The following is a 51,109-nucleotide window of genomic DNA, read 5'->3' as shown; positions in this document are numbered from 1 at the left end:
AGGTTAACTTTTCAATTTGGGACAAAAATTTTCCAATTAGGTTGCGCTGCAATTAGGGATTGATGAGTACATGTGATTTCTTCATCTCCGATTTGTAGAGGAATCAACAATTGGACGTGGCGATTTGTTCGTTTGATTTCAATTTTCAGTTAATCACCATCGACGAGGTAAGTGTTTTGCTCGTGGGTTTAGGGTTTTCGGACTTAACATCACAACATTCCAACCACAAACAAACCCCAAAACATAATTACGAAAACCCTAACCCAACTGATTCAAATGTGCAAAATTTATCACAACCCCGAAAACCCTAAACCCACGAGCAAAGCACTTACCTCGTCAATGATGATTAACTAAAAAATTGAAATCAAAAGAACAAATCGCCACGTTCAATGGCTGTTTCCTCTGCAAATCGGAGATGAAGAGACTCAGAGATGAAGAAACTCGGAGATGAAGAAATTGCATGTACTCGTCAATCCCTAATTGCAGCGCGACCTAATTGGAAAATTTTCGCCCCAAATTGGAAAGTTAATGTTAATAATCCACCTGTACAGTACATGTAATACATCCCTGTACAATGTAATACAAAACAAACAGTGTCAGTGCTCCGTTACCGATTTAAACGACGTCATAAAAAAGGACTAAAACACAATTTTTTTGAAAATGATGACCATTTTAAACATTTGGTAAAAATGAGGACCATCCCCAACAAACACTACGAAAATAAGGACAAAAAAGTATTTAAGCCAAAAATTTATTATAACCATCTTTCAAATTTCTTGTTCTCTAAAAATGAATTAATAACAAAATCACAACAAAAAAGAAGTGACATTTCATTTCATTACACAATAGAAAGATCATGACTATGCAAAAAAGAATTTGCAACTATATATTGAGTTGCCAATGTACAAAATTGAATATTGTGGAGAGAAAGAATTATGGAATATAAAAGCATTATTCACTTCATATCAGAAAATGGCCAGCCATTGGAAGCTTAGTTTAGATAGGAGGCACAGGGATTCATGTCATTCCATGACAGCAAGCTCTTGATCTTCTTAGGTTGATGTTGTTGGGGTATGTGAATCTTGGGTTCTCTAGGTATTGTTGGATGCTTCACTGACCTTTCATTATAAAGAATCATCATCATAATGAGAAAAAAAAAAATGAAGTGACACAATTTGCAGAAAACATGTTCTAACTGTCAATGTCATACCTCCTTGGAACAAAGGGCCTATCAAAATAAGGCATTGGTTGAGCCTTTGGAACGAGTTCCTTCCTCAACCTCTTTACTTCTTCTTCTTCTGCCATCTATACAAGGGAGTGAGTGAAGTACAGAGATATTAGTATTTTAGATAATGGTAGAAAACATGGTAACTTGCTGCATGTCTTTTGTCATGAAAACATGTTTTAGAAACTATGTTTACCTTCTGTTGTCTTTCCCTTTCCAACTTCAGTTGTTCTATGAAGTTCAATTTTTCTGCCACCTACGCAATTAAACAAATGATTCACATTTGGTTGTGTCAATTTTTCCTCAAATGAAACATATGAGTGGCTCAAACTGAACTTGACAGTTAAATCATGCATGCACCAAGTAGTGGCATGTACACCCAGAGAAAAATTACACACAAACCTAAAAAAACTACTTGGTAATAACAAAAACTAAAAGAAAAAAATGGATGAAAGAGGCACCTGTTGGTCAAATTCAGCACGATCAATTGCCCGAATATCACTATGGAGCTTTAAGTCAATAGGTCTTGTTCTCTCTTTGACTATAGGTTTTAACAAGCACTGCGAAAAAGTGACACCAACAGAGTGACATTAAGCTAAGAAATCCATTAATATGACAAGCACTGTAATAAGAGACATCGAAAGTATGATATTAAAGCTAAGTAATTCATTACAACTAGCAAGTAAATATTACTTGTACTGTAACAAGTGACACCAAAATAGTGACACGTTAAGCCAATTAATTCATTACAACTACCAAGAAGACATGACTATCACGGTGACACTGGAACAATGACATTAAGCTATATAATCCACTACCAATTAACAGGTAAACATGACAAGCTCTGTACACAAGTGAGCATGATAAGAGTGATACTAAGCTCATTGATTCATTACAATTAGCAAGTACACATGAATAACATCAAAATAAGAATCACTCACACCCCAAACAAGGGACTTGAATGAAAAGATGACTTCACCTCAGGTTCATCTGTTGTCCATGGAAGACCTTGTGCAATTGGTATCCTCATCTTTTCTTCTTCAGCCATCATCTCTTGTTCTTTCTTCATCAATTCTTCCTCTTTCACCTTTCCCCTTTGCTACAGTATCATTGCATCACAAATGTTACTCTCCAAACTCCAGAGTTATTGAAAAGTTAAAAAAAAACAAACATTATAATAAACCAATCAACACAAAAATGTTACCTCTGTTCTTAGCTTAAATGGTTTTTGCCTAGTGACTTTTTGCTTTTCCTTCCTCTTCCACTTACTCCCTCCAAATGTGCCAGATGACTCCAAACTCTAAAGAAACCCAATCATTAAAATTCAAAATTGAATTAGTGAGCCACTAAAAACATTCTATTACTTGATCACATGATAAAAACAGCATCTGAAGTCTTACATTTCTCCGGCTCCTTCTACCCCCAGAAGTCCTAGTAGACACACTGCAACACCACCAAAGACACAATACACAAATCAACAAAAAACAACACTAGCAAATGACACACAAATGAAGAAAAGTTAGTTGAGATCTAATCTAAGGACAAAACTAAGGTATAGCTCCTAATGTGTGTTTATGGCATTTCTACAATCAGAATTGATGTTTTACTAAAAAATCTATGTTGACCATTAAAGCAAACTTTTATAATGATGATTACCAAAGTGAAACTCTAATGTTGAAAGGAGAACTTTTGTCCCTAAGCTAACCACAACACTGTGCACCAGAAGCACCTCAGAAACTACATCTAATTTTTACCCTTAATCTAATCAAGTGGAGCCAAAAGTCAAACCTTACACCGCTACTATCCCAAGAGGAAGAAACTGAAATCCCTTGATCCAAGCCAAGGTTCTCGGGCGTCAAAACCAAATCAGAAGTACAATGAAACGAAGAAGAATCAGAAACAGAAGCATCAGCAGCTGCAACTTCCTTATGATGTTCTTCAAATTGCAACCGAGGCAAAGCACAATTCATCATTTTGCCCTTATAATCTTTCTCTCCATGATGATCATCCTCCTTGTGATTTTTTTCCTCCGAACTTTTGGGTTCAGTGAGAAGCTTCTCAAAGGCCTTAACCAAATGCATAACCTTCCCAAACCCATCCTTAGCAACACTTTTCCCCGTTTCTTCCAATAACCGACCCCTCTCCCTCCTTCGTTTCATATTGAAACCCTCATCTTCTTTTTCTTCATCTTCCACTGCTTCACGTTTCGTTCCCTCAATTTCAATAACACTCACACTCTCACACTCAGCTTTTGCTTCTTCTTCAACATCTTCACCATTATCATCACAACCCTTATTCTCTTTGAGGAAAAACTCTTCTTGAGAAGCCCTAAGGGTCTGATACGCCACGCAAACGCACTTGGAGCCACCGTTGTGTTTGCACTTGCACGACACGTTGTCGTTTCGAAGACCCTTTTGATTCTTCTTCTTGGCCACCACGAACTTCCTCTGCCGGATCCTGTTCTGCGGCGATTGCACAACTGGGTTGATGGCGTTTGACTTGGAGGATCTCAAAGCAGGGGACTTTGAAGAAGGGCTTCGAAGGTGAGAAACATTAGGGTTCGCATTCTCTGCGTTTCTTGAGGGTTTCTTTGAAGGTGTGGTGGCGGTTTTTGATTGGTGGGTGGTGTTGGTGATTGGTGGCTCCATTTGGAATCAGAATTGGGTGTGAGAATCAGAGAGTGATGAAGAGGAAAAATGGTGAAAAAAACGAAGTTAAAACTATGAGTGCAGAGACGAATAGAGAAAGAGAGAGTTTCATGGTAACGGCTAGTTTTAGTGTATGATTTGACCTGTTTCCGTTAAGGGTTCTGACCGTTTTATTTGTCATCACTCTACTCTCAGTTCATTGTTATGTCTTCATTTTTTTATTTTTTTCTTCTTTTCGAGATAAATTGAAGATTATTAATATATTTTTCTTTAATTTAAGATTTTATATTATAAAAAATCCACAATTGTAGCATATTTTTATTTTTTTAATTTCCAAATGTTAGACCTAGAGGTTAATTGGATCAAAATAAAATATAATAAATTAAATATAAGTATAATCGAAGATCCATCTGAAAATTAATTAAAAATGAGGATTAAATCGAAAAATAAAATCTGATCAAAATCACATATAAAAAAGAAAAAACGAGCTATTACTATTGTAAGTTTTTTGTTGAAGGATGTTTTCTTTATGCGAGAATGTTCTTTCTATGTTATGTTTTTTTCTTTCAAAGAAAAGATATATTCTTTAAAGTATTTTTTTTTTATTTGATTCACGCTTAAATATAATTTATTTTGTGAGATATTCTTTATTTTGTTATGTTTGATTCTAAGAAAGAGAGATTGAAAAGGAATGAAAGAAGAGAAATAAGGAATATAATTAATATTGGCTTAAATGAATTTACACCGACTTTGAAAAAGATAATTAATTTTATTCCAATTTAATAAAAAACTCCCATTTTTTAAGAGTATAAAAATTGAATAAATGTAAAATAATTTATAAACCTTATATAGTAAAAAAAATGTTAAGTAATGTGATATAAATTGAGTCTAATATAATATAGGCTTGAATACATTTACCAGTTTTTTTTAGAAACATAATTAACGTTATCAACATTTTAATTAAATACGACCAGGTATATTAATTTGATTATGTAGATTAGAAATTTTGAAGAAATTAAAACTAATTTTAAATTTCCAGGTAAAAAGATAAAAAGGAATGCTATATGAATTGAGTAAGTACAAATTTTAAAAAAATTACCTGGACTTTCAGAAAATTAATTAACATTTTAACAAAATATATACATATATTTGTTTGCTACGATTTCGAAGAGTTGAAATTCTGAATTAGTTAAAATTAATTTTAAAATTTCCAGGGTGAGATTATGAGCTAACAAACTTGATAGAAAAAGAAAGTTTATTTAATCGATTCATCCGCATCCCTAATTTCCTGAGTAAAAGTTAAAATTTATTAAATTGTTTTCACTTCAAAATTAATTCCTTCCGAATCAAACATTTGAAAGTTTGCTTAAAATTACTTTTACTAACAACTTATTAAAACATTCGAAACTTAAAGTGAGCTTTGAGAGGAAAAGAATCGGGAATGACAATTATATTTGAAACCGAAAGATTACAGAACTATTCAAATTGAGTGATAATTTAGAGGCTTTTTTTATTTTGGACATATTGGAAGTCAAATTTGTATAAATGATTTTTTTTTTTTTTTGCAAAAATGGGTCAAGTCATGAAAGTGGAGGACGATATTAGAGATGAAGTCGTCATCCTTTAACAAGTTTCTTTTTTTTTTTAAAAAAAAAAGATAATAAGATGATATGATTTTTACTTGAAAAAAGCGAAGTCGTCGTCATCTTTATTTTTTCAATATTTCTTTTGTTTATTTTTGTTTTTTTTTTTAAATTGATAAACGAAAAGTTTCAAAAGAATAAGAAAAAATAATGAAACTAAAAAATTAAAAAAAATTAAAAACTGAAAAAAAAGAAAAATAATAAAAATTGGAAAATTTGAAAAAAAAAATAATGAAAAAATCGTTAAATCTGATAAAAAAGAAAAAAATTGAGATATTTAAAAAACATAATGAAAAGTGAAATTTCTTTAAAAAAAATTAAAAATAAGAAAAACTGGAAAGTTTGGAAAAAAGAGTGAAGAGTGAAGTCGTCGTCTTAGAGGACGACTTCACTTTTCAATTTAAACAAAGTCGTTCTCTCCAACGACAACATCATTTTAAAAAAAAAAAGATTAAAATATTCTGTTGGTCCTCGTTTTTGTTGCAAAATCTCAATTTGGTCCTTATTTCTATTAGTCTCAATTAGGTCCTCATTTTTGTAAATTAGTACCAATTAGGTCCTTTCCGTTAGTAGAGAACTGACACCGTTAAGTAGGTGTCACGTGTCAGCTCCTCATTTTTTTGAATTTTTTGAATTTGTTTTAAAAAATTTTAATTTTTTGTTTAAATTTTTTAATTTTTTTTAAATATTTATGCCACGTGTCATGTTTGTAGTGTGCCATGTGTCAATCTAATATGCTGATACGTGTCAAATTATTGTATGAATCTCAATTTGATCCTCATATTTGTTAATTTGATTTGATTTGAGTCCCAAATTTTTTTAATAATTTTCAATTTCAGGCACTCCATATTTAGACCAAATTTTACTTTTATATAATGTTATGATTATTTTTATTAAAATTGATATTTTTATTAAATATTTAAATAATATTAATTGTATTTAATATCAAAATTTTAAATATATTTATTTTAATTTGTTATAAAGTTATTTTAAAATTTTACATTTGAATTTATAAAATTGTTATTTTTAAGCCAACTCTAAAATATTGTTGATATTGAATATTATACAAATATTTCGAATATAAATTTATTAATCTATATATTTATAATTTTAAAATAAAATTTAAATAAAGTTTAATGTAAAATATAAATTTAAATAAATTAAATATTGTTAAAAATATGTAATAGAAATATCACTTGTAATAAAAGTATCATCATTACATTTATAAAAAAACTAGCGAAAACACAGGCATTGCCACGCCTGTGTGTTCGCTTTTTTATGTATCTATACGTATAATATTAAGAATAATCGATGACAATTTATGATAGGTATATATAGATTGGTTGAAAAAGAAAACAGTAAATTACTAATTCGTAAAATTAGATATCAACTAATATTTAATACATTTGATCAAGATTTGAAGTTAATGAGCTATATGTGATGGAGTCAATGGTAGTTGTTTATAAATATACAAACTATTTTAGTAGGTGTCTATAAATATACATTCATTAAAAAAATGAAATATATATTTCATACATACATGATGCAGAAAAAATTAGTAAATGAAAGTATCATAGATTTACATCCTTAAACATTTCTTTAATTGCGAGGCCAAATAAAGATTGATGTCTGGGATGTGTTTCAGCTTCCCTGCATTATAAGAAAAAAGTAAATATTATTGCTAATATATATATATATATATATATATATATATGCAAATAACAGAAATATTATGTAGCAATTGAATTATGTATAGATAATAAAAAAAACTTTATTTACCTTTGAAGCAGTCTTCTTAATTCTTTGTAGAAGACATGATCCATAAGTTGTTGAGTTTTAAAGAACTAAAAAATATCATTGAATAATGTTATTTACTTATGAGTCATTAAATGTATATGTAATGGTATACAAATATTGAAGAAATAGTAATAACCTCATTGATGCATATATTTTGATAAACACAAAGATTGTTGTTGTAGTGAGTATGGATTGGTAATGATTTTTGTTGTTTCCTGTAATGGAAAGAAGTTAAATAAAAAAGAATAAGGATTTTACGTGGTATGATAGAAGAATAATGGAAGAAAGTAAATAATTTTAAATGTGCATAATACCTGCATGTCTTTTGAGAAAGTAATTCTCGTTTGATTAGATTTGAAAGTTGTGTTTTATCAGTTATCACAGTGGATCCCCAACCAATAGAATAAATTTCCAAATGATGAATCTACAATTGAAGAACAATATATGTAAACATGATGCACAATATAGTTGTACTGATATATGTAAACATGACATATTATGGTTGAAATGAATTAATTTGATTACCTTGTTGTCTATTGGCCTAACCAATGAGAGTGAATAATCATCCTTTCAAGTGTTCCACAGGTTTAAAAATTTTGCATTCTATGAAGAAAATGTCAACTATTGCAAGATTAGGAACTAAACTTTTAAAACTACACTTATTGCATATCACTTCTTGTGGTATAAAATTGTGGAAATGACTTACATGTATTTCTTCATTGAGGTGTATGTTGTCCTTAGTTATTATTGTACCTGCAAAGTATAAAATAAATATGATGAATTGTATTATCGTAGTTGTAAATATAAGTATAATTAGGTAGAATATGAAAATATAGTCATTTTAATGACACAAATGAAGTAAAAAACGAACAATACCTAGTTTTGAGATAACAAAATTTCCTTATAAACAACATTCTTGGTAAAAATGTCTTCTTGTCCTTCAAGGTGTCCTTCTTTAATAAGGATTTTTGTAGAAGTTTGAGAAACACCTCTTGATAAAGCAACATATAGCTGACCATGGCTAAAAACATGTCGTGGAAGGTAAATTCCAATGGTAGGTATAGTTTGTCCTTGTGATTTATTTATAGTAATTGCAAAACTCAATCTCATAGGGAATTGTTTCCTAATAAGCACAAAAGGAAGACCTGCACTCTCTGTTGTTTTATGTTTAATTCTTGGTAAGAAAGCTTTATTCCTGCATGGTGACCTGTCAGTATTTCAACATCCAGCATGTTCATGTAGAACCCACGACATAATAATCTTGTCCCATTACATAACCCAGATTTAGGGTCTATGTTTCGCAACAACATTAACGGTGATCCTTTTTTAACCTTTAAGTTTTGTGGTGGCAAACCTCCTGGAGAAATAGTGTGCAAGTACTCATGTTGGTATAAATGATATGTGTCTTCTTCAACCTCATCAAATGACAACAAATTACGTTCTTCTCCTGGAAATAGATCGATAATTATGTCATTAAGTTTTTCTACATCTTCATTTTTTGGAGTTAGTATGGCTCGTTCAGCCATATAAGATGCATCCCATGTACGAAATTGTAATTGAGGAAAAGTTTGGTGTATGAGGTGTTGTATTGAGGTTTCTCCTTCCCATGATATTGCTAGTTGTTGGGGTATTTTTACCATGTCATCAACTTGTGTTGGTTCAATACCATTTCCAATGCGCATGAGATATTTAGCAAAATTGTGATCTTGTAATGATCTCATGTTTTGTTGTAAATGTAATATCTTTGTGTTACTCCATAAATGAGAGTTAATAATACAGGCAAAAATCATTTGTGCTTTTGTACCTTTTTGAACAACTGGTAGTACCTGACGAAAATCACCTCCTAATATGACCACTTTCCCCCCAAATGGAGCAACAGAATCTAGAATGTCCTTTAATGTCCGATCTAGTGCCTCCAAAACATATCTATTAATCATGGGTGCTTCATCCCAAATAATTGCCTTTGCTGTTTTTATTAGTTTTGCAAGATCTGATTGTTTACTTATAGAACAAAACGAACCGGCCTTGACATTGATAGGTATTTTAAATCGAGAATGTGCAGTTCTACCACCCGGTAATAATGTTGCTGCTATACCAGAGGAGGCTGTAGCTAAAATAATTTGACCGTTGCTCCTACAATGTGCAATTAAAGTACGATAAAGAAATGTTTTACCGATTTCGCCTGGTCCATCCACAAAAAAGACTTGACTTTGATTATGGTTGATTACATCTAAAATGGTATTGAAGGCAATGAGTTGGTCATGATTCAATCTGTGTACATTGTCAACATCTTCATTAGGTATCTATATTGATAATTCTTCTTGTATAATTCTTGGTATTGAAGTAGTTGCCAATGCATCATAAGATAAAGGTGGCAAATCAAAATCCTTGATTGTTTTACCATGCTGAATTAAAAGGTCATTTAAATCCCTCAATACCATAGGAATCAAGTTCTCATTGATAGAAGTGTTGGTTGAAGTATAATCTTCTAGCATATAGGTGTGAAACTGATTCCAAAGGCTTCTAACATCAGTTGGTTCACAAAAAAAAGTAATATGGTCACAAATAGTCTTCGTAAAGCAAATGGCATTTGTAAAGTTGATGCTTCAACTAAGCATTCATGAATACTATTGTCACTTTCTAAAAATCTCCATTTCTCAGCCGCCTTTTTGAATGTGTGACAATATGTTTCCTTTGGTGATAATAGATGTTCCCAACTGGTTGGTCCTTTTATGTGAGAAAGCAAAACCCGTAAGAAGAACTTATCTCCTTCAGAAGGAGATACAGTATAAATTCGGCCGATAACTTTCTTGTTTGACCTTCTTGGATACTATTCCTTATGTCTATTATTCCAACAATAATGCTTTGGAATTTCCCGATACAAAAATGTTCTAGATTGGGGATCTCTTTGATTGAGGGCAAAAAATTGTGTGAGCATGGTTTTGGAGTTGTTATCATCATTCAACACGTCATTGATTTTTTGGTGCTTATAAAATCGCACTTGTTGTCGATTTGGTAAATGAATTTGCAATCTTTCAACAGCTGGATTCATTCGATAGATTGTAAATCTGAAGATTTTCCATAAAGCCTCGGGAGCACAAATCCATCTAGCATCGAGATATTGCTGGACTTCATCTATAATTGGTCCTCTATGAATCTCCATTGCTACTCGATCTGGTCCTTTGTAAACATACTTATACAAATATTTAATACTTTTGATGCTGCTGCAGACCTCAACATTTATATGACAGTCGTATTTTAAGAGTAACCAAAGATTATAAGGAACCACCCATCTATTGTCAACAGTCACATTTCTATTTATGGAAATTGGTTCATCAAAACGTCTTCTATATTGTGGATATGAATCATTACCTTGTCGTGTTTCTTCCAAGAAATCCTTGGGAAGTCTCTTTTGTCATTGATTGCGCTTCATACATGGTTCTTCTGCCTTATTTGGTATTTCTGCCCTCACAATGCTATCATAATTTTGTGGATCACGTAACTTATCATTATTATCGAAGATCAATGGCATATGTACATGCGGCAACCCACGTTTTTGAAATTCGGTAACATACATATAACTAATAAATTTTCCGAGGACTCCTTTATTAACAACATCTTCCTTCAATTACTGAAATTTTGCTCGAAAGATTCTTGTGAGCAAGTCAGGGCGATCTTTTGGAGTTTGTTGATTTTGTAGTTCAGAAGAAATTTCACTCCAAGATGGATTGCATGTCATTGTAAGGAAAATATCAGGTTTTCCATTGTGAGCAACAATTGCCATACCATCTTGATATCGTTGTGTCAAGTCTCGACGAATACCAATAAATGACAATGGTAATATTGTCCTCTTTCCAACAGTATCTTCAAAGAAATGAAAAGAGTGAATGATAAGATATTTAGATGTAATAAATGTTGTTTTAAATATATTTACCTGCGTGAGTTTGTCCTTCATGCAAAGCATCCTGCAAACCTTGGTACACTTCAGCACAAATGTTGTTTTGATGATTACGAATCCATCGTAACCTTCCAGTCTAAATCTTAACGTAGTTATCTACAACATGTTGTTGTAAAAGTCGTCCCGCTTGTAATATTACAAACTGATCATTTGGACGAATCTACATTAAATAATCACGTGTTTCTAAAATATGTTAGCCTTCTTAATATTACATAATTTAATGAAACTGAGATAATTATGATAGAAGTTACCTGAAGCATGAAACTATAATATTCTCGGCAAGAGATACTTTGGCCATTATGATTTTTTGTGTTGGTGTCCCAGCCATATGTTCCAAATGGAAATAATAAAGGATATTGTAAAGGGTCATAATATCCTACGGTCTCTTGTATGTTTATTAAATTTCCATCATGACCTACAACTTTAATATCTCGGCCACGTGCCATTGATTCTGCGTCTGCAGCAACAATAATAGCTGCTACTTGAGATGCAGTTGGAAGATTATACTGTGGTTGATTCGCAGGACGCTCTTTAATGAGTAAAGAACATATATGAATATTTGGTTCTTGAGCAAGTTGTCGAAATACATGCACAAAAGGATTGCACCGGTGTAATATTTGTTGCAATTTATGAACAATAGTTTGATGAAGTTGAGGGTTTTCCAACATCCTATTTTGTAATTCATGTCCAGTGTCATAAATATACAACTGCAAAAACCGGGGTCTGGACCCATCATTTGGATAAAATCCTCCTATCCTATGATAGATTGCACCTTGAGCACGAAAACTATATATACCACGACCATTTGCTACTATAGTTTCATCCATATGAACACCAAGAGAAGTGAATGAGAAGACATGATTGTAACTTCTTATATGTTGTCTAAGATGTCTACTTTCAGATGTTTGATCTGAAAATATTTGAAGAAGCTCATGTGGAGGAGGAACACATGGAAGTAAGACTTTCCCACCATAGCAACACATATCGCGTGATTCATGATAAAATAATCGTGCATGTATTAATTATGGTAGGAAAAAGATACAAATAAGGTTCAATGGTACCAAAATGAGTATTAACTATTGATGGAAATAATTTACTAACCATGTTGAATGGCACTGACGTGTGTATTACTTTGTCATGCTTCATTATGAATACATCCTTCCAATCTTTGTGTAGGAAAACCATAACCTGTGTGGTATTAAATCAATGAAAAAAAAGTGCAGAATAAAAATCCAATATCACTGTAATAAATAAAGAGAAAATTAAAAACCATGATAGATGGTAATAAAGTATAATCATATCTTGATAAACAGAGAAAAAAAAAGGAAGTAATTGCGAAAATTAACGATACTTAAAGGTGTTTATTATTCATCATCGTAATAAATTATATCAAAATCATAATTACAAATCCTATTATAGTAAATAAATAGAATGAAAATATTTTTTGAAATGGAATGTAAACAACATAAATTAACTATTGATGAATAAAGTTGACTAACCATGTTCAGTGCCAGTAATGTGCGTATTACTTGGTCCTGCTTCATTATCATTACGACCTGGAAACCTGTCAGTAATGTGCGTATTACTTGGTCCTGCTTCATTATCATTACGTCCTGGAAACTTATCTGTAATATGCGTATTACTTGGTCCTGCTTCACTATCATTACGTCCTGGAAACCTTTGTGGGGCAAAACCATAACCTAATATTTAAAAAATAAGATAAATTGTATTTGAATCAAATATATACTTTACAGGAAAGAACTAAAAAGAATGTAAGCATACTCGAAAGGATTTTCTCGGCTAATGACATACAGTAGTGATGAGGTAGGTCTAAACCTAAACAAAGAAGTTGTATTATACTTTTTTGTATAGAGTTAGATATAATTTTTCATTTAAGCGTAATTAAATGTAATTAATTATGAAGTATTTTTAAGATTGTTAGAATACATTATTGTTTATATATGTTCTTTACTGTTGTACATAATACAAATATAGTGTATTGACCATAATCTATGTTACTGGCAGGTGAAGTACTTGACAATGCTTCATATACATTATATTCTTCAAACCTTTGCGGTGCATGAGAAGAACCTGTTATGTGAAAGCATGAAGTATAATAAATATAAATATGTAAATATTTCATAAAATGGTGAGTAACTAACATGGATTAAATATTGATGAATAAAATTGACTGACCATGTAGAGTGTCAGTAAGGTGTGTATTACTTGGTTCTGCTTCATTATCATTACGTCCTGCAAACCTTTGTGGGACCAAACCATAACCTAATATTTAAAAGATAAGTTAAATTTTATTTAAATCGAATATATAATTTACATACAGCAGTGATGAGGAAAAATGTGATGTTACCTACATTAGTTACTGACCGAGCCATTTGTCGAATAGATGTCATTCTCAATCGGGGAGCTCTGTTTGGCATTTGGACAATGTTGGTTGTGTTTTCAGGATTATTTTTCTTTCTTTTAGATTGTTCAATAAGTCTTTGTTGGGGGGTCATTTTACGTCTTCTATTTGCAACATTTATTCTCCATCTTTGTCTTTGTTGTTCTGATGTTGATTTGTTAGAAGGAATATCTTCCATTTAGGTATGTTGTCTAGTTAAACAAAAAACAATAAATAATAAATCCAAAATTAATATAAATTTAAAAATGTATTACTTGGAAGAAAGTAATGAATGAAAAGAAGGACAATGAAAGTAGTGCATAATATGTACAACAAATAAAACTAAAAGAAGATAATGATATAGGAAGAAATACCTAAATGTGTGAGTAGAAATACTACAAAATTTGATTTGATGTAACAATGAAGAGCAGTAATGCAGATGATGATAGGCTAGTTAGCAAGTTACTAAAGAAAAAAAAGATTTGTAATTAAAAATAGTAATTTGTCAGTTTTAAAATAATACAGGATGTAAAAAAGTTGCTAATTTCTAAAAAAAATTGCTTAATATTAGTATATTCTATGTTTTGTTTGGACATAAGGCTAGGGACATAGAGATTTGCACAATAATAAGAAGTAAATTACATTTTAAATTTCATATTAATACATGATTATACTGTTACAATTTATTACTTTAACACTAATCTTATTATCAAATGACCATTTACATTTTTTATTTGGTAAAATGATAAAATAAATAATACATGAAGGGGTAGTGTAGTGTAAATGTAACTATTCTATCACAAAAAGATACATTTATTAATTTTTATTATTATAATTTTAAAAACCAATATCAAGTGTCATAAATGTTTATCTCTGATAAATAACGAAATAAATTGATAACCATATTACAGAGAGACTAATGGGTATAAAATCTAGGATGAATTCAAAAGTTTATAAAATATATTTTAATTAGAACGTTAAGATGTATACTGGCTAAACATAAATAAATCTGACATTAATTCCTTTAAGTTTTTTTTCCAACCGTATTAAAATTGTGCAAGCATCTATTTTTAAAAATATTAAGTTTTATTGATTTCTATAAAAAGTCAAACCTAAAAACTGATGAAAACTATATTCTTCAGTATTCTCTGTCACAACAAAATGAATTTTAAAACATATTGTGATAAATATGGTAGCTTTTTATGTCAAGTTTATATATGATATAAACAAACACACCCCTCTTATGTATAAGAATATTTTATGTGAAAAGTCAGGGTTCATATTTTATGCTAATTTCAATATTTTGTTTGTTAGTGTTGGTCAATTGTGGCCTAGAATCATTACCTTTTAGAAAAAATAAACGCGGCTTGTAACCATGTTTCCACAACACACCAACGTTTCATCATTCAAATATCACAAATAATATATGAGAAATTTGAGTGTGTGTATCTACAAACAGATTAAATTTTATATTTACCTTTCTACATCTATCATATCAAAAATCTTAAAGAGAAAACTCATAATAAATTTTAAGATAATAAGCAAATTTTAATCATTTTTATTTTATTCAGTGATGTTTTTAATAATATTTTAATTTTAATTAATATTTATTATTTACTTATATCATTCTATTTTAATAAAACTATTTGCTTATTAGTTTTCTCTTTTCACTTATTAGGTAGTGTAGTAGTAAGGATGAATCGATGATGGCATGAACCTAGAGTGACGTGGGACTGACGTGGAGGGCTGATCCAATATGAACCCTGACTTTTCGCATTATTCATTAATTTAACTTTTGTAGACCTGTAGTAAATAAAGTTTGATATGTAGTTATTTCATAAATTAAAAAATAATGCATACCAATGACTTTATGCAGACATTTATGCAGACCTTGTACAAAAATTTTACTTGGGTATCAACTATCAAGTAGATAAATGTATTTGTGAAAGACAAATAAGAGTAACAACATGAAGACGCTTCTTGTACAATGAATATATGCAACTATTCATTACTATTAATACCAGACTATGCTAAACTTTCACACTTATATGATAGGCAAGGAAATATATCTCGTTTAGCAGATTCACAATTAAATTTCAAGTTTAGGAATGACAAATAAATATGTTCTTTGATCTAAAGCAAACAGCTGAAAAGCCAAGAAGCAGTTATGTCCCTTGTGCATAACATTAAAAACAACTTGTAACATGTGAGTGACATTCTAGTACTGTACAAATGTCCATCGGTGACTATGAAGAGAAAAGGAAAGAAGAGTGCCTTATAGTTCGCTCTATTAATGAAAAGTGTCCAACTAGAACGCCAACCAAGCAAAATGGCTACCCCTGCCAAGAAAAATATCTGATTCCACAAAAATAGATTCCAAAACAAAAATTAGGGAAATACGAACTTCTATTTGAAAGGAAATTTAGATTGTAAAAGTAAGCCTCAGATTTCCCAGAGCAAGCAAACCACGGTCAAAGAAGAGAACTACGCCAAGAAATGTGAAGAAATTATAGTTGATACCAATGCAAAAAGGAAATTGGACAATTGGACAATTACCCAAAGCGAATAATCATAAATTAATAGGAACAATGAAAAATACCGTTAATGAAGTCCAATGAAGATAAATAACAGCGACAAAGTAAGTGTGAAAACAAAGACAATAAGTAAGGCAAAATAACTTCACGAAAAGAACAGTGATGAAATGATGTGGTTGCAGAAAAAAACAAACTGTAAAATAACGGTTACTTGTGAAATAATTTTAAAAATAATAAATAACTTTTTATATTAAAAAGGGTAAAATAGGAATTAAAGAAAGTGGACACAAAAAGGGGAATCCCCTTTATTATTGTTATAGATTAAATTTGTTCTAAATTTGGAGCACATGAAATTAAATTTTTTTAAAAAAATTTGGGACTAAAATCAAATCAAATTAACAAAAATGAGGACCAAATTGAGATTCATACAATAATTTGACATGTGTCATCATATTAGATTGACACGTGGCATACTACAAACCTGACACGTGGCATAAATATTTTTAAAAAATTAAAAAAATTAAAAAAATTCAAAAAAACGAGAAGCTGACACGTGGCACCTACTTAACGGTGTTAGTTTTCTACTAACGAAAATGACCTAATTGATACTAATTTACAAAAATGAGGACCTAATTGAGACTACTAAAAATACGAGGACCAAATTGAGATTTTGCGACAAAAATGAGGACCAACGGAGTATTTGAACCAAAAAAATAACAAAACTGGCAGGGGAGAGGACGAGCCCCATAACGACTTGACCCACTTTTATAGAAAAAAATTTTAACAAACCGTATTTTACAATTTTTTGGTCAAAGAGACCCTGAAATACAAAAAAAAAAAAAACTAATTTAGATTTTTTAATCATCTAATAAAAATTATTATTATATTATTTTTTTATTGATTTGATTTAATTTAAACTTAGTGAATAATAGGAAGTAGTTTAGTGGTTTAAAATTGATTTTATGAGATTACTTTGTTTATTATTGTTCATGTGAAATATACTCATGGATTAATTTAGAAATCCTAGTTCTTCCTCTTATTGAAACATGTCATAACTAAAAAAAGTCACTCATTTATTGCGATTGGATCCAAAGTTAAAAAAGGTTCAATTATATGAGTAACTATCCTTTCATATGATTGATTTTTAAATGGAATTCACAATCCTACATCCTTAAAATTCAAAAGGTATAACCCTTTTAATTATTAAGCTATGTTTAGATTTTAATTAGAAGCAAGCTTCAAATTCCATTAAGCATTATAATAATAAATTTGACACTTTTTTTTAAAATCCACTTAGAAAAAAAAATCACTCATACATTAGTTCACTTCAAAGTTACAATAAATTATTATTTTTTAACTTTAATTAAGTTGAAGACAAGTTAATTTCTAACCGCACTTATTCAAAGCATGGGTGCTTTTAACATCACCTAAACCAAGTTAAGTTTGTGTTGAACATACAAAAGAGTGTTTGTAAAAAAAAAAAACAATAAATAAAAATGATAATAGATGTTATAATAATAACAACTACAAAAGATTACGTGCCACATTCTTTAATTGATTAGAATGAATATTGTTTAAAAAAATGTGAATATTTGTCATATGACAAAATAAGAAAAAATTGAATAAAAAAATGCATAAACAAATGTTATGGTAGGAGCAGTATACTTAAGGGAATATCAACAATATAAGTCAATTCTAACTTTAATATCAGAAGTGCATCATGTTTGTAACGTCCCATTTAATTTATAAATGCTATTAAAGAAAACACCACACATAAGATAGCATAACAACGCAGTCCTGGGGTTCTCAACATCACCCCTACAACACTAGGCACACCACGATGCCAACAAAAGTAGGATAGCTGTTTAATTAAAAGTTTACAATCTAATAACCACGAATACAGGGGCCATAGCCCTAAAGAAAACACGAAAGAAAGAAGTGTGAGATCCAGCTCAGATGGCTAAGTAGCGGAGTCGCCATTCCCTTGTTGACCACGAGAACCTCGCCCATCTGCTCACATCAACCAAGTTGATGATCATCGCAAGAAAGAATAGCCACATACATCACAACCATGCAACAAAACGGGTAAGCTAGAGCCAACAACATATTCATCATGCAGTCAAATATATTTTCATCATCTCATATTTACATAGCAACCCAACATATTATGACTCTTCATTCAATACATTACGACTCGACTCGACTCATCCGGATACGTATAACTTGGTCGGATTCAGCGGATGCTTGCACTTGTGGTGGATACCTCTGCTCGACCCTGAGCTGCTCGATCCCTGAGCTATGTAATACAAGTGTTACGATGAATCAAAATCTCTCCCACCACAAGGTTAGCCCTTAATGAATTTCAGGCCTCTTGCTACTCTCACCACAGGAGTCAGTCTGCTCTAAGTGAGACTAACTGGCCCCTCAGAGTGTCAGGATGCAACCTTACCTTGAATCCTTACCTAGTTATACAGATGGGGCACCACCATGGACACCCACTAGCAGGGGCCATGGAATTACATCCCGACCACTGAAGCGCAGCCCTGGGAATCTCACCTAGAGATCCCCATGGACTTACGCACTGACACAGACCCAACAAGCATAAAATCCACAATAAGAGAATAGCAATCATGCTCACAATCCCACGTCAATCTCAACAAAATAACACCTCTTCCGTATCGCATGTTGAATCTATACCATTTATCACCACTTCCCCATGAGTATAGGGCCTCACCTCATATCGATAACGTGCCCCATAAGTTCCAACTCACTCATAAATTTCACATGCTGAACTTCCACAATACCCATCATTCCTTCAAGAATCATGTCACACACACATGGCGGTCCCTCATATATACATATACCTACATCTCAACGTACAAGCAAACCCAAGTAATTACCACTCAATCCAAGGTAACATAACAAGCGAACCACACTCTGTCTCGCCCAGCTCCTCGCTCAGGCTGAGGGGTCTCGCTCAGGCGAGACGTGCTCGCTCAGGCGAGCCTCCCCCTCGCCTAGGCGAGGGCTCAAAAGGGGAGCAGGAGCACATGCGGGATCTCGCTTAGGCGAGACCCCTCTTGCCTGGGCGAGATGCTCGCTCGCTCAAATGTCGAGCTGGTCGCCTGGGTGACCTTTCGCGCAGAAGCCCTAGGCGAGCTCCCTGTTTCATCTTTGCTTAGGCGAGACTGACTCGCTTGGGCGAGATTAACAGGTCTCGCCACTGTTCTTCACTACAACAGCCATGTTTTCCGACCAAACAACACATGCAAAGTACTTTCACACATCAAAACGACAGATCCAACCATGCAATCAACAATCAACACATAAATAGTTCCAAAAAGACTCGAAACTAGAACCCTAACTTCCCGTACCTGGAAATGGGTTCGTACAGACCTCGGCACTGGACTCCGGAGCACAGCAGTTCGGCAGACGGGTCAGGAACTGGTGGAACAGCGGCACAAAAGGAAGAACAGAGTCATCAACCAACATTAAATGGTGGAATACGAAGAAGGAAAGTGAAGACGATAGGTTTTAGGGTCACTTACGTCGTGCAGGAAGTAGGACTGAGTTTGAGCTTGAAGGAGGGGGGACCTTAGGGTAACCCTAACAGAGCTTTTCGTGAGAGGTAGTAAGGGATGGCGGCTGGTTTCTGAAAGAGTGAGTGTGAGATGGGATTAGGGCAACATAGCAGGGTTTATATACATTGGGTCAACCCTTAGGCCCACTTACAAGGGCAGCCCACCAACTCTAGGGCAGAAAAGAAATGGGGCCTTACAATGCTGGGTTATATATATTTTTCATATTGGTTATAAGGTTATTGTTATTGAGAGATTGTAATTTCATATGATTATATGATAACAGTCTTACATATATAAGGTATTTCACATCACTTTTAACCCCATATGACTTATGGTTGTAGACATTATAGTCTTACACATATAAGGCATTTCACATCACTTTTAACCCCAAAATCTTAAGACAATGGTGTTATGGGTCTTTGTTTTTATATAGTGTTTAACTTTGTCTATTATATCTAGGGGACTTCTCCTTGCACCCCCAAACCTTCTCCTGTACCCCCAATTTCTTGACCCCTAAACTAACTCCACCGCCTCCTTCTCCTCCCGCTTCTCCTCCTCCACCCACTTCCCAGCCCTCTCCATGGGCCTCCCCCAACCCTCCCCCAACTCAACCTCCTTCGCCGTCGAGTTCGACACTACCTTCGACCCCTCCCTCAGCGACATCAACGACAACCACGCTTTTAATTTTAATTTTTTTAGAAACGGATTTCGGAATCCGTTTCAGAAAAGTATGAAACGGATTTCGAAATCCGTTTCACAAATTTTATTTTTTTTCTAGAAAAGGATTTCGGAATCCGTTTCATACTTTTTTGAAATGGAATTTGAAATCCGTTTCATACTTTTCTGAAACGGATTCCGAAATCCGTTTCACAAATTTCAATTTTTTTGTGAAACGGATTTCAGAATCCGTTTCATACATTTCTGAAACGGATTCCGAAATCCGTTTCACAAATTTTAAATTTTTTTGTGAAATAGATTTCGAAATTCGTTTCATACATTTCTGAAACGGATTCCGAAATCCGTTTCACAAATTTTAATTTTTTTTTCTAGAAACGAATTTCATCCGTTTCATACTTTTCTGAAACGGATTCCAAAATCTGTTTCATAAAAAAACATGAAAATTTATGAAACGGATTTCAGAATCCGTTTCATACTTTTGATTAGGGTCAAAAAGGTAATTATTAGGGGTACAAGGTTTGGGGGTGCAGAGAGAAATTCCCTTATATCTAATGTGAGACTTTGACTCACACATGGACTATTCTCAACACTTCACTGTTAACTGAGGTAAAAGATATATATCAATATTATTGAATGTATTATGTCTAAAGCTCAATATTCTATTTTAGTATCTCCATATAGTCAACAATTATCAAACTGGATAACTATAATCTTTTGTAATAGATATATATTGTAATATATTCACAGTAAGAAATATGTAGTTTATGCTATTATAATACGTATATATATATATATATATATATATATATATATATATATATATATATATATATATATATATATTATGTAAAAGGTTGAAGTGCTTTAAGTATACCTATTTGTTTATTTATTTAATTTTATTTTTGATAAAAAATATATAATTTTCTTTGTCCCAAAATAAAAAAAAAACATTAAAATCAAACATTAGTGGATAAACTATGAATAATGTTTATTAATTATTATTGTAATTATAGTAATAATCGATATTTTAGAATTCATCTTTCAAGTTTTTTTCACAAGGTAAAATCTATCTTATATATAACATTTTAAAAATTAATTTTGCAAAAGAAAGTAAAATTTGAATAGTTAAATAAAAAAAATATTAAAGTAGGAAATTTTATGATGAAAACTTATCCTTTGTTAGGATTATTATTGATATAGAGTGAAGCTAATAAAATGTAATAGAAAAGGGAACAAAATTGAGAACAGAAGAATGAGAATAAAGAGATGAAAAAAAGTGGAAGAATAGTAACAATATGAGAAAGACAAAGAAAATAAAATTTAAGCTTATCATAAATGAAATATGTAAAACGAAGAAATCAGTGCCTATTATTAATAGTTAACAATTCATAATGTCTTTTTTAAAATTGTAACCATTATGCAGTTAGATTTAAATTTAACAAATAAAGTGTGAAAAAAAAAACTAAAAGGTAGAAAAGTTATTTTTATTACTTCTTATAAATATATTAAAAATAAGATTATCTTAAAAATCGTAGACAAAAAGTTATATGAAACTTTTCTTATACATTGTTATGTTATAGATTTTAATACATATAGTAAAAAAAGTTAAATTTAAATGTATCCCCATGATTTTCTTTAGTAATATAAAAGAAGTATTAACAACACATTCTTTTGATCATACTTTTAATCCCATCATTTATTAATATTGATTATATTTATAGAAATAATGTGATTATTTATATAATTTGGTATACTAGATACATTTCTAGTTTTTTTTTTTTTTATAATTTAGTATTGATACCAATCTACACATTTGATAAGTTAAACTTATTTCTATAGTAATATAAATCATACGATTTTAAACTTTTTGTCTATTTATAATACTCAATTAGATTTTAGGTGAAAACATATTTAAATATGTGTTAATTATATCTCTATCTTATCCTTACATTAAGTAAGTAATCTATATATTATAATGAAATGATAGTATATATTAATAAAATGGTTAAATTTGGTTTTGTCCTGCAACTTGTAGTAAAAAATTGGAATTGGTCCATCTTGGAAACCTTGAACCAATTTAGTCTTTTATATTGAACCAAATCTTTCTAAGTTTATTTGACGTTTCAAACGCATTTCTCAACTGGCATTGAAAGAAAATGTGTCAAATTTTCAGAATTAAAGAACTAAATTAGTTCAAAATTTTTAAGAGGGACTGATCACAATTTTTACTAAAAATTAAAAGATAAAAAATATATTTAACCCTTAACAAAATATTCTTACTAAAACGTAGTTAGTATATAACTGATGTTATATTTTGCTGAGTGAGAAAACTCTTAATAAGCTAATACTTCGTGATAATAGCTTTTGTTTTCGTACCTTACATAGTTCCTTAAGACATCACCCAAATCATATATATCATAATTAATTGTGTTTTTTTCATCAATTTTATATATATATTTTGAGTTGTTGTTGGTTGTTTCCTCTGTCTAACTTCAAATGCACTTCACATTTTATAACTTTTGAAGCAAAGTGCATCCTTGATTTTGAAGTTTGCATAGTGTGAAAAATTACACTATATTTTAACCTAGATCTAGCTAAGTGCACATGATAGTTCTGCTCTTATAATCCTTACCAATAATGATTATATTTTGAATTTGACCTTAGAGAAAGTGATTTTCTTTTTAAAGAAAGCGATGATTATTGGAGTAAATCACTTTTGGAATGGAGTAACTAGAGTTCATTCAAGATACACCTTTAAATTTTCAAATTAAAAGCATGAAAACAAAATTCAACTACATGTTGAAAAAAAAATATGGAGAAAAAAAGCACTTTTAAATTAAGTAAACAATATTGATTCTTAGATTGTAATATCTACAAATCTTTAAATCTTTATTTTGCTTTATTGTGATTATTGTGCTTTTGATACACACCAGTCAAATCGTAGCTGCAAATTTGAAAAATAATATGATAGCTATTAAAACTTGGAATTAGGCGAGGTGATATAAAAAGGAATTGAAAGAGAAATTTGATTATTTATTTATTTATTTATATATATATATATATATATATATATATATATATATATATATATATATATATATATATATATATATATATATATTAACTTTAATGAGTTAACAATTCTACTGCATCCAGTAGAATGTGGTCAAGGTTTGTATTTTTCAATTCCTGTATTCTTTGAGTTTAAATATTCTTGTTAAAATCGTGGTTAAAAGATGCTTCATTAAATATGACAATAACTTGACAGATTTTCTAGATTAGTGATAATAGTTTGCACTAATAACATACTTAAAAAAACTCGGCTAAATACTAAGTTCTGAAAGACACAAACATTTTATATTGTTAGCCAATGTCTTAGGAAGAAGAAGGTGATGGTGACACATGGCAAAGGTTGTCGAAGTTGACGCAGAAACTGAGACACACGAAAAAGGTTGAAACGTGCGAAGATGTTCATTGGCACTTCTGTGAATTCATTCATATTCCCAACATTGCCCTTGCTTTTACTCTAGAAGAATACCCCACCAGAATACCATAGAAAGCTTCTCTGCACCAAACACGTCACTCTCACAGAGAAAGCTCGTCCCTTTTGGTAATAACAGCTACCCAACCAAGATTTGTTTACAGTATATATAATCTCTGTAGCCACTTCTTCCACATAAGCTTCTCTGGAGGTTCATTCATCTCTGCAGGTGAAGTTTACTCGACACCCCATTTCCTGATTTATGTTCAGGGTTTTGTCAAAGTCTAGATCTTTTTCTGCTCATGCATCTTGTTTGAGCTGAATCATTGTGGGTGTAAATTTGGTTTGAACAGTTGTGATGGGGTGTAGGTAGTTCTTGCTGATTGGTGAGTTTGATTCTGGTTTGTGAGTGTGTAGATCTTTTTCTTGTATGGTAAGTTGTTCAATTTTATGCTTGATTCAATGCTGTCATGGATTTTTTCTTGAACCTCTCTGGCCTTGGATTGGATCTACTGTAATTAGTGGTTGAGGTATTAATAGAAATATCAAGCATTTTTTTTTTCTCTACCAAGTGCAAGATCTGCTGATAACACTTTCTTAAGATTGGTCTCTGAGTGGTCAACCCATAGTCGTGTGGAAGTTTATCATCAAATCATCATCCCCTGGATGAATCTGTTAGATCCGAATATTTTTAGTGTATTTTCTGAGTTTTTGCTGTATGATTAGAAGAAAATGAGTTGATTCCTATTTCCTCAATGCCATTGTTGGCCCATTGATTCTTCACATAAATTTGATGTATCCTGTTATGTTTTTGGCACCATCAGGCAAATGATTGGTCTATAGTGATGTCAAATTCATCAACAAAAATTTGATGCAGTTCTTTCTATACTTATTTTTTCAGTGGGTGTTTTCTAATCAGTATTGGAGTTTCACTTGGGTAATCTATGTTGACCTTTAAATAGAAAGCTTTATTAAGTAAATCACTGAGACAAAACTTTAATCCTAATCGAAAAACAACATTAAAAAAAAACATCTATGTTTTGTCCATAGGTTTGTATATACTGATCCACTTGAACCTCTGGTTGGTTAGGTGGCTTAGAGAAGAAAAATGGTGAAGATTTGCTGCATTGGTGCTGGATATGTGGGGGGTCCTACAATGGCAGTCATTGCACTGAAGTGCCCCTCCATTGAAGTTGCTGTTGTCGATATCTCAAAATCCCGCATTGCAGCATGGAACAGTGACCAGCTTCCAATCTACGAGCCAGGCCTCGACGGAGTGGTGCAGCAATGTCGCGGCAAGAACCTTTTCTTCAGCACCGATGTCGAGAAACATGTCTACGAGGCTGACATAGTTTTTGTCTCTGTCAACACGCCGACAAAAACCCGCGGTCTCGGAGCCGGCAAGGCTGCAGATTTGACATACTGGGAGAGTGCAGCACGCATGATCGCTGATGTCTCAAAGAGTGACAAAATCGTGGTAGAAAAATCCACTGTCCCTGTGAAAACAGCAGAGGCGATAGAGAAAATTTTGACTCACAATGGGAAGGGAATCAAGTTCCAAATCCTATCAAACCCAGAATTTCTCGCCGAGGGAACTGCAATCAAGGATCTTTTCAACCCGGACAGGGTTCTGATTGGAGGAAGGGAGACCCCAGAAGGAGAAAAGGCCATTCAAACATTGAAAAGTGTTTATGCTCATTGGGTTCCCGAGGAGAGAATCCTCACCACAAACCTGTGGTCTGCTGAACTGTCCAAGCTTGCTGCTAATGCGTTCTTGGCGCAGAGAATTTCATCTGTGAATGCAATGTCAGCACTTTGTGAGGCCACTGGGGCAAACGTGACACAAGTGTCCTATGCTGTTGGAACCGACACAAGGATTGGACCGAAGTTTTTGAATGCTAGTGTCGGTTTTGGAGGGTCATGCTTCCAGAAAGATATCCTGAACCTTGTGTATATCTGCGAGTGCAATGGCCTGCCAGAGGTGGCCGAGTACTGGAAGCAAGTGATAAAGATCAACGACTATCAGAAGAGCCGGTTCGTGAACCGGGTGGTTTCGTCGATGTTCAACACGGTGGCAACGAAGAAGATTGCGATTCTGGGGTTTGCATTCAAGAAGGACACTGGGGACACGAGGGAGACACCAGCAATTGATGTGTGCAAAGGGCTACTTGGAGACAAGGCACGCTTGAGCATCTATGATCCGCAGGTGACTGAGGAGCAGATTCAGAGGGATTTGTGGATGAACAAGTTTGATTGGGATCACCCCATTCACCTGCAGCCAACTAGTCCTACAACCGAGAAGAAAGTGAGTGTGGTTTGGGATGCATACGAGGCAACAAAAGATGCAGATGGTGTGTGCATTATGACCGAGTGGGATGAGTTCAAGAGTCTTGATTACCAGAAGGTGTATGACAACATGAGAAAACCAGCGTTTGTTTTCGATGGAAGGAACGTTGTGGATGTGGAGAAGCTTCGTGAGATTGGTTTCATTGTGTACTCGATTGGGAAGCCACTGGATCCATGGCTCAAGGACATGCCTGCTGTGGCATAGAACACAGTGAAACCAGTCTCAAGGGTTGTTCATTATTCAGAGATTCAGTTTGGTTCAATTTGTTGTTGAGATACCTTTTCGGGAACAATTTTTCTTTGCCATTTTTCACTTTCCCATATGTTAGTTTCCATAAATGAGTATAAGTTATGGGAAAGTAGGAGGCCATATGTTCTGTGTTTCTCTCTTCTGCAATTCATTACTGTTTGGCTGTTATGAATTTTTACAAGCATTTTTCTTTTATTGGATTAGTATGGTGTTACTATCAGTTTGGTGAATTTTTGGTCACTTTTCTATGTCAGAAATTTTGGACCTACAGAAAGTTGCTTTCAGAGGCTGTATTTTCACACAGCTGCAAAAACTTTTACTATTTCAATAATTTATTATATATATATATATATATATATATATTTAGGATACTTAATTTGTTTAATGAAAAATAAGTTTTTATATAAGAAAAGTGAGTACTTATATATGAAGGTGAAAAATTGAAAAATAATCATAAATTAAAAATTTAAGTTGGATTTTCTTTTTGAAATAGATTGGAAATATTTATCACTTTTATGTATGAATTATTTATATGAAATATAACGACACTACTCAATCTTAAAATTTAATGTTTATGCATTGTTTTCTTGTATGTTATAAACTTTTTCATTTTCAATATATACCAAACTTTCAAATATTGAATTTCTAACCATTTTTAAATAAATATATTTAAAAATAATTATGTTGTCTAACAAGAGATGTAATCAGAGTTTCTGACAAATATTTGATGTTACAAAAATTTACAAACGGATGTTACTATAATAGTAGGTTTTCATCCAAAAGACATATGAAAGAAAAAAAAATAGTTAAAAATGTTAGTAGTTTCTAAATTTGAACAAAAATTGGAATTCTTCTTTATTTCATATTTTGATACAACCTACCTTTATTAATGAATATATGTATTTCTTCCAATCCTACAACGTTAAGTCTCTTTAGGTGTTAAATGACATTGAAGCATGAACATCTCATATAAATGAACATCTCATATAAGCATCTTAAATATCAATCTAAAATATCATTTCATACCCAAAAATAATTTAATGTAATTGAATTAGAATAATCATATCTATTTACTTTTAAAATTTGAAGACTAAACTATATCAAATTTTGAAACAAAAACAAATTTTAATTTCACATTAAAATTTAGTAACTAAATACATATTTAACTAAAATAAAACCTAGCAATTATGATGAGTCTCACTTGTATCATTTTTTTTTAATCTTGTAAACCCAAAAAAACACATATGTGTGATGAAGGAAATTTAGTAACTAAATACATATTTAACTAAAATAAAACCTAGCAATTATCATGAGTCTCACTTGTATCATTTTTTTTTTAATCTTGTAAACCCAAAAAAACACATATGTGTGATGAAGGAGATAACTTATAAATGTATAGACTTAAAAACTTTTATAGATAAGAGATGAAAAGGTTCATATTATCCCAAAAATATCGAGGAACCTCATCATGAATTACATGAATTAAAAGAGTGTGAACTATTTCAATAAGATTTTATTATTGCACTCAATTATTCCATTATTCCATTTTATTGAGGTATATAAAAGAAAAAAATTATACTCGAAAAAAAAATTATAAAATATTTACTAGAGTAGAAAAGCTTTTTATATTGTTAATCAATTATAAATCCTAATAAAATTTTGATCTTTTATATTCTTGTCGATTTCTTCAATCGGACCCAATTAACTAATTCACAAAGTTAAAAATTATGGTTAGTTTACTTTACAATATTAATGGTATATATCCGTTTTTTTTTTCATAATAATAAAAAATGATAAAATTATTATTATTATTGTTATTATAATAATTATAAAATTAAAATAATTTTTGTAATTTTGTTGTAAAAAAATTATTTGTTTTGTAGGTAGTTCTATAATTAAAAAAATGGTTAAATTTTAAAAAACGATCAAATAAAAAAAACAGTTAAATCTAAAGGATCAATCACTTAAAAAGTAAAATTAATAAAATAATCATTGTAATTTTAAAACAAGATACCTAGTGAAATCGAAAAACAAATGTAGACAAAAAAAATCCCTTTAGGTGTAGATATATGTTTTAAATTATTTTTCCAAAACTACTCCAAACATTAATAAAATACTTGAAACAATTAAATTAGTATTTTTCAGCAACTACTAATCAAAGTAAGAGAGATTATTCTAATAAAAGCTAATTTAACAAATATTTTATATTCATTTATTTTGAAAAAGACTAGTAATTAGTAATTTGAGTTGTATACAAATTAAAGAAGAATTATAATTATTTTAAAAAATATATTAAAAATTAACTTTATTAATTAACTACATACAAGAATTACATTTACATTACATGACGCTTAAACTCATTCATTAAATCATATAAAAATTATTGATATATTGAAGACATACAAGTTTGATGACTCTAATATTTGTACCATAAAGTTAAATTTATAGTATATCTTAGAGTCAATGTTTGATATGTCCTTCACACATATCAAAACATAATAAATACAAAATACTTGATAAACTTATATTCTTCGTATATTCGAGTATGATTAAATAGTACTCTCAAGAATATTTTGGGTTGCAGTGTTAGTACAATATTCTTGAATGAAAATGACAATACGGTGCTCGAAAGTTTTTGCTTTTAATTGTCTCCGAAAGCACATTATAAAGTTTGCAAAAATTAGAATATAAATTTTCCCTCTTTTTCAATCCTGGGTTCCTATCATAGTGTTAAACTAAATTCCCTCATCATTATTCATCACATTTTTCTACTGTTACTTCATAAAAATTCCAAATAAAATCATCACAAAAATGTTGAAAGTCATATCATATCTAAGGTCATTTTTAAGTATTTTTAATAGTATAATATTTAGACAAAAATTAAGCTCAAACAATCATAGATAAGGGAGAGAATTTGAAGATAAAGTAAATAGAGATTTATTATAAGACAAAGGTATTGTAAAGCTTTACAACGACTAGTAGTATCCATAACAGATATATATAAAAGAACTGCAAGCTTATTTTGATCAAGAGCGCACCTCAAATGCCTCTGTTTGCAAAATTATATTTCTTTATTTATTCTCTGGTACGAGGAACTAAGCTGATCAGGGATCATCATAACTACGTGGCACCAACTGCGTCTGCACCTTTCTACGGTAATTGGGCTGGTTCAATGTTCCATATCTCTCGAGCATATTCATGAATCGTACGGTCACTGCTAAACTTGTATGACCCTGCTGTGTTCAATATTGACATTCTTGTCCATTTCTGCAACAACATCATTTACAAAAGTTAATATTAAAAATAACATGAGAGCAACAATGGACGACAGAGTCATACAATTGATAAATACATGCATGACTTTATAGAACATGTAAATAAATGAAAATACCAACACCTTCTAACAAACTGTGCTAGTGGTTAAAATTTGTCTGAACTACATATTCCCGAGTAAACTCATTAAATATGAAGTTGAACACAAAAAAAATCGGTTGATTCAAAACAATGTGCTGTGCTAGCACTCTCGTCAAACATGCCCTAGTAATGAACAAGGAATTGGTGCATGCATCCAATAGGCTGGCAGGTGAAACGTTATGGGTTATATATTTTTCATATATGACATTGGTCTTTTATATATATATATATATATATATATATATATATGACAACAAAACGAACATTTAATAGCAAATATGAAGAAAGTCTACAAACTCACGTTTTGGTCTCTGTATGCTTCATCAACCTTCTCTTGGCATTCTATGTAGCTGGGGAAGTCCTTGCCCACAAGGAAATAATCTGCTCGACCAAAACCTTCATTTCCCTCTAAGGACCCAATCAATTCGTCATAGTTGTAAGATCCAAAAACACCACTTCTCACAAATTCTTTGACCTCTTCAAATCGTGGATCAGGAACGAACTGAATTAAGTAAAACATAACGGATTAACATATAATCATCTAAGTTTTTAAGAAACCCAAGACCGACACTTACAACGATCTTGGTTCAAAATGCCTTAACCTTATTATGAATTTCTTTAAACAAATTATTAGCATCTGAGACTAACATACAGTGAAGTACTTGTTCTACGTGGGTATGCTCCAAACAGCATGGTATTTATTAATTATGTTACATAGTAATTAAAATGCACAACAAGGGTTTTAAGACAGACCTTTCCCTCTGCTCTTTCTTTCCTGAGCCCACCAATTTCATGAGCCTCGGCACCAAACAGGAAGAAGTTATCTGCACCAACCTCTTCCCTAATTTCAACATTGGCCCCATCTAAAGTTCCAATCAATATGCAGCCATTCATTGCAAATTTCATGTTGCTGGTTCCACTTGCTTCCATTCCAGCAGTACTACAAGAGAGAAACAGGGAACACAGATTAGTGTATGATTGTTTGACCTGTATCCTATGTCATTGATGCTCATTATGACTGAAAGGATTTCCAAACACAGTATTAATTTGCAAAGTTGCATTGCAAGCAACAACGCATAGATCAATGACACCTTGGTTATGAAGAGGAGTTGAAGAGGTGAGAATCTTTCACATTGTGAGGATGCCATATATGTCAAGATAGACATTATTGATAGAATCAACTGGCAATTGGGAAAAGATTTAGGGATTCCAAAAAAGATTGCAGAAAAGATACAAAATTTTATTATGAGATCATTTCTCCATATCAGCATGACCCTGGAGAAAATGATGTACATCCTAGTTAGGTAGTGAAAACTGTATTTGTATCGCATCCTTATTTCTATTCTTCTGTCTTCTCACTTACACTTTCCAAATTATGGATCTTGCATCAACTAACGATAACAGAGTTTTCTTGATATTTCCTACAAATCTAGATTGCATATGTAATATGCCAGGACTTAACAGAAACATCTTTCACAAATTTTCGAGTACTTTCTTCCAAACATGCTAAATTTTACATGCACAAAATAAGTAGCAGAAGTATTTGAATGAGAAATATGTTGATTTACATACGAATATTAGACAATCTGATGTAATTGACTCAATTTTCCATTCAAGGCTATTCAGGTCAAAATTTGAATTGTTGATATTAGTACAGTTGCAACTACCTGTAGTACATGCAGATCACCATTTATGTGAAATATAACTACCTGATGTGTTGTGACAATTCACTTGCCGGAATAAGCATCTCAGCAACACTGACATTGTAGTCAGGGACAAAAATAACCTGATTGAAAAAATAGAAACACACAAATTAACGATATCTTTAACCATTTTGCAAAAATATGATACTAAAAACACGTAGGAAGTTAACAAAGTATCCTTGAATTCTAGAAGTTTTGTCTAGTAAGAAAGGATATAAACTGACATTGTAACCAGGGACAAATAACCTGATTCAAAAGCCTGATACTGAAAACATGTAGGAAGTTAACAAAGTATCCTAGAATTCTAGAAGTTTTGTCCAGTAAGAAAGGAAATAATAACTAACTAACAAAGTATGAGGCTTTAAAGAAATTTAGTAAATTATTTTCGGATAGCCTAAAATTCAAGACTAGTAAATGTAATATAGATATCTGTACACAGCAGCAGCGGGATGACCATGGACCCTATCCCATTAATAGTCAAGAAAAGTACTTACATGTGCGTGTACTTTGGAAAATCCCAAGAGTATACAGAGTTTGATGATATATTATGTTATCATGTAGTTGTTTTTTCCGTTTTTCTTTGAGGTTAGGCTGGTTTTTTCTTTTATATTTTCACAATAGAATGTTTTACTGTGAGTAATTGCATAATTACATTTCTAATGGGATGTTCATGTCAAATTATACTATTAAATCTTTATATACAAAACGCAGGCTGATTTCAAATTATAAACTTGCTTATTGCTTATAAAAGTTAAATATAGAACCTAAAAAAGATCCTGAGGCCCAAGTACTGTAGGACAAAACATAAAACAAGTGAAAAAGAAATAGTTGTGCTCATGGTACCTTGAGTAGATCTCCTATTTCAGGATCATGATTAACGGTTTGCCCAACATCTGTAATAAACTTCACAATTCTCTTGGCTTGCACATACGTAGCAAATGCTTTCCCCCCAAATATACAAACTCTAGGAACAAAATTTGCTTTCCTTTCAACAGGACTCATTTCTTTCATCTTCTTGTATCGGTAAACAATTCCTAGTATGTTCAGTAGTTGTCGCTTATATTCATGGATTCTCTTAACCTAAACGCAAAGTAATAAGCCAGCATTGAACAGTTTAGCAAAACTATATAGGGAAAAAACTGATGCAATGGGTAGAAATTGAATTCACAAGCAACAAAATTGTCAGCAGAACAAAAATTGATGTTTAAAAGTAACATTATCAGTACTAAATAACCAATTTAAAGGCATCATCTTACCTGGATGTCAAACATTGCATCAGGACTGACAAAATACCCTGTTTTTTCTCTGATAAATTCCGCAACTTTAACTTTGTTACTCCTCTTTGCGTCCCTCCACTGCAGTTGTAGATCCTCATTCTCTACAAACTAGAAATAAATGATACCAGTATGATCAGGTTTGATGATAGGAACTTCGAAACTAGGTTGAGACTAATATGATCAAGTGATGCTTTTGACATACAATGGAAACACAACTTAGTCTACAGCATGCTTAATGCTAATTAACCAATTTCCAAAAATATCCATAAAATTGCAATCAAAATACCATATTGATTCCTTTAAAATCAAGAACCAGAAGCATACCAAACTTACAATTTAGTCTGAATTAAGTTAATCCTGTAATACATAGGAATTCAGATTTAAAAACTCAACAAACTAGATATTCCATCCTGAATCGTGCATTACAAGACATAGTTTATTCCATTGAAAAAAGAAATTGAAGACCAGCAAATGCAAGAAAGTTACATTTTATAGCTTAGAAGCAATCAATCCTTATTTATAGCTGGTTCTTTGGGGATAACTTGTATAACTAATTATAAAAGTTCAAAAATGAAGACCATTTGTTTCCAAGAAGCATTAAGCTGTGTGGTAGTATAACAGGTGCTGCCAAAACTTGAAGTTTCATAAAAAGGAAATGAACATAAAAAAAAAGGAAAATGCAAAGGCATGAAGGAAAAATTCAAGACTAGGATATGATTAATAAAGCAAATAATGGTAACAACCTTGCGTAGGTCGGCCAATTTCTCTGTATTTAGGACCCAATCCTCTGTGCCTATCCACTCGGTTATTATTTTACTCAGAAGCGGATTACAAAACTTGATCCATCTCCTTGGTGTCACACCATTTGTTTTGTTTTGGAATTTGTCAGGCCACAACTACAAAGAATATGGTAGAGGTCAATTATATACACAATTTTTCTAGATCTTGTCATAATCTAAGAAAACAGAAAACAGAAAACAGAAAACGATGAAGTGCTACTAAGGGTCCAATTATTAAATACATATCATTAGAAGTCTGAGAAGTTTATTTCAGCTTTTAATAGCAGTATGCATGGAGCAATCAATTTGAAACAGAACAAATGTGGAAATATCCATAACTTTATATAGTACTATTTTGCCCATTGGACAAGACTAAGTTGTTTCCTCCCATTGGTCATAGATAATAAGAGTTGACTGTTAAGAGCAATTTGGTGATTTCAAATAGGAAAAAGCTAACAATTGCAGATTCGGATTTAGAAGCATAACTCAGCTATGCACTACGTCATACTGACAGACCAAGGAAAACTGTACCTTATAAAACGCATTGAAAACGTCATCTTTTACAATTTCACTATGTATCTCTGCAACCCCATTCACTGCATGACCACCCACAACACACAGATTTGCCATACGAACTTTTGGTGGTTCTGGTATCGGCACAGGCAACTCTTCTTTCTCATCCTCAATGGAACTTTCATCTGTTCCCTTCTTTTTAGCAATGGCTCCTTCCACTTCATCATTATCATCTTTATTTTCTTCATCATCTTTCTTTTCTTCTTCTTCTACTTGTTCAGAACTTTGCAGCTCCTCACTAGGAATATCAGTGGTCTCTTTCGACTTAACCAGTACATCTGCAAATTCTTCAGGCAATTCAACATTTTCTAGTATTCTCATTTCCTTCAATTTATTCTCCAGCAAGTCTGAATCTGCAGTGCCATATTCTGCAATTATGGTCCGAATCAGCTGCAAAGCAGGAACGTCATCAACAACTGATGCTTGTACCCTGAAAAAAAGACGTTTATGCATGTATTTAAGTATTACCTCCTCATCAATCATCTCTATTATCTCAACATGGCGTGGAAGAAGTTTCTGCATAAGATCCAAGCTCCACTTCTCTAATGCCTCAGGAAGAACAGTATGGTTTGTATATGCTACAGTCCTGGATCACAGTGGCAGATAGTAGACATTCAGTCAACCAACTCAGATCATGCATTAACGGATGATAAAAGATCACCAGACATCTCTCTATCCCACAAAAACTTAAAAAAAAAAAGGTCAAATACCTTTGTGTAATATTCCAAGCATCTTTCCAACTCAAACCCTTTACATCTATTAAGATTCTCATCAGCTCTGGGATGCACAAGGTTGGGTGCGTATCATTCATCTGCACTGCAACTTTTTCAGGAAACTCTTCCCAATTCACATTTGCTCCTGATCTTCTCTCAAAACAAGCAATTATGTCTTGAAGAGAAGCAGAACACAATGTATATTGTTGCTTGAGACGAAGGGTCTTGCCCTCTATTGATTCATCCCCAGGGTAGAGTATATAGCATATCTACATTTGAAAACAAAAAAGAAAAAAAAAACATATATAATGTCCTTTTATTAACTTGCATTCAGACTGTAACACAATTGAAATTAACTGGAAAGCCTAAATATTATAAAAAAGTAACTCGTATTTTCAACATTTACACAGGACTTAAAGTCCAAACTCATATAGGTTAATAAAATACAGAAAAAGAGAGAAACTATAACATTGTACTACTGAATATTAGAATGGTCACAAAAAAGGATTCTAAGCTTCTGCAAAAGTAGTACAAATAGAGCAGAAAGTATAGCTACATGAGGTGACATCTGTGACACTTAGGACAACTGTTAGATAACAGAATAAATCTAAACAAAATAATTGATATTCACTTATATTCTCCCATATCGGTCACTATAAAAGACACTCCAAAGAAAAAATATGAAAAACACGCATTACACTCAAATGGATGGAGAGGAGAGGAATGATTTTTATAGTACTTATTCTCTGCAATACTGATTCTAACACCGCTATTTAATTTGTCCCTCTTTTAGAATGTGAATTAAAACTCAACTTCACAAATCTGAGTTATGAGGTGAGAACTGTTCCTTTAGTCTCCAGCCAATGTGAGACTTAAGTTTTAACTGGATCGTGAGGTGAGGGTTGTCCCTCTCTTAAATACTTTTAGCAAACTCTATCTCTAGTCAATAAAGACCTTGGGTTTTTCCAATTATATTTAAATAGATTCATATATCTCTTGCTGCTTATAAAGGGACTTTAAATCTAAACCTTTTCAGCATTTGCTAGAGCCTCAGATGCTTCGGTGTGTCTTCCAGCATTAAAAGCATATAAATCAAATTCTTCTGATGCAGCTTTTGTAGACCAAAGTCTCAAGTTGATTGTAGTCTTAGTTTTATATCCTGGTATGGGAACATCATGTGCAACAGCTTTTATATCTTCTCCTCCAATCCAATGTTTTTTACCATCTGACCCAGATACAACCTTGCCATAGAACTTTACAGGGTATGAAACATCATTTCTAACAATCTCCCAGGGACTGCCCATCTGTCAAACGATGTCACAAACAAAGAAAGAAACATTAACAGAACTGAAAAACATAGTGCAAACATTAATACTTTTAAATTTTATGTACATGGCATTTATCACTAGTCAACAAAAAATAAAACATACCTCAAGCCAATCTTCGGCAACTTCCTCCTGCCCCTCTTTGGTAATTCGTTGTTTAAATAAACCATACTTATATCTCAATCCATAACCCCAAGCTGGATAGTTCAAGGTTGCCAAAGAGTCCAAGAAACATGAAGCAAGTCGCCCCAGACCACCATTTCCAAGTGCAGCATCTGGCTCCTATCAATAGCCAACAAAATGAATTACTCATCTGTAGTAAGTTGCAACCAAATATTAATTTTGATTAAATTACTCCTGTTGCTGTAGCTGGTCAGTAAAATAAAAAGGCTTGTCAGTTTACAATGTCTCGGGGGGAAATGTAGATAAAGGAACTTAATAAGAGTATGACACATATCAATCGACTTTCTCCATTGCATGTTATTGGAACAACATGTGTTTTGGAAAGTGCATCAGTTTCTTTATCTAAAGAGGTTCATATTGACTTAAAGAGGTTTTGGTTAATAAATGAGTAACTTTAAGAGAGCACTAAAACACTAGACTCGAAATTAAGAAAGAAGAGGTACAGTAGGGAATGTCACACCTGGTATGCCACATTTTCTAATTGATACCCAAGCTTGCTCAAAGCCTCAGCATAAGCACCAGTTAACTCTAGATTGCCTATTGCATTTAGTAGTGCTCTACCCTGCAAGATAGAATAACAAATGGAAACAAACATTAGACGCCAGAAATGTTCTAACTTATTCAAATAATTATGGTAGCACCAACCTGCAAAAATTCCATCGAAAGGTAATATGCCTGCTTAACATTCAGCTTCTCGTAGTAATCATAGGTGGCATTCCAGTTTATGATGAGAGCATCGCGAACACTTTGTGCAGTTGCAAAAAAAGCCTGTGGTAGATCAAAATTATGTGGAGAAAACAATGGAGTGAACTCTGCATGGTATTTAATACTCGAGGCAATAGATGAAGCATCTGGCGTCAAGGAGCTGAGAGATGTAGTGGCTTCTAAAAGAAACAATAAATAAACAAACACATAAGACTCTAATCAGGTCATAATGAAGTTGTTGGACAAAAGATAACTACTGGTAACTTATCAAAAAGTCAAGACCAGAGAATAACTTGTCAAGGAGTCCATTCTTATCCTACCCCAAAAGAGAATATAACAAAATATTAATGAGCTTTGGATACAGTTTAGTAACTACGTGTTTGGATGGACAGAAATAAAATAATTAGTTTTTTTCAATTGAAATTTTCTACATTTGGGTTAAAAGAAAATTCTAGAACAGAATTAGCTTTGCCTTGATTTCAAGTTTGAAAATTTTCTTTACTCTTTTGTTTTCTTCCATTATCAAAACAATAGGATAGTGAGGGAACCCTGGTATAAACTCCTGAATAACAACTGAAAGAAGTGATGATAGCCAGCTTAATAAGATTATTCTCAACCAATATTCCTACAAGGAAGTGTGTGTAAAGTGTGAGAACTGTATTGATTTTTTAAGAGTGAGAAGAGTAAATTGTGACCATACAATCAGGACTAAAAGCTACTAAAAGTTCACATGATCACTTTAAAAAGTTTCTTCACTTTTACAATTTTGATCATTTATGTAATATCTAAAATGGTCAAGACTGTTCTTTTTATCCTCAAATAGAAACTTCCCTATTTGATGTGTATTTTAACAACCTATAATTTTTTGAATATTTTAAGATATTCAAATTGTAAATATTTTAACACTTCACCTTTATTTTAAAAAATAAGTAGCACTATCTTAGCACTCGCATTACTATTTTCTTTCACTTTTTTCACAGCATTTTCACAAGGGCTATATTTTTCCAACATATATAGATGAATTTAATTATTAATCATATATGTTAAGATTAAGACTTTCTTAATTCTCTCTCTCTCTCTCTCTCTCTCTCTATATATATATATATATATATATATATATATATGTATATATATATATATATGTATGTATATATATATATATGTATATATATGTATGTATATATATACATATATATATACATACATATATATATATATATACATATATATATATATATATATATACACTAACCTAAATGGATGATTAAGACAATTATTTTAATCAATTTTAATCTTAACTATCCGCTTGAATAAGAAGATTCAAGTTTATAATAATTATTTCTCACCGTAATATTTATATATATATATATATATATATATATATATATATATATATATATATATATATTACTAGAAAAAAATATTAGAAAAAAAAGAAGTGAAAACATGAAAAGCGAGAAAACTTAACTTTATACCTTATACATGAATAGTCATGATTATTTTAATTAATTTCAATCTTAACTATATATTCGAAGTATACTATTTAGATTCCTTCCGTAACATCTATATAATAATTCAGATTCATAATTCTCATTGCAATAACAAACGATATATAGTGAGAGATAGGACATGCTGCACAAAAGGCCTTTCGTTCTGGAGGTTACTTCTTCTATCATCAGTTAACACACCAATTTAATACTAAACTCCAATTACCGCAACCAAATCCACACGCTCATTTAACCTTTCAAGAAGTTTAACAGAGCTAAAATTAGCCTCAAACGGTTTAAATTTTCAAGAAGTTCACATAACTAAAATTAGTCTCAAACTTTGCTAATTTTCAACTCGATTCTAAAACAAAGCAAAGAGAGCTGAAACCAAACCAAAAAATCAGCAGACAAGCAGAGGGGAGTAAAAAACTTCAGACCTTGCTGCTGAGACACGGGATCGTGTATTGTCTGCCTGGCCTCGCTTCCGGATACGCACCTCACAGTGAAAGTGCTCCGCCTCCTCAGGAAGCTGCTCAAGTTGGCGCTCCTTCCGATACACCTGAGCCTCGATTTGGCGGAGGATTTTGCAGAGACAGTTAAGAATCCAGTCAGAGAGTTACGACGGGGAAGCGCCTCGGCACCGGTGGAAGTAGCGGAGAACCGCATTGTGGTGGAAGCCATTGCGAATCGTAAATCGCAGTCTCTCTTCTCCGGAGATCAATAATCGCAGAGAGAGAGAGAGAGAGAGAGAGAGAGAGGTGTTTGTTTCTTTCTTTTCTTGGTCACGAGCTTGGTAGAGTGAGTTTGTGAGTGAGGGTGTTGTGTGACTATAATGGAGATGGAGGTGTTCCTGTATGTACGGCGTGTCCAGATACGATATGACCGATTAGTAATCGAATCACGAGCTTCTCACTCCTTCACACTCTTTCATTCTCTGTCGTTAACCTCACCGAATATCCTCTGCAACTGCTCTGTTGGCGCTCTATCGGATTGCCACGTACTTACTTTCGTTTCCACCGTAACCCTCCCTTCTTTGTCGTCACCCAAATTTCATATTCCAGATTTATTATTATCAAATATTAAATAATCAACCTTAACAAATATTTTATGTATAAAATAAGGGTAAAAAAAGGTTAATTACTCTCAATGGTAATTATGTGATGTTAATTTTAGTTTTAAAATAATTTTACTCTAAATCAGCCACAATTTATTATTATTATTAATTTTATCTTCAATAGAAAATCTTATTTTATATTTAAATGAAAAAATACAAAAATTATGTAATTTCATTATCCTTTTATCCTAGTTTTCTCTGAGAGGGCAAATTAAACAAATAAAGAGAGGCACTGAAATTTATAATAGGTTTACGCTTATTAGTCACGTGTTTCTTTAAATTACTTTTTTCGACAATATAATTTTATCAGTTAAAAATTATCAAATTAAAAATTATTACAATTCTTAACTAATTTTCCTAAATACTCTAACTAAATAAGAAATTCTATTTATTTTTGTCTTTGATTTCATTTATTTTTCTTTTTATATTTTACGATTTGTTTAATTATCAGACTGTTTTCTTTCTTCGATTTTTGTCATTTTCTTTAATAGGTATCCGTCAAGAAATTGATAATGATATATTCATTTTATTTTGTGAATACTTTAATGTTTAATTATTTATTTTTAACCGATACACCGATTAATATAACAAAAATACAAAATTTGCTTAAATATATATTATTTTTTTCTTAATTTTAAACTTAATTTAAAATATTTTAAGGTATGACATAAAATTCATAATGAATATATAACTTGAAAAAAATGAAATTAAAATTTGATTTTAAAATAATTCATTCCAAGATTAAAATTCTTTAATGGTTATCCTTCAAGAAATTGATAATGATATATTCATTTTATTTTGTGAATACTTTAATTATTTATTTTTAACCGGATTAATATAGCAAAAATACTAAATTTGCTTAAATATGCATTATTATTTTTTTCTTAGCTTTAAACTTAATTTAAAGTATTTTAAGGTATGACATAAAATTCATAATGAATATATAACAGAAAACAATGAAATTAAAATTTGATTTTAAAATAATTCATTCTAAGATTAACAAAATTCAAGAGATAAAAAATAATTTTAAAAAAAGTTACTAATGTGGAGACCCAAAAACTTCAGTCCTTAATCTCTCTTCTCTCTCTGTCACCCACACCACTGAACTTCATTTACACAGCAGTGCACCTCTTCTCCCTTTTCTCTTCCTCTGCCTTCTCTCTACCAAAACCTGAATTCACTCTTCATCTATTGCAGAGTCCAGACCTGAGGCTAGTTCAGGATCTCCTCTCTCAGCTATAATTCCCCCTCCTCCATGTAAGTTGTTTCTAACCTTTGCATTTTCCTCTTTAATTCGAAAATTTGTAGAATCCCTTTCTGCTATTGGGAACCCTTCTCATATTAGAACCTGTAATTTCAGCTCACTGAGTGGTACAGCTGAAGCTCTTGGGTGGGAGGATCCTAACTAATTAGAAGGATATATATAGGTAAGGGAAGCTAACCAATCTCCTTAATTTGAATAGGAAATTTGTAGATGAGTTTGAATTACATGTTTGATTGATAAACTGGTGTTTGAATTGCATGAATTGATGATTAATTGATTTTGATTGAGATAAAATGACCCACCGCATGAAGGAACAGGTTCGTGACCTGGTATTTTCGCCTAGGCGAGTGACGCTCGCCTGAGCGAAAACACCAGGAAACGCACCTCTGTTCTTGCGCGAAGTCTCGCCTAGGCGAGCTGGGGTCGCCTAAGCGAGATAACGATCTTGTCTGGGCGAACCAGCCTAGCCTGAGCGAGAGTTCGCTCAGTTTTTCTCTTTTGCCACTGTTAGTATCTCGCCTAGGCGAGATTGGCTCGCCTGAGCGAGATAACCTCTCGCCTAGGCTAGACTTTTTAGCCCGAGCGAGAGCTACTGCAGTAGTGGTACTTCAAATCTGTTTTCTTTGGTAAAAATGTATGTTTTAATGCATCTTTGTGCAATTTAGGCCCTGTATGATTGGAATGCTACCAGTGATGTATTGTATGATTAAATTGGATGAATATAAGTTATGAGAAGATGAGGTTAAAATGGAATTTCAAGGGAAATCTAAGTGGAATTGTAGTGTGTGTAAGGATGTAAGGAATCTATAATGGTTGGTATCCTGAAACTCCAATAATTATTCAAGCTCAGATAGAGTAGAATGGATTATGTCGTGAGGAGTAGCAGGAGGTCCTCGTCGTCGAACTTGATCAAGTCTTAGACGTGGAGGGGACTTACCCTGGGAACGGTCGAGTGAATACTCCATGTGTCCAGACTCTGCAGAGTCTGGGAACCGTTACAGGTGCAAGCCACCAAGAGTTCCAACGTCACTTACACAATCCGGATATCGAGTCTATAAATTATGATTGAATTATATGCTATGAATGATTTCTCTGATTGCGAAGTGTATTGATGTTGTTTCTTTCAGTTAGCTTACCCTTCTTGTTTGTGTTGTCTGCTTTTGCATATTATCCCTTTTGCAATGATCACCTATGTTTGGTGGGAGCAGAGCTGGAACGAGATGGAGATACCCCCTCTTGAGTAGAAGTTGGAGCCTGACAAGGAATGCCCACTGTAGTTTAGATTTCTACTGTATATTTTGAGGGTTTTGGTGTAGTTTAGCATCCTTTCTACCTACTCTTACCTGGTGTATGTATGTGTATATAGATGTAGTAGTGTGGAGGACTGTACTAGATACATATACCTTGTGTGTGTGATCGTTACCCTTACTATGTGTTATGTTTGATCATGATATAATGTTTTGTTTGATAGTATGACAAACTATTAAATGAGATGTTACAACTAACACACAAAGTATACTATAGACCATAAGGAAATTTATATTTAAATAAAAATAATAAAATTTTGTTATTTTATATTTTTGGTTATTTCGATATACAATTTTGCCAAATATTTATCATTTAATAAACTAGTTTAATGATTTTCAGCTATCGTAATTACCAACCTTCAGTTAACTGGTTTTTCAATTTTTAGTTAATTTTCGAACCAGATTTTACTATATCTGAAAAAAAGAGTAACTTTTAACTAGTATTTAGTTGTTTTACCAGTTAAATCTTTTTACTTGCAACATTCATAAACAAACTTTTTAATAGCTTACAGCATTTCTTAAAACATTAACCCATAGTTTCATTAAGTTTTATTTTCTAGGCTTTGTATGGAAATATAACTTGATTATATTTTTTCTTTACTAACCCATAAGACATAATTTTATTATTTATATATAAGAAAGTCTAATATTCATAATCTTTTTTTCTTTCTTTCATTTTTCTTCCTCTAGTCTTTTGTCGTTTTCTAATTTCTCTTCCTCGTTGTTTTTTTCTTTCTTCCACCATCTTTTTAAAATTTTCAAAAATAATTTCTTATTATTTTTACAAAAAGTTAGAATTTGAACAAGAATAATATATTTTTAATCAATTAGAAATTAATTTAGAGTAAATTGTTTTTCTCTAACATCTTTTTATCTTTAATTCCTTATTTCAGGATGTGAATATCTCAGAGTTTAGTTATGGAATAAGAACTATTTTAAATTATAAATAAATTTGATTTTAATTATGAAATTATTAACGAATATTATTAATACTGAAATGGTTGAATATGGATTGATTTTTGTTAAGAAATATATTAAAAGAAATATTATTAGCAGGAATTTTGCGATGAAAAAATATAATCCATATAGGTAAAACAAGATTTGAAAACGTAAATAAAATTTATGTAAATATTGAAATTGAGATGATTTATGATCTAGTTTTGATATTATTAAATATTGTATAATGAAAAATTATATTTTTGTATTGCTTTAACTTTGTTTTTAGCATCATATTTGAATGTTGTAATTTTATATTAGATGATAACTAAATAATTATTTGATCTTTCTTTCTTTATAAATAAATATTGAATGTTGCATTTGAATGTTTCTTTCTTTTTCTTTCATAAATGTTGATATTTTTTAAAATATGATATATAATGGTTGGAGTTTGAAAGTGTCAACCTAAATGCTAAATTTTGATAATGACATGATTTATAAAAATAAAAAAAGGAATAATTTTATTATATTAAAATTCAGCTACAACTTTTAGATTACTATTTTATTGTTTTTTAATTTTACTGGTGTTAGTATTCTTGTCCTATACACTTAATATGATTTAAAAGCATGTTCACAGTTAGACCCTTGAAGTCATTTCATTGTGGAACTTTTAGGGTTTCAAAGGCACTATGATAATGCATAGATATTTTTCTTCACACAACAAGAAAGGTAGACACTATTATTTATTATTATTATTATTTTCTGAAAATTTTGGAGGCACTTGGATCGTCCATTTCTAAATAATGTCACCCATCACGTGCATGGGGCCTCTCTGTGAAACAAAGTTTATGGAACTTCAATTTGGTACGTCCATTTGTAAGGATATAAGCCGTCTATTTATATATTATTCATATGATTAAACTCTCTTTCATTTTAATGTTAAGGAAATTAATGCCATAAGTTTTTATAAATAAATATACATTTTAATTTTAAATTCTATTTTTAATTTAAGTTAATGACGTAAAAATAACGTAGAAGAGTTGTTTTGGGGCTGATTTTTTACGTTATTTGAAGTTAAATTGTTTCCAAAAAAGTGCACTTCTATGGTTTTGTATTTTAATTTTAAGAGTCATTTGATCTTTTATATAAACTTTTATTATTATTTAATTAATTTTTCTCTATAATTAAATAGATAGAAAATTTCTACTCCAATAAAATATTTTAAACTCTTGTGCTAAATAGTTAGATTTTGAAATTATTAATAGTTATTAGTAGTTGCATCAATGATTAAACATTTCTCTATCATAAACAAAAATATGCTTATGAATATATTTTTTCCACTTTCAACATAGAAACATTTGATTCAATCATCTTGTTAACTTTATTAAGTTTTCCAAATATCAAACAAATTATTAATGATAAGTTAACTAAAGAATCCTCTTTAACTACCTTAACTATTTTGATAAAAAGGACTTTGTATGAAAAAGCTTTTGAGAGTATGTGATTGTGTTATGGTTAAGAATTAACCATATGTTTATATTTATTTTACAAACAAATAATATTCATGTAAGAACCACAAAACAATCTCCAAAATGTAATTAAAATATATATATATATATATATATATATATATATATATATATATATATATATATTTATCATATACTCCTATACGAAATTTGTTGAAGACTTATAATGAATCTCAAACTTCTGTACTAAGATCTTGATCCCTCGAGCAAAGCAAATCAATGGTATATATAGGTGAAAAAATTCAAATGATTAAATTGTCAAGCACATAAAAAAAATTGATGAAGATATCCACGAAGAACTATATAAAAAATAAAAATAAAAAACTGCAGTGACAATTCTAAACTTTCTATTTTTTAAATTTTTTTTTGGTTCGTTGTTTTGGTCTCGTTGTAATTTCGGTGGCAACAGATAACAACTCCGTAGGGAATCACTAAAAAATTAGACCTAATTAATTAAATATGCAAAGTTATATATAGTGTTTCTAAACCTTTTGTTTCCCTTCTTTTTGGGTATATATATTATTGTCTTTTTTTATGGAATAATTACATGTGTATATATTCTTGTCTATTTTTATGTATGAAATAATTGTTGGATATGAACCCTAGGGCAGAAGACATGTTGATGTCTATATGAGACAATTTTTACTATTTTGTAGGTGGATATTTGGGATGCATGACATTCTTCCTTCACACACATTTTGTACATAATATGAGTGAGGTCCTTGGTCATGTGAAACTTAGAATTAGAAGATATATAAACTCATGGCCCCTTTAAGCCCAATCCATCTAGTCCATAAGCCCATGGTCCACTTTAAGCCCATTTTCCCTACCAGTTAAAAAATAACAGAGCAAGAGAATAAAAACAAAAAAAAAAGAACAAAGTTCAAAAGGAAAAGGAAAAAGCCAATAAGGAAAAACATTTCATCCATGCATTGACATTCATGCACCTTCATTTCTTTCATACCTTCCATATTAATACATGCACTCCAAATTTCAACTTGGTATTTACGTGGTATTTATCTGCATAAAAATCAAATTATTAGTATGGCATGTAAGGAACATGATACACCAGTATAGTTTTTAATGATAATGATAAAATATTTATTACAAATAATAACTAATAATTATTTTAAAATTTTTGAAATTGTAGTAAAATTTTAAAATATTATCACAAATATTATAATGATAAGATTACCAACAGTAATTACTATTATATAAATACGACACTAGTAACATTAATTTGTCAAGTATGGTGACCGTATATTATTATGTATATTATTATCATTATTGTACCAAATTATAAGTGATAATTATCATAGTTTAATTTTAGTGACAATATATTTTTATTAATGTTATACTAAATTAATAGTGACAATTACTTTTGTTATAAAAGTATAATTTAATTTTAGTGAGAAATATAATTATGATAAGACTATTGTTGACAATTTATTTACTGTCACAAAACAATAATAGTGACATATTTATATATTTTAGTGACAAATACTTATATCACTAAAATTGATTTTTCTTGTACATAATTGTTGTTCTATCATTGTATATGATTGTTGTCCTATCATTGTCTTATCATTGTATGTATATGTCTCCGTATTTAATGTAAGGGTTGTGTGATTTAATTATAAATCAATAAGAAAGTATTGTGTTCTTCATTTAATGACGAGCATGACGATCTACACGATTTCGACGACCTCGACAACTCATATGGGTCCGACGACCAAGACGAGTCCAACGACACGGACGGGCCTGACAACCTAGATGGGCTCGACGACCCAAACAGACTTGACGACACGATCAGGCCTGTCAGACTTGTTTGGCTCGTCGGGCCTATCCGTGTCGTCGAGTCCGTCCCGGTCATTGGGCCCGTTTAGGTCGTCGGGCTCATCCAAATCATGGGACTCATCCCAATTGTCGAGCATGTCCGGGTCATCAAGCATGTCCGGCTCGTTGGGCCCAACCGGCTCCTTAGGCTTGTCCGAGTCGTCATGTCTGTCCGCATTGTCGGGTCTAACGACGGACTTGTATGGTCGTCGTCGACCCTGTCTGGCTCGTCGAGCCCGTCTGTGTTGTTGGGTTCGTTTGGGTTGTTGGGCCCAACCGGCTTGTCGGACCCTAAGCCTAGGATGAAAAGTTTAATAATATATTTTAAAAAATAATATTTTTTTATGTTTAAGAATGAAGTCTATGGATTGGTCTTGATTCACAAGGCTTTTGACTGTGTAGATTTCTTTGATGGAAACTTTTTTCTCAATATGAACTTTTTTAGTCCTAACCTACATGAATCATGACCAAATTGACCCCTCCAAGCATAAGCACCGATCAACTATAGATTGTCTATTGCATTTAGCAGTGTTCTACCCAAGATAGAATAACAAATGGAAACACACATTAGACTCAAGAAATGTCCCAAGTTATTCAAATAATTATGGTAGCACCAACCTACAAAGATTCCATCAAAAGGTAACTTGTCAAAGAGCCCATTGTTATCCTACCCCAAAAGAAAATTAATGAGCTTTGGATACTGTTTAGTAACTACGTGTTTGGATGGAGAAAAAGAAAATAATTAATTTTTTTTAATTTAAATTTTTTACATTTGGGTTAAATGAAAACTCTGGAAACAGAATTAAATTTGCCTTGATTTCAAATTTGAAAATTTTCTTTACTCTTTTGTTTTCTTCTATTATCAAAACAATATGATAGTGAGGGAACCTGGTATAAACTCCTGAAAGTCTTAATATGTTAACACTTCACCTTTATTTTAAAAAATAAGTGGCACTATCTTAGCACTCGTATTACTATTTTCTTCCACTTTTTTCATAGCATTTTCGCAAGGGCTATATTTTTCCAACATATATGGATGAGTTTAATTATTAATCATATATATTAAGATTAAGAATTTCTTAATTATATATATATATATATATATATATATATATATATATATATATATATATATATATATATATATACTAACCTAAATGTATGATTAAGACAATAATTTTAATCAATTTTAATCTTAACTACCTGCTTGAATAAGAAGATTCAAGAAGTTTATAATAATTATTTATCATTGTAAGAGGTTTATTTATATATAGAAAAAGTGAAAACATGAAAAGCGGTGAAACTTAACTTTATACATTACAATTAGACATGAATAGTCAAGATTATTTTAATTAATTTCAATCATAACTATATACTTGAAGTATACTATTGAGATTCCCTCTGTTTACCATCTTAAACATCTATCTGATAATTCAGATTGGTAAAGAAGCACACAACCAGAGGAGAGGGAGTAAAAAACTTCATACCTTGTTACTCGGACACGTGTACCGTCAGTTGTCTGCCTGGCCTCGGAGAATGAGACACTTTATAGATAAAGAGCCTAAGACTTGAAAAAATTAAATAAATAAATGTTTATTTAATTAATGCAAGGATGAGAACTTTTAACTTAATTAATGTGGAGAAAAAAGATAAGAAGTAATGATAGCTCAAATGATTGAAAGTATTGAGTGGTGTTGAGAGAACATGAGTTTGAATCTATTGTATGCCAATTGTTGTTAATTTAATTGTTTATTATTTTTAATAATATATTTGTCCATGATAAGTGATAATATAATCCCAAATGTATAGGAAACATCATGAAACATATCATGAAACATGATTTTCTTAAATTGGTTGTGCACTCTTGTGGTTGTGTTTCTTAGGGAGTTATGGACAGTAAATAGAGAGTTAAGGGGCTGAGAGCAAATTTGGAGACAAGGGCTAGAGAAATTTTGGTGCAAAAAGGACTTTAGCATTTTTCAATTAGTTTTAATTGTCTTATTTTGGATTAAATAGAATGCATGTGAACCATGGATTCTGCCAAAATTTAGTAAACTGCTTGTGTTTTTAGAATTTTCCAGAAACCGCTTGGTTGCGTTGAAGACCCGCCAGGCGACTCATGCTTCTAGAACCCATTTTCTAGGTTTTTCTATAAACCGCCTAGCGGTTGTGTGTTATCCGCCAGACGACGCGAACAAGAGTGCCTAGTTTGCTAGTTTTTTGAGTTTCCTGAGATGATTGGGAAGCCTGAATTGAATCTATATGTGTGTTCGTGTGAATTTTTATGTGTTTGAATGTATACGAGTGAATTCCTAGAAGAAATTGGTATGAATCATTGCATAACTAGGGTTTAGGGTTTATGTTGGGTTGGGGATGAAGAACTATGATATCTGGGTATGATTGGTGTCTGTTTCATGAAAATGATCTTAATTTTAATAAACCCGAACTCTATAAGTTGATTGAACACTAAAGGAGTGGCAAAATGCATGCCTAAATTGATAATTGGGAAATTAGGGTTCGTACTGGTGCAGAAAAATCTGGGATTTTTTCTACAATTTGCATGCACTACCTAACGGTACAGGAACTGCCGCTAGGATTCTACACAGTTTTGGATGGAAGCCTTGAGGAGATAACTTGCTGGGGGCCTATTTACGAGTTGTAGCTTGTAATGGGGAGTAAACACGTGACCATTCTAGGTTGGAGCCTGATGGCATTGGAATTCCGGTGTGAGCGTGCTAGTTGTGGTTAGTACGGATGGTTCACTTGATTGCTCTTCATGATTGTAGTCGGTGAAGCTGGTAGTCTCGTGATGAATACAGATTGTGGTCTGTATTAAGGAGCTTCATTCGGTGTTATAGATTGTAGTCTGTAACTGGATAATTCCTGTGTGTGGACTACAAGTGGTAGCCTGTAGTTGGAGGGGCGAGTTGTCACTCATGGCAACAAGTATCAACTTAAGGATATCATAAAATGGTGTAGAATAAGGAGGTGAACAATAAAAGAAGTGAATGCTTGGGTATGAGGGTTGTAGGCCTTTAAAAGAGGTTGAGTTAATTTTAAATGCTTTGGATGATGGTTTTAGGGTAGAGATTTGTTGGAGCATTCCTTGAGTTGTGGCTTGAAATGACATCCCTTGAGTTGTGGCTCAGGATGGAGGGTAAACACGTGGCAATCTCGGGTTATGGCCTAGTGATATTGGTAACCAGTGTCGGTGTGTGAGTTGTGACTTGTACATATGATCTCCACTTGATTGAACAACCACAAATTGTCACTTAGATTCATAATTATATTTTGGCTTAATTATCATTTTGGTCCCCTAATTTGTTGGTGTGGTTCATTTTGGTCCCCTTATTATTTTTTGGTTCAATTTGGTCATTTAATTCTTTAAAAAGGTTCAATTTGGTCATTGCCGTTAAGTTGACGTTAACACCATTTTCGTACATACCACGTGTCATTTTGTGGAATTTTCAATTTTTTAATTTTTTTTTTAATTTTTTTTTATTATTTAAAAAAAATTAAACTGACACGTGTCACGTCGTGGTTGTGCCACATGTCAACTTGATAAAAAGTTTAATTTTAATTATTTTAGTTTTAAAAAAAAGTGCCACGTGGCAAGTCATGATTGTGCCACGTGGCAAGTCATGATTGTGTCACATGTCAAGTTATCATTGGTTGTTTCCAATTTAGTCCCTCTATTTACAATTTTGATTTAATTCAGTCCCCTAATTTTTTAAAATGATTCAATTTTGTTCTCTCTAATTTGAGACCAAATTAGTAATTAATTTTAATTAAAACTTATATATACATGTTAAAATAATTTTTATTATATTTATAGATCAAATTACTCCATCTAACTATTCAAATTATTATTTTTTACATGTGTACAAAATTTTAAGTGTAAAAAATTACAAGTGAAAAAATGAAAAAATAAAATAACATGAATATTTAGGGAGTGATTTGATGTATAAATGATAAAAAATTATTTTAACATGAATGTATAAATTGTAATTAAGCTTAATTATTAATTTGGTCTCAAATTGGAGATGACAAAATTGAATCATTTTAAAAAATTAGGGGACTAAATTGAATCAAAAATTTAAATAGAGGGACTAAATTGGACAGGACCAATGATAGCTTAACACGTGACACAATCATGACACATGACAATATATTTTTTTAAATAAAAAATCTCAAATTGACACGTGTCACAACCATGACACATGGTATTGTAGTTTTTTTAAAATAAAAATAAAAACAATTTAAAAAAAAGTAAAAAGTAAAAAATTCCACAAAATGACACGTGACATGTTAACGTCAACTTAACGGCAGGACCAAATTGAACCTTTTTGAAGAATTAGAGGATCAAATTGAACAAAAAATAATAAGGGAACCAAAATGAACCAAATCGATAAATTAGAGGAT

The 51,109-nt window shown here is 31.6% G+C and overlaps 4 protein-coding genes, 1 long non-coding RNA gene and 1 pseudogene across 9 annotated transcripts; 2 read left to right on the top strand and 4 right to left on the bottom strand.

Moving 5' to 3' along the window:
- Positions 1-734: 734 nt before the first annotated feature.
- Positions 735-4,004, bottom strand: LOC114181359 (microtubule-destabilizing protein 60-like). Of its 2 annotated transcripts, none has more exons than XM_085672223.1 (8): positions 3,014-4,004; positions 2,626-2,668; positions 2,430-2,525; positions 2,205-2,324; positions 1,687-1,785; positions 1,422-1,481; positions 1,211-1,305; positions 735-1,113 (listed from the first exon to the last, which is right to left on the bottom strand). In XM_085672223.1, the coding sequence occupies exons 1-8, from the start codon at positions 3,871-3,873 to the stop codon at positions 1,092-1,094; spliced, it is 1,395 nt and encodes a 464-aa protein (XP_085528349.1). In that variant the 5' UTR covers positions 3,874-4,004; the 3' UTR covers positions 735-1,091. The 2 variants fall into 2 exon arrangements, with proteins under 2 accessions (XP_085528349.1, XP_027923586.1); XM_028067785.2 differs by having other exon boundaries at positions 735-1,118; positions 3,014-4,001.
- Positions 4,005-8,189: 4,185 nt separating this feature from the next.
- On the bottom strand, positions 8,190-9,808 carry LOC114182068 (uncharacterized; annotated as a pseudogene).
- A 1,133-nt stretch (positions 9,809-10,941) lies between these two features.
- Positions 10,942-12,254, bottom strand: LOC146886687 (uncharacterized). Its single transcript, XM_085672648.1, has 2 exons — positions 11,561-12,254; positions 10,942-11,177 (listed from the first exon to the last, which is right to left on the bottom strand). Exons 1-2 carry the CDS (start codon positions 12,252-12,254, stop codon positions 10,942-10,944), a joined length of 930 nt encoding a protein of 309 aa, XP_085528774.1.
- Positions 12,255-24,018: 11,764 nt separating this feature from the next.
- On the top strand, positions 24,019-26,745 carry LOC114181889 (UDP-glucose 6-dehydrogenase 1-like). 3 transcript variants are annotated; one of them, XM_028068530.2, is made up of 2 exons: positions 24,019-24,175; positions 25,037-26,745. In XM_028068530.2, exon 2 carries the CDS (start codon positions 25,055-25,057, stop codon positions 26,495-26,497), a length of 1,443 nt encoding a protein of 480 aa, XP_027924331.1. In that variant the 5' UTR covers positions 24,019-24,175; positions 25,037-25,054; the 3' UTR covers positions 26,498-26,745. The 3 variants fall into 3 exon arrangements, with proteins under 3 accessions (XP_027924331.1, XP_027924332.1, XP_027924333.1); XM_028068531.2 differs by having other exon boundaries at positions 24,152-24,379; XM_028068532.2 differs by having other exon boundaries at positions 24,169-24,332.
- Positions 26,746-29,455: 2,710 nt separating this feature from the next.
- Positions 29,456-39,536, bottom strand: LOC114182470 (Glycosyl transferase, family 35). 2 transcript variants are annotated; one of them, XM_028069346.2, is made up of 15 exons: positions 39,139-39,536; positions 37,155-37,390; positions 36,970-37,071; positions 36,432-36,608; positions 36,030-36,305; positions 34,999-35,270; positions 34,757-34,874; positions 34,247-34,678; positions 33,680-33,832; positions 32,916-33,044; positions 32,503-32,739; positions 31,666-31,742; positions 30,710-30,896; positions 30,258-30,458; positions 29,456-29,809 (listed from the first exon to the last, which is right to left on the bottom strand). In XM_028069346.2, the coding sequence occupies exons 1-15, from the start codon at positions 39,380-39,382 to the stop codon at positions 29,693-29,695; spliced, it is 2,958 nt and encodes a 985-aa protein (XP_027925147.1). In that variant the 5' UTR covers positions 39,383-39,536; the 3' UTR covers positions 29,456-29,692. The 2 variants fall into 2 exon arrangements, with proteins under 2 accessions (XP_027925147.1, XP_027925146.1); XM_028069345.2 differs by having other exon boundaries at positions 37,155-37,393; positions 39,139-39,534.
- Positions 39,537-40,917: 1,381 nt separating this feature from the next.
- LOC114181094 (uncharacterized) lies at positions 40,918-42,610 on the top strand. Its single transcript, XR_003603748.2, has 3 exons — positions 40,918-41,072; positions 41,176-41,242; positions 42,288-42,610. It is a non-coding gene; the product is annotated as an uncharacterized LOC114181094 (long non-coding RNA).
- The last annotated feature ends 8,499 nt before the right edge of the window (positions 42,611-51,109 follow it).

The sequence above is a fragment of the Vigna unguiculata genome, chromosome 4 (genome assembly GCF_037176805.1).
Source record: "Vigna unguiculata cultivar grain cowpea cultivar isolate G323 ecotype 2 chromosome 4, ASM3717680v1, whole genome shotgun sequence".
Taxonomy (NCBI): Eukaryota; Viridiplantae; Streptophyta; class Magnoliopsida; order Fabales; family Fabaceae; genus Vigna; species Vigna unguiculata.
This window is presented reverse-complemented; position numbering and strand designations above follow the sequence as displayed.

Coding starts and splice junctions, on each gene's coding strand:
- LOC114181359 (XM_028067785.2), bottom strand. CDS start 3,873: ATGGAGCCACCAATCACCAACACCACCCACCAATCAAAAACCGCCACC. Junction 1,482..1,686: donor GTGCTGAATTTGACCAACAG/GTGCCTCTTTCA, acceptor TTAATTGCGTAG/GTGGCAGAAAAATTGAACTT. Junction 1,119..1,210: donor AGGCCCTTTGTTCCAAGGAG/GTATGACATTGA, acceptor TTATAATGAAAG/GTCAGTGAAGCATCCAACAA.
- LOC114182470 (XM_028069345.2), bottom strand. CDS start 39,382: ATGGCTTCCACCACAATGCGGTTCTCCGCTACTTCCACCGGTGCCGAG. Junction 34,679..34,756: donor TAGAGATGATTGATGAGGAG/GTAATACTTAAA, acceptor CCTGCTTTGCAG/CTGATTCGGACCATAATTGC. Junction 29,810..30,257: donor AAGCATACAGAGACCAAAAC/GTGAGTTTGTAG, acceptor ATGTTGTTGCAG/AAATGGACAAGAATGTCAAT.
- LOC146886687 (XM_085672648.1), bottom strand. CDS start 12,254: ATGTGTTGCTATGGTGGGAAAGTCTTACTTCCATGTGTTCCTCCTCCA. Junction 11,178..11,560: donor AAAAAATCATAATGGCCAAA/GTATCTCTTGCC, acceptor ATTTCTTTGAAG/ATACTGTTGGAAAGAGGACA.
- LOC114181889 (XM_028068530.2), top strand. CDS start 25,055: ATGGTGAAGATTTGCTGCATTGGTGCTGGATATGTGGGGGGTCCTACA.